The sequence below is a fragment of the Brassica napus genome, chromosome C8, assembly GCF_020379485.1.
Source record: "Brassica napus cultivar Da-Ae chromosome C8, Da-Ae, whole genome shotgun sequence".
Classification (NCBI taxonomy): Eukaryota; Viridiplantae; Streptophyta; class Magnoliopsida; order Brassicales; family Brassicaceae; genus Brassica; species Brassica napus.
The window spans coordinates 6125511-6197599 of record NC_063451.1 but is presented as its reverse complement, the minus strand read 5'-3'; the positions used below and the strand labels follow the sequence as shown (position 1 = coordinate 6197599).

The 72089-nt window shown below is 39.6% G+C and overlaps 4 protein-coding genes and 1 long non-coding RNA gene across 7 annotated transcripts; 2 read left to right on the top strand and 3 right to left on the bottom strand.

Annotated features, from left to right (window-relative positions):
- The first annotated feature begins 24794 nt into the window (after positions 1-24794).
- LOC125591596 lies at positions 24795-29678 on the top strand. The gene is made up of 2 exons (XM_048766072.1): positions 24795-29424; positions 29511-29678. Exon 1 carries the CDS (start codon positions 27117-27119, stop codon positions 29409-29411), a length of 2295 nt encoding a protein of 764 aa, XP_048622029.1. The 5' UTR covers positions 24795-27116; the 3' UTR covers positions 29412-29424; positions 29511-29678.
- A 1267-nt stretch (positions 29679-30945) lies between these two features.
- LOC106427511 lies at positions 30946-32228 on the bottom strand. The gene is made up of 3 exons (XM_013868243.3): positions 32008-32228; positions 31835-31916; positions 30946-31759 (listed from the first exon to the last, which is right to left on the bottom strand). Exons 1-3 carry the CDS (start codon positions 32130-32132, stop codon positions 31076-31078), a joined length of 891 nt encoding a protein of 296 aa, XP_013723697.1. The 5' UTR covers positions 32133-32228; the 3' UTR covers positions 30946-31075.
- A 73-nt stretch (positions 32229-32301) lies between these two features.
- LOC106433891 lies at positions 32302-35074 on the bottom strand. Of its 2 annotated transcripts, XM_013874732.3 has the most exons (4): positions 34688-35074; positions 34491-34582; positions 33271-34124; positions 32302-33193 (listed from the first exon to the last, which is right to left on the bottom strand). In XM_013874732.3, the coding sequence occupies exons 3-4, from the start codon at positions 34120-34122 to the stop codon at positions 32516-32518; spliced, it is 1530 nt and encodes a 509-aa protein (XP_013730186.1). In that variant the 5' UTR covers positions 34123-34124; positions 34491-34582; positions 34688-35074; the 3' UTR covers positions 32302-32515. The 2 variants fall into 2 exon arrangements, with proteins under 2 accessions (XP_013730186.1, XP_048622030.1); XM_048766073.1 differs by having other exon boundaries at positions 34491-35074.
- Positions 35075-65288: 30214 nt separating this feature from the next.
- On the bottom strand, positions 65289-67260 carry LOC106400233. Its single transcript, XR_007327761.1, has 2 exons — positions 65695-67260; positions 65289-65594 (listed from the first exon to the last, which is right to left on the bottom strand). It is a non-coding gene; the product is annotated as an uncharacterized LOC106400233 (long non-coding RNA).
- Positions 67246-69572, top strand: LOC106451199. 2 transcript variants are annotated; one of them, XM_013893082.3, is made up of 5 exons: positions 67246-67455; positions 67870-68754; positions 68837-68920; positions 69065-69208; positions 69271-69572. In XM_013893082.3, the coding sequence occupies exons 1-5, from the start codon at positions 67420-67422 to the stop codon at positions 69316-69318; spliced, it is 1197 nt and encodes a 398-aa protein (XP_013748536.2). In that variant the 5' UTR covers positions 67246-67419; the 3' UTR covers positions 69319-69572. The 2 variants fall into 2 exon arrangements, with proteins under 2 accessions (XP_013748536.2, XP_022574937.2); XM_022719216.2 differs by lacking the exon at positions 69065-69208.
- The last annotated feature ends 2517 nt before the right edge of the window (positions 69573-72089 follow it).

The following is a 72089-nucleotide window of genomic DNA, read 5'->3' as shown; positions in this document are numbered from 1 at the left end:
AAAGCTAATGGAAAGAGCTTCGAGAGATGATCACAACTACATATGTCTTCCAGAACATGCTAGCTCATTCACACAGAACAAGCTGGTACAAAAGATCTACACCACAGACAAGATCAATGAAATGTTCTATGGAGTCTTTGGAGCCCAAGAAAAGAATGAGGGTAATTTCCAGATGAAGCTTGATGGTGTCTATTATCCACTAAACGGAAGCATAAGTTGGTTAAATACATGCATGGAGGAGATGAGACAAGACATCACCAGGATCCAAACACAGCGTGCAGACAAAGCAACCGCACCAGCGTCGATCGACAGACACCACTCAACATCGATCGACGACGACCCAAAAAACTCACATCCGATGAAGTCTCAACCAGATTTTCACACCAGAGTAGAGATTGATCAGTTGGTAGAAGAGATCTACAGAACTCTGGAAACTACAGAAGGGAGGCTTGATAGGAGATGTGATAATATCTATTTCCCAATGGACCTTACAATGAGTGCTTTGACTTCTCAGATAGAAGCAATACAAAAGGAATTAGTGGAGATTCAGAGATACATCGCCCGTCGACCAGAAGCATCAACATCGATCGACAGACGCACAAACATATCGATCGACAGTCAGAGGAGGACATCGATCGACGAAGCTACAAACCGAGGCAGGCTAGTACTAAAGGTGACATCAGACTGGTCTGATACACACAACCATGGAGAAGATATTTCAGCTGACACGTACGCCACACTTATGAGACATCTGTTCAACCTTGAGAGTCTTGGAGATAGATTGCAGAGGATAGAAAACACAACTGCAACAATGAAGGACAGATGGCACAGAGGAGATGAAGCAATGAGATACTTCACTGGTACATGGTTCAACAAGCGCAGAGAAGAGATGTAGACTTGTTTCCCAGCAATTTCCAGCTTTCAACATTACTAGCCAAATCACCTCCAAAGTCAAGCTAAATGACTATAAATATAGGCCCTCTATGTCCATTCTAGACATCAGTTTCGTGAGAAACAAAAGGCAAAGGCCAAATAGAAAGAGAGAGAGAGAGATCGGCCATAAAAGGCTCGATTGTGGTGGTTTAGCAACTCCGGCAAGGAGAAGAGTTTAAGAGAGAGGAGGCCGTGTGGTTATGGATACCAGAGGCAAAGAGAAAGGTCTGGTGAAGGACTCCAACCCCGTGGTTCAGTCATCTAAGGTCACTGGAGTAACCACCGACTCATCGGCTAAGACAATCGGCTAGTCCGACCGGTCTAGTTCATAGGCGGTTGGATTATGTCCTATTCTTCTTTGTTCCTTTATCTATTTATTCTTCTTCTTCTTCTTCTTCTTCTGTATATTGGCGTGGCTATGTTGATCTTTGGGATTGGTTATAACCGTGGTTCTGGTTAAGTAACGCGGTCGTGGTCCATAACCGATGAGTTAGGCGTCACATGGTCTGATCGGCCCAAGGATGATCCGATTGGATTGGTGGTTCTGTTCTGATATGAACGGTTGCAACCCTTCCATGAACAGTCACAATGGTTCACATATGTTGTAGGAACAAGGTGTGGTCCTTAGGCCATAGGACGGACTCATGCTTGGATTAGACGGTTAGATCAAACAGTTGGGACATCTGAATGGGTGCGAGTTACCAAGGGCCATGAGTTTCCAAGAGGCACGTGTGTCCAAAGGGTATAAGTTCCCAAAGGGTGTAAGTTCCAAATGGTGCCATTGGTTTAAGGCTTTGGCCGAACCAAGTGGACAGTCCGCGGCTGCGTAGTCAGACGGTTCGTTTAACCAGTGTGTTGTGTCGCAAGGTCAGATCGGTTGCAAAACAATCTGGATGGGCTTGGGCCTTACACGGTTGTAATGGATTCAGGCCTTGGGCTGGATCAGGTAAGAAGTCCCGTGAGCCTTTGGGTTGGACTTATTGTGGGAACCGAAATTCGCACTGTCGATTTCCGTTTAAATAAGAAAACTAGGAAAACCCTAATTTCCCAGAGGTCCCGGATATCTGCTAATACCACACGCCAAGCATTCAGAACACGAAACGAGAACAGTAATGAAATAAGAAATCGAAAAAGAGAGCAAGATAGTTCTTATTCCGAATCTGCGTTTGGGCGTTTACAACAAGGTAAGTGCCTGGGCTACGAGAGCTGTCGGCGAGATTCCTAGTTCTAAAACCCTAAGACGGCAAAAACCTAATTGAGTTGCAGCTCGAATAACAAAAACGGAAAATTGCCTAAAATTGCTCTAAGTGCTAAGTTTGCTGTGGAAAGTCCTCCCCCATGCCTCTCGCCTAGGACTCCTTATATACTGGCTCCAAGGTCGGTTTACACTTTTCCCCTTCTGCCCTTAAGCCGCCATAGCATAAAAATGGAGATATTCCATTTTTTCCGATCTTCGTAATTATCTTCAAAATTTCGTATTTATCCGCGGAAACTTGACATTTATCTTTCTTTGCGAACCAGGCGTAAACCGTCATGCGGCTTACGGGATGTTGGTTAAGAAATCGTAAGTTGGGCTTCGAGTCATGTCTTAGGTCCCTTTGGGCCGTCTTCCGACTCGAAGCGTTTGTTACGGCTTCTTTCGATAAAGAACGAACTTTCCGCGGTTTTTACGGTAAAGTTTGATCGATAACTTAAAATGGCGGGGAATCGTGAAATGGGTTCGCTACGGTCTTCTGGAGATAGCATCGAAGGGTAGACAAGAACGCATGGACTAATGTCGTATCGATGTTTTGGAAGAGCTCGGTCGCTACGTAGCGACCGAACTTTGGTTCGAGCTCGGTCGCTACGTAGCGAACGAGCTTTGGCTCGAGCTCGGTTGCTACGTAGCAACCGAGCTCCGGCTCGAGCTTAGTCGCTACGTAGCGACCGAGCGGAACATGTGTTCAGTTGTTGCGTAGCGACACCCTCTTCGAGCTCTTGTCCGATGACTCGTGTTTCTTCCGCAAAGCTTTTCATAAAGAAGAATCTATTTCGAAGAAGTATTTGTCGAAGAAGGTTTCTACGTTTTCTTCTTCGGGGATTTTGACGTTAACTTCGTTGCAACCGTTTTCGACCCCAACAGTTAGCCCCCCAGCTCGTTAGAGTCGAGACTCTTTCTGGCGGTTTGACGATTTCGGCGAAGTTAGGCGTATTGAACGAAGTTTACTTCAAACTCCGCGGAAGAGAATTCTCGAGAAAATGTTTATTAAAAAATATAAAATTCCGAGCCCATACTTCTATAAGTAGTGAGCTCTTGCCATTCATTTGCTTCACACCTTCCCTTCTTCAAACCTTCAAAAACTCTCTAGCTCCAAATCTTTTGTTTTTAACATGTCTTCTTCCCATGGTGACAAGCGAATTTCCGATGTGGAGATGGGCGAGGCTACATCTCCGGCGCCGATTCCGACTACTCCGGTCAACGCACCGGCTTGCGTTGCCGATCATCTCTCCTTTCGAGAGAACTTACTTCGTCGCCAAGCCGAGAAAGAACAGGTTTGAGCTGGCGCCGAGTTACCGTCCTCTTCTGCACTGGCCGTTGCTCCGGGTCATGGGACCGAGGGCGCAACTCCGCGAGATACGGGAACTCTCACAGGCTCGGTCGTTCCGGATGCATCGGCTTTACCTGCTGGATCGTCCACGACTACAATTCTCGTTGAAGATAAGGAGAGGGCTGCTGACTCTATGCCACCTCCTCCGGCCAGGAAGGAGATCGTTCTAGCGCTGCATGCTCCTAGTGTTGTTCCGGTTACTCAGCCTAAGGGCCGGAAGAGGAAGTTTACCAAGGGCGGTGACGGGGAATCTTCGCAGCAAGGAGGCTCGAGCATAGCGTCGGGGCTTCGCGGAAAGGTTTGTCGCTCACTTACTTTCTTGATTGTTATATATTTTTCTAAAAGACAAAGAATCCCTAACTTTCTTCTTGTTTCGCAGTTCGTTTCGTTGATCGACGTGATGATCAGCGAGTGCGGTTCTGAGACCAGTCGTCTTGCCGGGGAGTTGTTGGAACTTCAGGGTAGATGGTCCGAAACCGAGGCCATGCTGACGGCTGTCAAGGATTCTCACTCCGTGAAAGTGTCGAAACTTGAGGTCGCGATAGGGGAGCTCGAGAGGGACCTCAGGAAGACGGCGAGTTCATTGCTTAAGGAGAAGAAATCCAGGAAGGCCAAATCTTCGGAGGTGCGTGATCTTCAGCGTCAGATCGAGGGCGATGCAGGATTAGTGAGCCGCGGGATTCGAGAGGCCAAGGACGCTCTTCGTTCTGAGTTCCAAGCTTGCTTGGCGAAGATCTCCGCCTTTCTGGGCTCTCTCGAATGCATTCGGAACAGGGATTTAGCCTTGGCGACGATCGAGGGTGGGATGGCCGTGGTTCAATCGTTCCAAAGTGAGACTCCTCCGACCTTAGAGGCCAAAGAGGCCCGACTGTCCGGCTGCAAGGGAGATTTGGCAGTCGTGGATGGAGATTTCGATCTCATCCTTGCTGACCTGAAATCCGCTTGCTTCCTTCCGACGTGTTCAGAAGGCCTGGAGGGGAAGGATCCGGTACTCGGAGGTGACGCGGCTCCAGGTTTAGATGAGGCGATGGGTGAAGAGGGAGCGTGAGCTCTAAGGATGACTTTGATTAGATCTCTTGTGGGAGATTTTTTTTATGTTTGATGTTTCGGCCTTAAATGGCCTCATTTCGTGTTTCGGGACTGCCGTATGTGGCTTTGAATCCCCGCCGCTCTGCGGCTTTTTATGACAAGATGGTCGAGTTGCATTTTTCATAAGCTTACGTATGGCGTGGAAGAAGGGTGATGAGTTGTCGTCTCATATCCTTTTTCGATGTGAAATGTTTTGTTCGAGATCTGTTTCGAGAGTTTTTCCACGAGATATCGACTTCGCGGGATATCCGAAGATGTCGAATATAAACATAGAGGCATGGTTTTGGGATCTGTTATCTTTTGGATATCATGCCTTGAGATGTTAGAGACCAGTGCGCTGGGTTTAGGGCAAGACCTAGGTTTACTTTCGGTTTAAGATTTTATGCGGTGACTAGCTGGCCATCGATTTATTGTCGCGATTTTAACCTAATTCGTACCAATTTAAAGTCCGCGATAGGTTCTCGGCTTATATGACTTGTTAGATACGAATCGAGCATCTCTTCGGAGACAATTTTTAAGCCAACCGGAAGTGCTGGACCAAAATTTCGGGTTTCTTTATAGCGTTATTATCCTTGTGTCGGATGTACGAGAGTCATCTTCGTGAGATGGCTATGTCTGTTTAGGACGTTCAAGAGTTCGATGTGATCAGCACCGAACTTGGTGGCAAATGCCGTCGTTTAGAGTTTTTGCGCAAGATATGTGTTAAAATGTTCATCATTTTTTGACGGAGCGTCCGTCTTTGTCGTTCGGAAGAAGTAACCCTCGAGGCATCTCTCGCGACGTCTCGCGATACCAATGGCTGCTTCTCCCTAACGGCTGATTTATTTTCGAATATCCAAAATGTTTCGCGGATAAAAGATAATTTGCTTGGTTAAGATATGCCGGAAACATCGAAGGCGTGGTCGGATGTTTTCGAGTTTGAGAGTATACGAGTATACGTGTATACGTATCCACTCCCCCCCTTTTTGATTAGGGGGGACAGCTGAATTTGCCTTTCGACAAACTGCCTACGTACTCCTTATGGAGATCAAGTCGTCTCGTAGTTCGGTGATTGTGAGTTGGTTAGTGATAGTATTTTTTGAGGTGCATCGCGTTCCAGGTCCTTGGAATTTTTATGCCTTGCATGTTGGCTATTTCGTAGGAGCCCGGTCGGACAACTTTTTCGATTTTATAGGGTCCTTCCCAGTTTGTTCCGAGTTTTCCCGCGTTTTGTTCAGCGGTGTTTTGGAAGACTTTGCGAAGGACTAGATCTCCATGATTAAATCTGCGATTCCGTGAATTGTAGTACTTTGCGGCTGCGTGTTGGTAATTTTGGATTCGGATGAGCGCTCGATCTCGGCGCTCGTTAATGAGATCGAGATCATCGAGGAGCATTGCGTTCTTGAGCTCCTCTCGTTCGGGAAGTAACCTTCTTCGAACACCGGGGAATTCTACTTCTGCGGGAATCATGCATTCCGTTCCGCACACCAGAGGGAAAGGGGTTTCTCCTGTTGCTCGCCTCGGGGTGGTACGGTGGGACCAGAGGACTCCCTCGAGTTCGTCGGCCTACCTGCCTTTTTTGGCCTCTAAGCGTTTCTTCAGTCCGTCGAGAATGGTTTTATTAATCGTTTCAGGTTGTCCGTTACACTGCGGATATCTGGGCGTTGATTTGTTAAGCCGTATCTTCCATTTTTCGCAGAACGCCTCGAACCGGGTGGAGATAAACTGAGATCCGTTATCGGTTACGATTTCGTAAGGAACTCCATGCCTACAGATGATGTTTTTCCATACGAAACTTTCGACTTGGACATCTTTTATACTTGCATTTGAATCTGCCTCTACCCATTTTGAAAAGAAATCGGTGAGGACTAAAAGGAAACGCTTTTTCTTTGAATTATGAAGGGGACCGACGATGTCCATGGCCCAGCGCATAAAAGGATAGCGCGATGTGATGGAGGAGAGAACTTCGGCTGGTTGCCGGATGGTTGGAGCATGCCTCTGGCACTTTTCGCATTTTCGTGCGAACTTCTCGCAATCTCCGATCATTGTTGGCTAGTAGTATCCATGGCGTTTGATTTTCACTGCCAGTGATCTTCTGCCGGAATGATTACCGCAGGACCCAGAATGTACTTCTTCCATCACTTTTTTCGCTTCTTCCCCTTCCAGGCACGTCATGAGTGGTCCGGAGAATCTCCATTTGTAAATTTCGCCATCTACTGTTACGTAGCGCGCGGCCTGTGTTTGGACTTTGCGGGCTGCCCATTTCTCGGTGGCAGGCGTCCGTCGATAATGTAATCTCGAATTTTCTGCAGCCATCGGGTATCGCAGCCGTAATCAGATTGCTCTGATTGCGGTTGTATTGTAACTTCTTCTTCTTCGTCGATTGGTGGTCCGATGCTCGGGTGTTCGATGAACTCGACCGGAATTACCCTTTTAAGTCCTGGATCAGAACCTGATGCTAAGGCCGTGAGAGCATCTGCCTGGATGTTTTCGGAACGGGGAATTCGCGTAAGGGCAAAACAGTCAAACTTTTGAGCTAGTTTTCGGACCAGTTTGAGGTACGCATCCATCCGTTTGTCCCTGGCTTCATACTCTCCGCTGTACTGACTTGCCACTAACTGGGAATCGCAGTAAGCGTGGATGTTTCGTATCTTCAAGCCGTGAGCCAAACGCAGTCCTGCGACGAGTGCTTCGTATTCGGCTTCGTTGTTTGAGGCGTGGAATTCCAGCCTAAATGATTGCTCTAAGATCTCGTTCGTTGGAGATGTGAGGCGAACTCCGACGCCTGATCCCTGCTTGGAAGGGGATCCATCGACGTGAAGGAGCCAAGTGGAATTTGGTTCCTCGTTGGTTATGGTCTCTGTCGGTAATTCGACCAAGAAGTCCGCAAGCACTTGTGACTTTGCGCTCATTCTCGGTCGGTACTCGATATCGTATTCGCTCAGTTCTACCGCCCATTTGGCTAATCGGCCCGATTGACTCGGGCTATGCAGGATCGTTCGTAGGGGAAAAGTCGTGAGGATGACGATCGTGTGGGATTTGAAATATGGTCTTAGTTTTCGGGCCGATGTTACGACCGCGCATGCTAATTTTTCCATTAGCGGGTATCTAGATTCGTCATCCAACAAGGTTTTGCTTATATAGAAAATAGGTTTCTGTTCGCCGCGTTCTTCCCTGATTAGCACGCCGCTCACAGCTGTTGCTGATACAGCGATGTACAAGAACAAAGGTCCCCCCTCCACTGGTTTTGCGAGGACTGGGGGGGAAGCCAAATACCGCTTCAGCTGTTGGAAAGCGTTTTCGCATTCTTCCGACCATTCGAATTTTTTATTTCCCCGTAAGACATCATAGAAAGGCAGGCACTTGTCTGTTGATCGTGAAATAAACCGGTTAAGTGCCGCGACTCTACCGGTCAACCGCTGGACTTCCCGCTTATTCTTCGGCGAAGCCATCTCGATCAGTGCGTTGATTTGTTTTGGATTAGCCTCGATGCCACGGAATGTGACTAGGTAGCCGAGGAATTCCCCTGATGCCACGGCGAATCTGCATTTTGTCGGGTTGAGCTTCATGTTATGGGAATTTAACGGTGCAAAACATTCCTCGAGATGTGATACGTGATCCCTTGCTTGGAGGGATTTGACGAGCATGTCGTCGATATAAACTTCCATCGTTTTACCGAGTTGTTGAGAGAACATACGGTTCACGAGTCGTTGGTAAGTTGCGCCTATCGATCGATGTGTGGCAGGGGGAACCTCTCTTTTGGACATGCCTTGTTTAGGTCGGTAAAATCCACGCAAACTCGCCATTTTCCGTTTTTCTTTTTGACTACTACGGGGTTGGCGAGCCAGTCTGGATACCTCACTTCCTTATTGACCCGACTTTAAGCAATTTTTTGACCTCGTCGTTGACCGCAGAAGCTCGTTCAGGTCCTAGCTTCCGCCTTTTTTGTTTGACGGGTTTGAAAGTCGGATCGGTATTTAATTCATGACACGTTATGTTAATGTCAATCCCTGGCATATCTTCCGCGGCCCATGCGAAAGTATTGAGGGTCTTTTTTAGACAGGTTACGAGCTCTGTCCTCAAAGGCTCGCGGAGATTGGCTCCGATTTCGACGCATCGTTCCGGAGATGCTTCGTCGAGACAGACTGTGACCACAGGTTCGCAAGTTGGTTCGCGTTTTTCCTCTAGGGCCGCGATGTTACGAGACTGCCAGAAGAGTTCAGCCGAATCTTGACTTCGCGAACCTTGGTCGGAGACCTTTTTCTCCGTTTTTCTAGGAGTGGTCTCCAGGTCTGGTCTTTTTCGGTTTTGTTCTGCGGCGAAACACACCTGTGATACTCTTGGGTTTCCCTATATTACCTCGATTCCGTTAGGGGTTGGAAACTTGAGGCAAAGAGGGTACGTTGATGGAATGGCACGCATGGCGTTCAACCATGGCGTTCCCATGATAACGTTGTAAGATGCAGGACGGTCAACGACTAGAAACTATGTGACTCTTGTCACGGTTCCGGCTTTGACTGCGAGATTAATCGACCCATAGGCCATGGTCGTTTCTCCCGAAAGTCCCAGTAGTGGGCTAGAGTATTTCACGATTTCGAATTGATCGATCCCCATTTTCTCGAGAGTATCTTTGAAGATGATATCGGCCGAACTTCCGGTGTCGATTATCACCCTAGCGACGTCGATATCTCGGATCGTTAGTTCGATAACAAGGAGATCGTTTCGAGGTTTGGCTCGATCGACCGTTGCTCCCCCCTTGAACGAGATGACGTTCGCGCACGTTGAGTCTTGCATATCGTTCCTGATCGTTGAGTGGTTTTTGCGGGTTAGATTGATCCGTACCCCCCTTCCTTCTAGCGCCAAACTGTGGGAACCGAAATTCGCACTGTCGATTTCCGTTTAAATAAGGAAACTAGGAAAACCCTAATTTCCCAGAGGTCCTGGATATCTGCTAATACCACACGCCAAGCAATCAGAACACGAAACGAGAACAGTAAAGAAATAAGAAATCGAAAAAGAGAGCAAGATAGTTCTTATTCCGAATCTGCGTTTGAGCGTTTACAACAAGGTAAGTGCCTGGGCTACGAGAGCTGTCGGCGAGATTCCTAGTTCTAAAACCCTAAGACGGCAAAAACCTAATTGAGTCGCAGCTCGAATAACAAAAACGGAAAATTGCCTAAAATTGCTCTAAGTGCTAAGTTTGCTGTGGAAAGTCCTCCCCCATGCCTCTCGCCTAGGACTCCTTATATACTGGCTCCAAGGTCGGTTTACGCTTTTCCCCTTCTGCCCTTAAGCCGCCATAGCATAAAAATGGAGATATTCCATTTTTTCCGATCTTCGTAATTATCTTCAAAATTTCGTATTTATCCGCGGAAACTTGACATTTATCTTTCTTTGCGAACCAGACGTAAACCGTCATGCGGCTTACGGGATGTTTGTTAAGAAATCGTAAATTGGGCTTCGAGTCATGTCTTAGGTCCCTTTGGGCCGTCTTTCGACTCGAAGCGTTTGTTACGGCTTCTTTCGATAAAGAACGAACTTTCCGCGGTTTTTACGGTAATGTTTGATCGATAACTTAGAATGGCGGGGAATCGTGAAATGGGTTCGCTACGGTCTTCGGGAGATAGTATCGAAGGGTAGACGAGAACGCATGGACTAATGTCGTATCGACGTAGGGACCGAGCGGAACATGTGTTCGGTTGTTGCGTAGCGACCCTCTTCGAGTTCTTGTCCGATGACTCGTGTTTCTTCCGCAAAGCTTTTCGTAAAGAAGAATCTATTTCGAAGATGTATTTGTCGAAGAAGGTTTCTACGTTTTCTTCGTCGGGGATTTTGACGTTAACTTCGTTGCAACCGTTTTCGACCCCAACACTTATAAATGGCCGATCGAACCTAGACCTTAACCGAACGGTTAGACGGGGCAATGGATGATCCGGCTATGGCTGGATTGTGATTGTTTGGGCTTGGATTGGGCTTAGTCTAGGCTTGGCCGGTTGTTTTATAGATGTCTTGATAGAGGTTTATGATATAGGAACAGTAACCAAACCATACATTGCTAGAATCGATTGTTAGGCTATCTGATTGTACTTATGTGATGGATTGTGGTTTCAGGATCTGAGACTGATCGTGGTAAAGCCAAGGAGACGTGAAAACTCAGTCAGTGAGTGGCTGTGTGGCGTGTGGGTAGATCATGTTAAGAATGAACTTATAGTGGCTTATGGAGTCCATAAAACACATTGCAACTTATGTATCGAATCTCATTACATTTAATAACACAAACGATTTACCTTATGTTTCTGCATACTATCTGGTGGATTGTTTATGAACCTCATATCTGAATATGATTTAGTTAATAATAGACTTGAAAATGAATCAAACAAGCTAATATGTCTGAAAGTAAGACTTAGAGTTCAGTGGGGTCGAAAGGCCAGGAACGGGTCTTACATGATTACTCTCCAGGCCTTGGGTAGGACACCGGCCTCCAGGCTCCTGCAAAATGAGAACTCGGCTCAGAGTCTTGCTTCCAGGTCTGATAGACCATGGATTTGACCCACCTTTATCCATGGTTTATAAGTGTTTTAACTACTAATTATTATATTATGGAGTCTATTTAGTATATTTATAGGATCAGAAGTGATTTGGAGGAAAGTGGTGATTTTGGAGCGTTTTGGAGATATTTGGAGTAAGCACCCGAGATGACCATCGAGCTCGACCATCGATCGATATTGAAGGAGAATAATCGATCGATGTTCACATCTTGACATCGATCGACAGCGAAGCGCGCAGAAAGCCTGTTTGGTCTCAGCCGTCTTAGAGCCCAAGTCTTCACCAATTTACAAGATTACCCCTAACAAGTTTTAACCTAATTATATAAGCTTTGCCAACATGTTAGAGACAAAGTGTGCTTTCTTGTTTTACTGATCTTCCTTTAAATGTTTTCTAGGATTTTTAGTAGATTGGAGAGAAGATCCAAAGAGATTTGTGATTGGAACTCCATTGATATATATCTATTTATCTATTCAGTTTGTATACCTTTTTGTTGTTATGAATTGCTTAGCCATGTCTGAGAAGTTCTCTTGTTAGATTTAGGGTTTAAATATGTTAGGAGGGATTAGCCCTAACTATATATTGCTAAGTTGTGATATTCATCATTAGGATTATCATTAATGCATGTTTCTAGATTAGCTACCTAGAACTTGCCCTAGGAGTTGTAGACATAAGCGATAGCTTGCATCTCACCCTGAATCCATCCTAACTGAGCTAAGATTGCTAGAATAGGCGAGAGCTGATTTAGGAATCTTAGTGAGCATATTCAATCCGCGCATTAACGCTTGACCAAGAGCGTCGATCGATATTCTTATCGAATAATCGGTCGACGTTTCAACAAGTGTATCGATCGATTTTCCTTTAGAATAATCGATCGACACTGATCAATAGACAAACTTAGAAAGCGAAAGCCTAAGGGTTTGTTATTACGTGTTGAGCTCTATAATATCATGCATACAACTTATTTGGCATATGTAGGATTATAATCCTGAATTCCTGAATAAAAACCCTAAGTCTAGCTATTTCGATTTAAGTACCAAAACCCCAATCAATCAAAGAGCAATTACTTGCTCATAAACCTGCAACTTTACTTTTAAATCATTAAACAACCTAGCTTAACAAATCTGATTAGATTTATTAGGTTCCCTAGCTCTTTATGGATTCGATCCCTAAGTACTGCAACTGAACCTCTTATTTGAGAGAGTAATTCACTCCTCAGGATAATTTGAGTGATATCAAATTTGGCGCCGTTGCCGGGGAGCTTTGATCGCCTTATAGATCTAGTCTTGTTTAGTCTAGGTTTCTTCTTAAAACCACTTTCTGACACAAAAAAAAGTTTCTTAACTTTTCAGGTATATGCCCAGCAGTACCAGAAGCAACATGGAAACTCAACTGCTGTTCTCATCAGATCCTGCAAGCTTGGAGCGTTCAATCCGCAAAGGAATACGTTCCTCATCGATCGACAACAACACTTGTTCGTCGCTCGATTTTCGTCAGCCACCATCGATCCAGACACCAGTCTCGTCGAGCGACACCCGCTCACCACCATCGACCGAAGACACTCTTCTTCCGTCAACCGACATCTTCCATCCGACGTCGATCGATACTTCAGTCCGAACATCGATCGATATTGAGCTGTGAGACATGGTTGCGACCTTGATACTTGTACATGATGAAAGGGGAGACCTACATGACCAGGAAGGTCATCTGCATAATGCATCAGGTCATAGGATAGACGCTCAGGGGGCTGTAATCCCTGAGTCTGATACTGATGCTAGATGCACTACTCTACCTGTAGATGAGGCTGCTCAACCCAGAACGTTGGCTGATTACAACCGTCCATATCTGTTATACACCATCAGATCAGCCATTCGTCTTCCAACTATTCAGAGGGGGAATTTCGAGTTGACTCCGCAGTACTACACACTCGTGGGACAGACACCCTACTATGGGTTATCTCACGAGCATCCTATGGACCATCTGGAGAGGTTAGAGGATCTTATATCTGCTATTAAAGTCGAGGGAGTGTCTGAAGACTACCTCCTATGCAAGCTCTTCAAGTACTCACTTGTTGGAGATGCTTCGCACTGGCTTAAGAAATTACCACCAGGATCCCTGATACCACTCAAATTACCCTAAGGAGTGAATTACTCTCTCAAATAAGAGGTTCAATTGCAGTACTTAGGGATCGAATCCACAAGGAGCTAGGGAACCTATTAAATCTAGTCAAGTTATTAATTCTAAGTATTTGTTGTTTTATGGTTTAAAAGTAAATAGCAATCCTAATTGAGCAAGTCTATTGCTCGACTAACAAGATGATTGGGGGTATAACTTTATTGGAAGATATTAGATGCAGGGTTTCTATTCAGGTGTTAGAGATTATAATCCTATAGATGCCTAACAGTTGCATGCATGATATATTAGAGCTCAACTCCATAATCACAGTGATAAGCGATGGCAATGTTTCACTGGTTAACTAACTAGATCTTGGATCTCAACTGTCGTCTTTTGATCACAAGAAAGTGTCGATCGATGATCCTATATAGATATCGATCGATACAGCTTTCGCATATATCGATCGATTATCAGAAGACAATATCGATCGATAGCTTCTAGCTAAGCCCTAGGCGCGGGTTGATAATGCTCACTAGTCTCCTAGATCAGCGGTTAGCTCTCTCTAGCAGTCTTAGCATGACATATTAGATTCAGGACAGGATGATCAAGGATGCTTGACACATGCAAATTCCTAGGTTCATGTTCTAGTTAGCAAGGCTAAAACAAGCATTAAGAACAATCAATCAATGAATATCACAACTTAGCAAATCTATAGTTGAGGCTAATCCCTCTAACCTATTTGAACCCTGAATCTAACAAGTAAACTACTCAGACATAGGTAAGCAATTCATGACACAAAATATAGATAAAAACTGCATAGAATAGAATAAATGAATCAATGGAGTTCCAATCACAAATCTCTCTATGATTTTCTCTCCTAAATTTCTCTCTCTCTCTTGCTGAAAGTAAGAATACAATGGTGGCTGAAAGCTCTTTGCCTCCTAACACTTAGGCAAGTATATAACTATTAAGTTAAAAACTCGCCAGGGGTAATCTTGTAATTTGGTGAAGCCTTGGGTTTAAAGTTGGCTGGAACCAAGTCGCGCATCTCGCGTCTCGACATCGATCGATGGTACAGGATGTACATCGATCGATCATAATCTTCAATCGTCGAGGCTTCTCTTCTGTATCGATCGACGACACTGGATGTGCATCAAACGATTGCTTCTTCTTTGTATCGACCTCTAATGGTCAGCTCGGATGAAATCTCCTCTAAGCTCCTAAATGCTACATAACCATCACTTTACTCCAAGATACTTCTGAACCTGAAAACATACCTAATAGGATATAATATATAATATATAGATAGTAAAACACTTATATACCATGGATGAAAATGGGTCAAATCCATGGTATATAAATCTCTCACATCCTGGAGCGACATCAAGAATGCATTTCTATGCAACTTCTTTGATGAGGCGCGAGCTGAAGACTTGAGGAGAAAGATCGCTACATTTACTTAGGAGCCTGCAGAATCATTCATAAGCTCCTAGATCCGATTCAAGTCTCATCAGAGAGACTGTCCAGACCATGGATTCAATGAAGTACAACTGCTCAGTACTTTCCACAGAGGCATCGCGGTGCAATATCAGATGGCTCTTGATCCTTCCATCAATGGGAACTTCAACACCAGGAATCCAGAGGAAGCTGTGAAAGTTATTGAGAACTTAACATCTAGCAGCAGCACCAAGAACACTGATTTTGAGCGGAAGAGATCTGCAGCCATTGTTGGGAATGACCAGATGGATGAAGTGGAGGCAAAACTGGACAGTGTTCACCAGCTTCTCAGGAAGCATGTCTGCTTAGTTGAGGATGCAGAGGCTGTAGACACAGAGGGTAGAGCAGAGTGATAGACCATGGATTTTAACCGTTTTTAACCATGGTTTATGAGTATTTTAAGATATATTATTGTATAGAGTCTATTTAGAGTAATTACAGGTTCAGGTACTATCTGGAAGAAAGTGATGTATTTAGAGCTATTTGGAGATCTTTTGAACTTCGCTGGAAGCAAGGGATGGTCGACGGTCACAACTCAGTATCGACCGTCAGTTATCACCAAACATCGATCGATGTTGGACTCCTCACGTCGATCGATTATGAAGCCACCCAAGAGTTAATAACAAATTATAAGATTCCAAGTTTCACAAAAGTCTTAATAATTACATCATTAGTCCCTGGCCGCCTGTTAGGCTTTTTATTAGGGTTTTGTATCATTTTAGAGGCAGACTTGCCTAGAGACCTTTTTAGACCTAGTTTGGAGGAAGCAAGAAGCTACCATTGAAAGAGGAGAGTTTAGAGCTGGAGAGAGAGATCAACACTGCAAAACAGAGAAGATCTTGAACTCCTTTGCTTTATTTCATTTGTTGCTTACTCTATTTATTCATTTTATTAAGTATTATTCAGACCATCATAACCATGTGTTCCATGAATATGTATGAGTAGTCCTTACTGTTAGATTTAGGTTTCTCAATAGGTTGATAAATGTATTACTGACAATAATAATTGTTAGGGTGTTTAGAAATATGATTCTTTCAACTAGTTATGTTTAAAGCTAAGTTTAGATTGATCACCCTTAAACTTAGATCTTAGGATTAATTGGGATCAAGCCATTGCTTGACTCAATACCTGAAAATAACTAGAATGATCTAAAAGATTAGATATGAACGAGAGTTGGTCTAGTGAGTTAGAGAATTTAGATAAAACCTGACCGTAAAGCTTTCTGGAAGAAGTATCGATCGACGCAGCGATAGCTCTGTCGATCGATATTTTGAAAGGTGTATCGATCGATATTCATAAAGAATTATCGATCGACACTTTCTGGTGATTAACATACGAGAGTTGAAATCCAAGATCCATATTAGATAATCAATTTGATTATACCTTCGTTTGAATTCAAGAATAATTGATATTAATAAACCCCTAATACCCAAATTAAGTCTTACTTATCACACCTGAGAATAAACCTGAGTCTAGCTATTTTCCTCAACTGTTAACAACCTCAAAACAAATCAAACGAGCAATTTACTTGCTCGCCAATCCATTTACTGCTTTAAAACCATTTAATCTAGATTTATTCCAAGACTATAATCTATTGTGTAATCCTAGAGTCTTTGTGGATTTGATCCCTAAGTACTACATCCGAACCTCTTATTTGAGAGAGTAATTCACTCCTTAGGGTAATTTGAGTGATATCACAGAGGTAGAAGAAGATGTGAACTTCATTGGTGGAACTTGATTCCAAGGTTCTGGAAACCAGAGTGGAAACAGAAATTCCTATGGAAATAGGGGTAATTTCAACCAGAGTTCGCAGCACCAGAAACCTTACAACAACAACAACTACAGCAGCAACAACAAGGGTTATGGAAACTCCTACTACCAGAAGCCAACACCACCTACTCAAGAGAGAAAGATTGAAGAGATGCTTGATAGGGTTCTTGAGGGACAGCAGCGCATGACAGTGGACTTCAATGGGAAGATTGACTCTGTCTACACCAACCTGAACACAAAGTTTGAGACTTTGAGCACCCATGTGAAGAAGCTGGCGATGCAGGTTGTTAAGACATGAGAAGCTGTTAAGAGGCAAGAAGCCTTAACAAGAGGGGTAGGGGATGATGTGATGAAGCACCACATCAATGCCATCATAGATGATGATTTCTGGCAAGTGGTGAAGCAGAAAGAGCTGTAAGAAGGAGATTTTGAAGTAAAAAACCTCGGTTTTGGCGGACTGCATTGGTGTCGATTGACGCCGGACTTCGAACATCGATCGACGGTCTTCAATCAAAATCGATCGACAGGCTCTCCAGAGCATCGATCGACGACACCTACGGAGTCCACCGCATCCTGAAATGCCATGAGGATCCTGACTCACGAGGAGTTCGCAGCAAGACACCCACATCCGCCCAGCCCTATTTATGTCAAAATCGATCGACATTCTGATACTGCCGTCGATTGACATAAAGAGAATGCCATCGATCGACAACCTCCAGCACCCCTCGATCGATGCGAACCTCTTACATACCCAGTGCAGATGCCAAAGATAGACGTTGCACGTCTCAATGCACTCAGGCCACAACCCAAACCTTCAAATAACCCACCAGAGGCCATCAGGACACCTTCAGATGATGCATTCGATCCTATGGAAATTGATAGGGTTCCTATGGGAAGAACTCTAAGGAAAAGAAAGGAAAAAGTGGTGAAACATCTAAAGAGGGGAGCTTATGAAAAGGAAAAGGAAAGTTTCCAAAAGAGAGTTTTCAGGAGTCCTTTAGAAAAGCCATTCGAGGAGGCTTATTTTACCCACAGATTGTGGATGTTCTTCAGAGAAACCAGAGAGACCGAAGAGGACATTAGGAGAATGTTCTGTGAAGCTAGAGAAAAGATGAAGAAGATGGTGATTACACTGAAGAAGAAGAGTGATCCTGGGTAATTTGCAATACCATGTACGGTGAAGGGTATTTAATTGCCACATGCACTGTGCGACACAAGAGCTTCAGTCAGCATCCTACCTAGGGTTATGGCAGACCATCTAGGTCTGAAGGTGGAGCCTTCCAAGGAGTCATTCACTTTTGTGGATTGTTCTCAGAGGAGGCCAGGAGAAATTTTAAGGGACCTAGAGGTGCAGAGTGGTAATGCCCTAGTTCCAGTTGATTTCCATGTCTTGGATATCAAGCTAAACTGGAATCTCTATTACTTGGGAGAGTTTTCTTGTCGACAATAGGAGCAGTGTGCAACTTGCAAACCAACCAGTTGTGCCTGTCGCTCATAGATCCTTATGTCCACTACAATCCTATTCCAGTCAAGAAGCCACAGACGTCCTCCAGAAGAATTGATGATCCATGACTCATCGCAGCATGCCACTGTGGAGCTGAGTGCGAGACAGAATACTCGGTGTCGATCGAAACTCACAAAGACACATCGACCGATAGTGCCCACCAAAAATCGACAGACATTCCCAAAGAAGAATCAGTTGACAATAGTCCAGACGATTGGGAGAACGACTACTACAAACCCCACTATGGCATCACACACCAGACACACCTTGCATACAGAGGAGTATGATGAAGATTATGAGAAGGAATGAGCTATAGAGTAGAAAGCCGTTCTTGATGAGGAAGATAGACTTCTCCATCATTCCTCTTGGAAAACGAATGCGCCGTCGATCGGCGGAACAGTCTCAACGTCGATCGACACTCATCCTCATCAGACAAACCAAAAACGAGCACCAACCGACATTGCCTACTCCCATCGACCGACATTGGAGTCGACCGTGTACGAGAAAAGGACTACTCGATTTGCAGTTGGGCAGATGACCACCATAACGAAGCTATGTAGTAGAAACGACAATTCATGAGCCAAGAGCAGATGAACTTCGTGAGGGTTTCACTTATGAGGAAGTTCTCAACATGCAAAGACGTGATGAAGCAGAACAACACCGAGCAGAAGCTACTAGGGAAAGAACACGTTTCAGCCATCCTATCGACAGAGCCAACCGCCCGTCGATCGACGACAACCCTCCATCATCGATCGACATCCGTCCGAAATCACCATCTACTGTAAGCAAAAAACCTAATTATGATAACCAATATCTAACACATGATGAATTTGGTATTTTCAGGGACCCAGATGGCTACGCAAGAGCAATGGAGCATATAATCTCTTCATGCAACAACGAACCGTTCATGAAAAAGTGTTTTATGACACAGCTGGTGGCATAGACAACCGCTTCAAGCAGAAGTATAGACATCCTACTCGACCGTCGATCGACGTTGACGTCCCTCCATCGATCGATGTTGACGTCCCTCCATCGATCGACGTTGACGTCCCTCCATCGATCGACAGACGTCCAAAATTTGGCAGAAGAGCCTTTGACCTTTTTGGAACTAGGGAATTCTACTGGTAAGAGAAAGATGAGTATGGAGTCTACAGAGACGATCAAGGATGTGCAAGAGATGTGGATGGACACATTATAATGTGTCCAGGGATGATATCAGAAAGCTAATGGAAAGAGCTTCGAGAGATGAACACAGCTACATATGTCTTCCAGAACATGCTAGCTCATTCACACACACCAAGCTGGTACCAGAGATCTACACCAAGGACGAGATCAATGAGATGTTCTATGGAGTCTGTGGAGCCCAAGGAAAGAATGAAGGTGATTTCCAGGTGAAGCTTGATGGTGTTTACTATCCACTGAATGATAGCATCAGTTGGTTGAATACATGCATGGAGGAGATGAGGCAAGACATAGCCAAAATTCAGCAAGCAGCCGACAAACATCGACCAGCATCGATCGACATACACCACTCCACATTGATCAACGATGACCCAAAGAACTCACATTCGATGAAGTCTCAACAAGATTTTCACACTAGAGCAGAGATTGATCAGTTGGTAGAAGAGATCTACAGAACTCTGGAAACTACAGAAGAGAAGCTTGATAGGAGATGTGATAACATCTATTTCCCAATGGACCTTACAATGAATGTTTTGACTTCTCAGATAGAAGCAATACAAAGGGAATTGGTGGAGATTCAGAGTTACATTGCCTGTCGACCAGAAGGATCAGCGTCGATCGACATACAGTAACAACAAATCGACCGACATTCATAGACAGACAAAGGTCGACAAAGCTACAAACCGAACAGGCTAGTACCAAAGGTGACATCAGACATGTCTGATACACACAACCATGGAGAGGAGATCTCAGCTGATACTTACGCCATACTTATGAGACATCAGTTCAACCTTGATAGTCTTGGATATAGATTGCAGAAGATAGAAAACACAACTACAACAATGAAGGAAAAATGGCGGAAAGGAGATGAAGCAATGCGAGACTTCACTGGTACATGGTTCACCAAGCACAGAGAAGTGATGGACACTTGTTTCCCAGCAAGTTCCAGCTTTCAACACTACTAGCTAAGTCACCTCCAAAGTCAAGCTAAAGGACTATAACAAAGTGTTGAGTGGGAGGCAACCCACTATTAGGTATTATATTTAATTGGTTTTTATTAATCTGATATTTATGTTGGTTTTAAATTTATTGCAGGTCATAAAAAAAAAGATCCGAGTAGACGATTGCCGTGAGAATCGACCGACGAAACACTGCCGACATCGATCGACAGAACATCACCTGCCGCGACTGATATCAACACCTTTACATCGATCGACATCCATCCTGATCTGGTATATCGTTCTAACTTGTTACATTGAGTCCTTATGATTTAGTTATCATCATAACTCCGACTGAATATACACTAGGGACAGTGTAGTTTAAGTCTGGGGGGAGGTTTACTGATAGTAGTTTATTCATGAGTCTTACTAAAATGTTTTCAAAAAGTTTTTATTGAGTCAAGAGGGGGATGATGAACTTATTGATTTTACTTGTTATCTAACCACACTATTCTAGACTTACTAGTTGCATATAGTACTAAAGATACCAAAGTGGATCAGCCTGTCAACTATGTTACACTTGCTAAGACTGTTTGAAGGAACAAAAGCTGGCCTCCAACCTAATTAAGCTCAACTCTGCTTGTCTTGGGGCTTGGTATACATGGGATCGGATTCTTCAAACAAGTCTGGAAGGTAAAGCCTTGTGTATATTATTCACCTTTTCTCTCTCTATTTTCGAAATATAGATAAAATTATAGATATAGTTATGCAAATATATATATATATATATATATATATATATATATATATATATATATATTATTATAGATTTATTAGGAAGGAATTCGAACAGGACTTGGTGGCTACAACCATTAAGGCTTGCTTCATAAGACTTCTATAGGTAAAGGATTAGAACATGACTTGGTGGCTACAACCATTAAGGCTTGCTTCACAAATAATCCTAGGATATAGGTCAAAAAGAAGTGAACAGGATTTGGTGGCTAAAACAATTAAAGCTTGATTCATGGAAGCATGTCCAATCTTGGTCAATGATCTTGCAATATAAGCAGACTTTGACTGAGAGAGAGAATAAGTAGAGAGAGAGAGAGAGGATATGAACTATTTTTTACCTGCAAGTCCAGATACTTGTTTGAGTATGCTTGCATCGTGTGATCGATACCCCCAAGGAAAAGCCTACACTTTATTTATGTAAGAATTGAGGTTGGTAGAGGGGATTGTCAGATATGATTTGCTAAGCTGTTGACTAGATGAACTTGGTTGCTAGACTAGGATATGGTATAGTGTGCTTCTGAGACTAGGACTCTCTAAAGTGTTGGTTCTAAGTTTAAAATTATGTGTGTCCTTGCTGTTTTCAAACCTCTTTAAGAGAGACTGCCTATGTGTTTTGCTTAAGCACCCGAGATGACCATCGAGCTCGACCATCGGTCGACATTGAAGAGGAATAATCGATCGATGTTCACATCTTGACATCGATCGACAGCGAAGTGGGCCGAAAGCCCATTTGGTCTCAGCCGACTTAGAGCCAAAGTCTTCACCAATTTACAAAATTACCCCTGACGAGTTTTAACCTAATTAATAAGCTTTGCCAACATGTTATAGGTAAAGTGTGCTTTCTTGTTTTACTGATTTTCCAGCAAAGGTTTTCTAGGATTTTTAGTAGATTGGAGAGAAAATCCAAAGAGATTTGTGATTGGAACTCCATTGATATCTATCTGTTTATCTATGCAGTTTTTCTACCTTATTGTTGTTATGAATTGTTTGGCCATGTCTGAGTAGTTCTCTTGTTAGATTTAGGGTTTAAATAGGTTATGAGAGATTAGCCCCAACTATAGATTGCTAAGTTGTGATATTCATCATTAGGATTATCGTTAATGCCTGTTTCTAGATTAGCTACCTAGGAATTGCCCTAGGAGTTGTAGACATAAGCGATAGCTTGCATCTCACCCTGAATCCATCCTAACTGAGCTAATTGCTAGAATAGGCGAGAGCTGATCTAGGAAGCTTAGTGAGCATATTAAATCTGCTCATTAACGCTTGACCAAGACCGTCGATCGATATTCTTATCGAATAATCGGTCGACGTTTCAACAGGTGTATCGATCGATATTCCTATAGAATAATCGATCGACACTGGTCAATAGACAAACCTAGAACGCGAAATCCTAAGGGTTTGTTATTAAGTGTTGAGCTCTATAATATCATGCATACAACTTATTAGGCATCTGTAGGATTATAATCCTGAATTCCTGAATAAAAACCCTAAGTCTAACTATTTTCATTTAAGTACCAAAACCCCAATCAATCAATCGAGCAATTACTTGCTCACAAACCTGCAACTTTACATTTAAATCATTAAACAACCTAGCTTAACAAATCTGATTAGATTTATTAGGTTCTCTAGCTCTCTGTGGATTCGATCCCTAAGTACTACAACTGAACCTCTTATTTGAGAGAGTAATTCACTCCTTAGGGTAATTTAAGTGATATCAAGTCCGCCTCCAGACAAAATGAAAGTTTTCCACTTAGAACGATCCTTCCATATTTCCGAATATGGAAGAGTCTGACATGTCCAACCGACTTCTCCACGACTATATAAGGGGAGCCCATACCCTAGAACAAGGGATCGACATTTAGAGACGAAGATATTACAGTTAGGCGGCTAGAACTAGGGTTTATACACCAAACATTGTAGTTCCTGCTCGAATCATCAATAAAACATCTTTTAGTCTTGATTTCTTATACTTGTTCTCGCTCTTCTATTTTCTGTAGTACTCACAAAGATCCTACACAAAAATCCACTAACCCACGGTAAATCAGGATACGAGGTAGAACGAGTTTACCCAGATAAGGAAACGTACCACCAATAATGCTGGGACCTACAGTTGATATACTGAAAGCGTTCTGCTGGAAAGTTCGGTGCCCACCAGAGATAAAGCATTTTTTTTATGACAATTGGTGTCAGGGTATATAGCAGTTAAGAAAAATTTGCGAGAAAGAGGGCTACAAGGGGATATATGTTGTGCCATATGTGGTGCCTCCAAAGAATCGATAAACCATGTGTTTTTTGAATGCCCTCCAGCACATCAGGTATGGGCTCTCTCACAGATACCATTAAACCCATCTATTTTTCCCACTGGAGCTCTCTTCACAAATATGGATCATTTATTCTGGAGATTTTTTCCACAAAAGGAGGATCATTAATTTGCATGGATTTTATAGTACAGTTGGAAAGGAAGGAACAACAAAGTTTTCAGTAATCTGGACATTGATCCCAGGGATACACTTAAATTTTCTGAAACAGAATCGTCACTTTGGGCTGAAGCACATGTTTTAAACACACAGAGGACAACACAACATATTTGAAGTTATGAACTTATTGTCAATTCCAAGGCGATGATGTTTTACAGATGGTTCCTGAAAAAATAATGAATTTTTTTTCAGGACATGGGTGGAATAGTACTTTAGACGGTTTTGCTGGTTTGATGGCAGCAAGAAATGTCTAGGCTAGTCTTTTCTCTCTTCATTCACAGGTGGAGGTGCTAATTTGGGCGATGGAGTGTATGAGAAATTTGCGTCAGTTTCGGGTCACGTTTGCAACCGATTGTTCTCAATTGGTGAAGATGATTACGGCACCAGAAGAATGGCCAGCTTCCACAAGTTATTTGGTAGACATTAAGACCCTGCAAGAAAGATTCATCAACTCTGAGATCATTCATGTACCAAGAACGCATAATTTGAAGGCGGAAATTCTAGCACATAGTTTTAGGAAACAACCGTTTTTTATCGTTCACATGGATGGGGAGTTACCGGTGTGGTTTACAGAATCAATATGAGTTTTCAAGTTAATGACAAAAAAAGCGTTGAACATCATCCCTTAGCCATTATTTGTGAAGTGATTTCAGCTATGTCATCTCCACAATCATTTTCACCAAAAATATGTGACATGGCATATTAGAATTGATGACATGGTTTATTGTTAAATGTGATATGACATTCTACATTTAATGTTAATTTTAATTTTTGGTAATTTTTGATAATATGGTAATAACTCATAAATCGTAACTAAAATAAATCTATTTAAATATGTCATTAAATAATATGATAATAGAAATATGAAATATTTTGAAATTTTGAAATATTATTTAAGTATATTTTTATAATCATATATTTTTTATTATTAAAAAGATTTTGAAATGTCATACAATATTTTTTAAAAAAAAATTAAATTTTTAATAAATTTAATAAATTTATTTCTTTCTGATATCTACAAATTTTAGAAATTTTGTTTAGTTTTATATTTTCATTATTATAAAAAACATTATATCAATTTTATTTTAATTTATACAATTTAATTTAATATATATTAACCAAAATAAATAAATAAACATATTTCTTAATTATTATTTAAAATATAAATTAAATATAATTTTTAGTAAATTAAATTATTTATTTTATCTTAATTTTATGTTTAACTAAATTTGTATTTATTTTAAAATATTGTTTTTAAAAAAAAATTAAAACATTAACAAAATTTATTTTTAAATATAATTTAAATTTAAACTTTTATTGCTGCACATTGTACAAGAAAACATCTGGGGTCTGACTGGTGACCATCCGGAAAAAAAGAGGAACGAATAGAAAATGAATATACGGGAATAAAATAGTAGAAATGAAAAGGAATGGTTGTTTCTTATCAAATTTAACAAGGAATAATTTTGTTCTTTAATTCTCTACAAAAAAGGAATGAAAGGGAATAAGAGAGAATTATTATTCCTTGTGAATGGTAATTTTTTTTTTAGGAACGTTAGAGAATGCATTATTCTTCGCCGTTCCCTGGTCACCATTCATACCCTTAGTACAATTTCTTACAAGGAAAAAAACTACGGGAAAATTGCCAAAACGGAACAAAAATTTAGCATGGTTGTCCCTTTGGTATAAAACTAATTTTGTCCATCTTGTCTCCCTTTTACCCTTTCACTTTCCAAAATTTAATGAAATAAATAGTTTTATGAATCACAAAAATTAATAAAAATATAAATAATTAATAAAACACCGATATACACAAACACGTATATATTTTTGGTTGAAAAACTTGATAAATAAAATTTTTAAATTTTGTTCTACTAAAAGTAGAATTCGTATTCTACGAAAAATGAGTTAGTAGAAAACGAATTCCAGAATAAATAAGTCCATCTACTTTTTTAAGAACGAAAAATCTACTTTTAATTAAAATTCTAAATATGGGGAATGCGAATTCTACTAATTGTAAAGATATCTACTTTTCTCTCAAATGCAATTTCTACTTTTATGAAGTATTCTAAAATTTCGGGAATGCGAAATCTAAATACAACACGTACGTCTACATGAGGTAGAAATTGCATTCAAGATTTTTGTCATGGTTCTACTCATTGTAGAAGGTGCCTTCTACGGATAAGCTCGAAAATTAAGGAAGTTTCTGTTAAGAAAAAATATTCTAAAAATATTCTAATTTCCTAAAACGTGTTTTGATCGATTTGCTTTGCCAAAATATAAAAAAAAAATGATTTTTCCTTTTCTTCTTCTTCAATCTATGATTTCTCCAGAGTTTGTCTTGTGATTTTCACAAACTCTTTTTCTATGATGCATATCTATACACCATGTGGTGTTTGGAAATTTGGTGAAACCACGAGATGAGTTTTTTCGGCTGATAACAAAAGGGTAGGCTACTGTTATGGGAATCAAGTTCTACATTAGAAGATTTTAAAAGAATGGCTGTGGAGGATTTTGATATGGAAGAAGATTAGGGTTAGTAGGAATATTTGGTTACGTACTTATGTGTCTTTTGTTCTATTTTTTAATTGTTTTTACATTTCTTTTGCCTTTCTAAAACATTTTATTTTTATCTTTTTACATTAAACTTTTAAAAATGGTTTTAATATATGTTTAATTTGACTAATGAAAGGTTAGTTTTGGCATTATGAAAAATATTATACTATAATGACAACTTAGTGATGGTATTATACTAAGGGGACAACCATCCTAAATTTTTGTTCCGTTTTGGCAATTTTCCCAAAAACACTAAAGCATCATATATTTGTACACGGAGGGAGTAATAGTTTATTTGTATAGTTTATTCTGATTTTGTATTTATCAATATTATGTGTTTAGATATGATTTAAATCTATATGAAAATACATTTATAAAACAAGATTTGAGTCGAAAAAATCAAGGGAAAATTGCCAAAACAGAATAAAAAAACAGAATGGTTGTCCCTATGGTATAAATTCAACTTTGTCCATTTTATCTCTCTTTTACCCTTTTATTTCTGAAACTTAATAAAATAAATAGTTTTATGAATCAAAAAAATTATTAAAAATATAAACTATTAATGGAACACCAATATACAGAAGGACATATTTTTTATTTTTTCAAAAACTTAATAAATAAAATTTCCAATTTACGTTCTACTAAAAGTAGAAATCGTCTTCTACGGAAATTGGGTTAGTAGAATGCAAAATCCAGAATAAACACGTACATCTACTTGTTTTGGAACGTAAAATCTACTTTTGATTCAATATCTAAATATGGGGAATGCGAATTCTACTAATTGTAAAGATATCTACGTTTCTGAAAAATGCAGTTTCTACTTTTAACAAGTATTCTAACATTTATCGAACGTGAAATCTGAAAACTACACAAACGTCTAAAGAAGGTAGAAATTACATTCCTTATTATTTTCATGGTTCTACGCATTGTAGAAGGTGTCTTCTACTAATAAAATCACCTGTTTTTGGCGAAAATAAAGGAAAGTCAGTTAACAAAATATTCTAAAAATATTCTAACTTCCTAAAATGGTTCTGCTCGATTTTCTTTGTCAATTTTTTTTTAAAAAAATGATTTTGCCTTTCTTCTTCATGAATCTATGATTTTTTCATAGTTTCTCTTTTGATTTTCAGAAACTTTTGTTCTAGATTAGATGCATATCTATACAACATGTGGTCTTTGGGAATTAGGTGCAACTACGGGATGGATTTTTGAGGCTGATGGCAAAGGGGGTAGGCTATTGTTAGTGGAATCAAATTGTACTTTAGATGAATTAAAAAGGATGATTTTGGAGGATTTTGGTATGGAAGAAGAAATCATAGCCGATTTGGAGTTAAGTTATCTACCTGCTGAGTTGATCAATACTTCAGGATGTCCACCTGTGATCATTGCAAACGATCGTCAGCTTCATAATTTTGTTCGATTTGTTCAAAAGAGTGCTTCTACTCGATTGTGTGTAACATGTAAAGCCAAGGCTGAGAATCCGAATAAAGAAGCCTTTGATCTTAACAAACCGCCAGCTGATCCATGTACTCATGAAGAGAAAGGAAACTCGTTTGACAATGGGGACGAATCAGCTCCTGTGTATGCTGAGAGGCAGGGGAATAAGAAGAATGAAAAGCGGAAAGGAGTCGCAGTTGATGAGGATGGGGACTATGATGCTGATACCATGATCTCTGAAAAAGAGAACATACATAAAATGTCAAAGTTTTCTCTGCTCCATGTTGTTAAGGTCGGACAATTTTTTGAGAACAAAACTTTGTTGAAGGCGACTTTCGAGATGTGTGCAATGAAGCATAACTTTGACTACCAGGTTATCAAAACGGATAGACAACTTTGGTATGTTAGATGTGCAGATAATGCATGCAATTGGGGTGTTCGAGCAGAGTGTCTGAAGGATTCATCATATTTCATGATCAAGAAGTATGTCGGTAAACATACATGCGCACCTTCAAGCAAAACCAAAGCGGGTAAGACTGCTTCAGCAAAAACAATAGGCAGTCTGATTATGCATAAGTATGTAGGCGTCAAGGAAGGGCCGAAATGTAATGATATCATACAGATTATGCGTAGTGATCATGGATGCGAGATATCAAAATCTTTAGCATGGGATGCGCGTGAATATGCGATCAGTGCAGTTAGAGGTATTCCAGAGAGAAGTTATGGGAAAATACCAAAATACTTGCACATGCTGAGAGAGGCTAATCCAGGTACACACACATCCTATGAGATTGACGGAAATGAGAACTTTCGTTACCTATTTATTGCATTTGGGCAATCGATAAGAGGATTTAACAGAGTCATGAGGCGGGTTATTGTGATCGATGGGACCTTTTTGAAGAATAAATACAAAGGAGTTTTACTGGTTGCTACGGCTTTAGACGGAAATTCAAATTTGTATCCTATTGCGTTTGGAATAGTCGACTCAGAGAATGAGCGTTCTTGGGAATGGTTTATGAGACAACTTAAGGTTGTCATTGCAGATGATCATGATTTGGCTTTTATTTCAGACAGACATGGGTCTATCGCTAAGGCAATTGAAAACGTGTATCCATCAGCCAGACACGGGATTTGTATTCATCATTTGTTGAATAATGTGGTCACATATTTCCATGGGAAAGGACTTGCTGGGTTGGTTTCAAAGGCGTCCAAGGCTTATCGAGTTTCTGAGTTTGAGAAGACATTTGCTACTGTGTGTAATATCAGTCCGGCAATTGGAGATTATCTTAGGGAAGCTGATGTGCAAAAATGGGCTAGATGTCAATTCCCTGGATACAGATACGACATAAGGACAACCAATCCTGCTGAATCTATCAACTCTGCTTTGCGTTCACCGAGAGAGTATCCAGTCATCCCTTTGTTAGACAGTATCAGGGAAATGTTAACACAATGGTTTTATGAGCGTAAGAAACTGATTTCAAAGCATAAACATCCTCTGACTAAAGATGTAGAGAAAAAAATAGAGAGGAGAATCGGGAAAGGCGCCACATTTGTAGTTTACCCTGTCAGTGCTGGTCGATTGCTTGTTAGAGGTGATAAATTCGACTGCTTAGTTGATTTGGATAGAAGGACTTGTTCATGTGGAAAGTACACCCTTATGAAGATCCCTTGTAGGCACGCAATTAAAGCTGGTTTTCATGTTGGAAGAGAGCCACACACATTGACTGATTTGATGTATACTACAGGAGCTTGGAGAGAAGCTTATGAAGAAAGCATAAATCCTATTGATGTTCCTGAGGATGCTTGGTCTATACCAGAAGATGTTAAGAAAGTCATTGTTTTACCACCACAGACAAGAAGATCAGTTGGAAGAAAAAGAAAACGCAGATATGAAACTGCGGAAGACAAAATTCGGTCATCGCAAATATCACGAAGAAAGCAGCCTCGGAAGTGTAGTAGATGTGGTATTAGTGGGCACAACAGAGCAACTTGTCAAGTACCAATATAGTCAGTCACAAATGGTAAGGGGTGAGGTTATATAGGCGGTAAATTTATGTGTTTTTATAGCTTGGTTTATGTGTTTGATGTATGGTTCTTTGTGTCACAGGTTGCTCTGTTCAAGTTTGCAAGTGGCGGTAGATGGCGAGCTAGGCGAGCTTATTTCAAAGTGCATTCTCATCATTTGGATAAATTTCACAGGTTGCTTTGTACGGTTTTTTTCTTCTAAACACTATAGGTTCTCTTTTCAATTGGATAAATTTCGTTTGGATTTTTTCTCATTTTCATTGTTAAGCATTGGCATCATTCTTCTAAGTTTCATTGTTATACATTGCCATCATCATTCTTTCTCAGTTTCATTGTACTCGATTTGAGAAAACCCCTCGAAAATGAACCAAAACAAAGCCATAGTAAGAACCATAAAATGTGACATAGTCATTGTAAGAACAAAAGAGATTGAAGCAAAATACTAAGAACCAGTAGACTGGTTTCATTCATTCTTGACTTTACCAAAACACAGTAGAATGATTCCTAAACAACCTAATTCAAGGGAATTTTTTTGCTTCCTTACTTCTTCTTCAACTGTCTCTTTCATACTCGTTTTCAGATCTTCAATTGCTTCTGTTATTCTCCCTTGCTCTGCATCTAGCTTTTGAAACTCATCAACCAAAGCTTCATCAACCCACTTAAATAAATGGGTTTCATTTTTTCGCTACATAGAAGAAAAATAAAGTCAGGACAGCGTGTTCGTCTCTCTTAATCAAAAATCGATTCAGACAAAAGATATCAAAGCCATGACCAACGCCTTTAACAAAACAGAGTTTCGATATGAACAGATAACTATTATGTATTTGAATCCTTAAACAAATCGAAACCATGAACCTGTGACCCAATTTCGCATCTATAGAACCGTCGGTAAGGATTCTCATCTGTTCTCGAATAGAAAATCACAACCCCCTTCCCACACCAGCACCTAGATGGCACCCCGTACGAATATCGCCTTGGAGTATTCATGTTTTAGGAAAATTGATTCAGAGAGAAAAATGTTCTCGACAGAGAAGAGAATTCTGAAAAAATGGGGAAAACTCGGGTTTTTGGTTTAAATATGTCGGGTATTAGGTTATTTGTGGATCTAATTCGGGTCGGGTTTTATTGCTGATTTGGATCAAAAGTCGAGTTTACAAGAAACCAAGTTTAGTGTATTGGATTTGATTCGTTTATATACTCTTATCGGTTGATTTCTTCTACAACGGCTATTAGAATGCATGATTAATGTTGTTTTGGTTTCTCGTTAGGGTATGTTTAGGGTTTCGTTATGTAGGGCATGTTTAGGATCTCGTTATGTAGGGCATGTTTAGGGTCTCGTTATGTGTTTTTAGACTCTCGATTGAATGACTGGTTTCTGTTTAGGGTATGTTTAGGGTATCGTTATGTTTTCGAACGTTGTCTCATTTAGGGTATTGTTTAGGGTCTCGTTACGGTTGATTGTTGTCGCCGACATGACTTTTTTGGGTCTCATTAAACACATTGTCAAAAACTTAGAATAATAAACCCAAAAGCAATTCATTAGAGGGATTAAGCATTCATGTTCCTAATAAAACACACATTAGATTAAGCATTTTTATCCTAAAAGTTAGAATAAAAGCCGAACTAGTTACATTTAAAAATCGATTCTCACAGAATCTCTTCTACGGTTGAAGTGAGACACTCTGGAGGTTCATAATTTGACATCCTCTCAACCAATTCCGGGTCGTTTGCCGCTTCCCATAGATCCCACAAAATTCTGTGGCGAGCTTCTTTGATGTTACCATCATTCACCATCGACAACTTCAATCCAAGCGAGTGGCACTCGATGAACTTTATTGTATAGACACCACAATCACATGCACTTTTATTCAGCTTACCCATGGGGACATAGTGAACCGTATATGCAGCGAACGTAAAGTCCTTCTGGTAACTCGGTGGCTGAACTGCCTTGACAATACGAGGAACAAGATTTGCGAACCCATCCAATTCCTTGTACCTTTTTCTGCCCGAGCAATCAAACACATCAATGCTCCTCGTCACGAAACTGATACACAATGCGATCCAATGATTCCCGCTAACATGAACAGGGACATACAGTCGATCCACATCTACATTCCATATCTCTTGTGTCTGTCCATGTGGTGGAAGGACCCCTTTGCCGTACTGCACTAGCAAATCATGAAGCTTGTATTTTCTTATACCCGCCTTGAAACTCTCATACTCCTTTTTAATCATGTTGCTGAAGACAACAGACATGAAGGCGACACGGTGAAGTTTCCATCGTTTCAGAGATGTTCTCTCCCTGTATACGTACATCATGGCGTCAATCTCCTGCATATTACGATGATGTTAACACACACCATGTATGGAAAACACACATGAAAGCTAAAAGTATAAAGGTTTTACCGAGTTGTGAAGCCACTCGGTTCTATCCATAAGACGAGTACCAATCTCAGCATCTAACAATGAAGGTCCAATCCGTAGAGGTCTGTAACCAAAACAATGATAAAAGTTCAAAACAATGATATGGTTTGATTAAATTTTAAAAACACATGATATAAAAATGAGAATTTACTTACTTGGATTTAATTAACCAAGTGCTAACTTTTTCCCAATCCTCTTTACGAAGATACACCAATGCCGCATCTGCTGAGGCTTCTCCGGCTCGATCTATTTCCTCATCATTTAACTTCGGTGGGGACATGTTGAAGGGTTTTGAGTTTTCGACTTTCACTTGAGAAAGATCAAACCCATCAACATATGTATCTTGGGACAATTCCCTTAATTCTTGTGTGCTCAATCCAAAATCAAACTCGTTAGTTTCTATACCATTCTTTAACCAATCCTATTCATTAAAACCAAAAAAAAATATATGTAAGAAGTCTTTCAATCAAAACACAAAGAAAGCATTACATTCATGGAGTTATCATTACACAAACATTCAAGCATATTACACATTTATAAACCTATTACAATATCCGAAAGTTTTACATAATATTACACTGTGAAAATGTTTAGTTCCAAAAACAACCTAACTCCAAAAGACTAGTTCCAGCACCCTTACGCGGCATCCTAGATACAAGAACATCAAGTTCTACACTTTCTTTTAGGAAGTACCTTTTCCTTTGCTGGAGCTTGAGCTTGAGCTTGATTGACCTTTTTCTTTGCAGGAGCTTGAGCGGTTTTGGTCTTAGGCGCAGCTTCATCGGTTTTGCTCTTAGGAACGCTTCCTTCTGCCCTCAAACTGATTGCTTCCCTGAGCTGTGAAACCTCGATCTCCATGTTGCCGATCCTCTCTTTGAACATGCTCTCCATACTCGCCATTTGCGCTCTGAGTATATCGCCCAAGGAACTGATAGATGAGTGGACCAAACCCTCAATGAAACTCTTAGTTTCTTGATCAATACTCTGTTTTTTTTCTGCTGTTCGCTTACACAACAACTTCTTCTTTCTTGACTCGGCTCCTTCATCCTGAATCTTTCTCTTGCCTCTTCCAGCAACATGGACCGAAGATGTCTCCACATCTGCTGCAATATCAGTAGCATCCACACTCTTATCAGCTTCTGACTCTGTATCGGCTTCCTCCATCTCAGTCTCTTCATCCTCTATAACTGGCCATTCTGTGTTGCTCCAATCAAAGTTCTTTTTAATCCTATCGAGAAGAAGCTCCACACGCTCATCTTCCATCTCATCCTTCCTTGTATAATCAGCATCCCTCAACACATCACCATTGCCACTTACTGAAATTACCGAGAACAAATCTCCCTACAAAACAATTATTACATTATAAGCTTTAAAAAATATGCAACAGCCATATAAAAGAATACAATAAATATTCATACCTTCTCAGTAAACGATTCCTCAAGTTGAATGATGTCTTCATAAGAAACTTTTGCAACTCCTTTCCAATTTCCACACCTTGGACCGCAGAAACTGTCCGAGACTTTGCTGCCACATATTTCTCCAAAATCCGGAATTGCTTCCATAATCCAAATCTGGAACGCATAGGAGAACCCCTCGAAAATGTAGCTGTTCTTCTTACCCAACTTCTTCCTAACCTTCTCAATGGAACTCAGTAAGAAGTCGTAGGAGTGAAGACCCCAATGGAAGTTCCGAAGCTTCTCGAGATCCATCACCAGCTTGATGTACATATGAGGGATGTTCACCTTCTCATCTCTCCCCATCACCACACCCATTATCACACACAAGTAGATCAACCTCATCCTATCACGCCGAGACCAGCTGTGAACTTCTTGTAGATGCACCTTTTTGATCGACTGCAAGGTGATCTTACCACCTGTCCTTAGTAGTTCACTCCAAAATCCGCCATCACTTTTCCATTTAATTACGTCACAGCTACTTTCCCGCGAGATCTTGAGGCCTGTCACAGTGTGGTACTCCTGAAGCGAAAACCGGAGAGGCTTCCTTGCAAATATAAACCACTTCTCATGCATCTTCGAGGTAATCAGCTGCTTACACAAGAAGCTATCCACCAATTTCCCCGAAAACTTGAGGTTATTTTCCGCAATCGCCATGATATGTTTGAAAACAGGATCTATCTTGACATCATCGTACTCCGCAGGCATAGCTTTCTTCAGATCTCTGATAAGTTCCATGCGGCAGCAGTTATTGATCTTCTTCACCTGAGGTTCTAAACCCTCTGCATACACTCGCTTAGGTAGCTCTAACTCCATATCTAGAAAAGACAAAAAAAATTGATTCTAGTTAAAGACTGAAATTGATTGAAGCAGAGACAAACACAAGAAATCTGTTAATCAAAGTAAGCCAATTCACAATCAATAAACCAGCCCATGATAAACGAAATCAATTCACAAACGAAATCAGTTAATCAAAGTAAGCCAATTCACAATCGAAATCTGTTCATATAATCAGTTAACAACACTTAAAATCCTAAGAAACGAATATAAAAAGAGTAACCCAAATGAAGAACTCAAACACAGAGAAATGCAATAAAGAACCGGATAAAGAAAGAGAGAAATGCTAGCTTCAAACCCGAATGAAGAACTCAAACCACTTGACATATGAAGTATTGAGAACATACCTTATGCGCTAGCAATGTCGGAGAAATAGAGAGGCGGGGAGGTTGAAGACAAACTCGATTTCACCAATGACCAAGAGAAGTTCCGAAATCGCCTTTGTTTGTCGAGATATCCAGAGATCCAGAGAAAAGTATTAGAACAAGAAGGAGAAAGAAACAAACTTTATGATTGAAATTGGATGGAGAACGTTGGTGTTTACCTTCAATATGTAGGAGAAGACAAAGGGTTCCACCGGTAGGGGAAAAGAAACGGGTTCCACCGGTGGCGTCTGCAGTCGCCGTTGATTTCACCGGAGAAGACAGAATCGCCTTCGTCGTCGCCGTAGAGAGAGGCGGAGAGATTGTTTTCTTTATTAGGGTTACGGGAAAAAAAAACAGAATGGTTTTAATCCATTTTCCAATTTTCCCTTTGTTTTTCTTTTTTATTCGGCAACCATTTTTACAAATTGATTTCCATATTTTTTAAATACAATTTGGGATTAGTTTAAGGTTAGTTTAGGTATTATGAAGAAAGTTATACTATAGGGACAACTTTAGATTGAATTTATACCATAGGGACAACCATTCTGTTTTTTTATTCTGTTTTGGCAATTTTCCCAAAAATCAATAAGTTCAACACTTCACAATTGTCAATGTTTTTTTTTTTTGTTTATAGTGGTACTTTTTAACTTCTGTATATATGAAAGTATTTTCGTATGGAAACAACGGTAAATTAGTTTTCCTAAATTATTCTTACCAAATTTTTGAAGGAGAATAAAAGAGATTTAATTTAGGAAACGACTTAATAAATAAGGAAAATACAGTGATTGCTTTAAATAAGAGGCTTTTTTACAAATTGACCTAAAATTTGTGGTCAAACACAAAAATGACCTATGCTTTTTTTGAGACTTTCTCTAGCCCTATTCATCCTAGAAGTTCAATTTATTCACAAAAATGCCATTAACTTTTTTTTTCCGAAAATGTGTCTTTTACTTTATCATCCTCATCTTCATCAAGTATTTACAATATTGTCATTGTCATCAATACACCAACCACCATGAACAACCATTTTGAAAATGTTAATGCACTAAAGTTTCAAACTTTTCTCATTCTATCTCATTTCTTATGCACAAAAATCACATCTCTTTCACTATCTCTCCAAATTCATCAAGAAAACTGAAGATTTCGATTTCAAATTGTGCAAGGTTCATAGAGACATCAAAGATCATGATTTTTGGTCATTAACGAGTTGGTAGCTATTGTGGTGAAGTTCTAAGTGATTTTAGAAACCACGCACGTCATCTCACGACTTAAAGGTATGAAATAGTTATTTTTTTTCAGATCTGTTCGCGAAGAAGACTTCTCTTCGTCGAGAAGACTTCTATAGAATTCTTCTGGTCAATGCTTAGGTTAGTTTGCAATTGAACTTTTGTGTGTTTTTAACAGAAGACTTCCCTCGAAGTCTTCTAATTTTCCTTTGTTAACAAAAACTTTCCGAAAATCCCAGAGAAGACTTCTCGGGAAATCTTCTCGGATACATAGGTTAGTTTTGCAATTGACAGAATTTTGTCAGAAATTTGACTTTTTAATAGAAGACTTCTCGGGAAGTCTTCCTGGAGAAAACTTTTAAATAAGTCTTCTGAAAGTCTTCTCACTGTCGAAAGAAGTCTGTGTGGGTTCTTTGGAAGCCTTCTTAAATTTTATTCCCGGTTTTGGTCAAACCTTTGGCTGGGAGAGAAATCTTCCGACTTCTAGAGAAGTCTTCCGACTTCTAGAGAAGTCTTCTCTGGAAAAGTCAAATATAGTCAGTTGAAAAAGTAACCCAGTAGACTTCATGCGACACTGAGAAGACTTCTGGAAGATTTTGAGAAGACTTATATAGAAGTTTCCCTAGAGAAGACTTCCAGGGAAGTTTTCTATAAAAAGTCCAATTTCTGACAAACTTTGGTCAATTGCAAAATTATCATGTTCATCCGAGAGGTCTTCTCTGGGATTTTCAAAAAATTTCAAATTCAAAAGTAGACTTCTCAAGACATCTTTTGTAGAGTAGACTTCTTTAGAAGTCGTCCTTCGTAAATTTGCAATTGCAAAAATGACCTAAATGGAAGATTTCCTAAGAAGTCTTCTCCCGGAAGACTTCTTAAGACGTCTTCCGCAGTCTTCTATGTAAATCTTTATTAAACTTCAATTTTCTCCTAACTTAAAATGAATTTTTAATATTTTCTTGTTAATTCATGTTTATTAGTCAATATTGGGACTCCTGAATATAATTCATAACTTAATTGGTGATAATTATGAGGTTACAAACATTCATGTTTAATAATGCTTTTAAAAAGTCTTCCATGAGAAGACTTACAGAAGACTTCTTATGAAGTCTTCTGCGACTATTTTTGTTTATTAATCTGATGTTCTATGTTTGCTAATGTGTTTTAATCTATTTTTTTTTTTTTTGCAGATGATTCGTCAGTTACCTGTAGTCTATGGATAATGGTTTTTAAGAGAGAATTCTTGGGATTTTGTGGTGGATAATATCAAGGGGGCAAGAATGTTCTTTTTGAGTGATGGTTCTACACATGCCGAACTTGATGAAATGGCTCAAGAAGATTACAACCTAGACATGAACAGAGAGGTTATGGATTTAACTTACTTGTTACCAGACGAAATGATGCAATAGATGGCTCCTGATACTCCTCCTATTCATGTTACAAGTGATAGACAAGTTCAGAACTTGATCGAGATAAGTAAAACGCATGTTATACGTCTTTGTGTATCAAGCCGAGGCAGGATTGTTGGTGATGCCAACATTGATGGAAACCAATATTTTGGCGATATTTTGGAGCTAGGCCTGCATAAAGATTATACGACCCGGCAGGGAGCCTTCTTCCTAAACCGTTGTAACCTGGCTCTGAGCTCTTAAATTCCCCGTACTTGTTGATCCACATCTGCACAAAATGATCTCAAGAAAGCAAAGCCCATCGGTCCTTAAATGCTCTGGATTGTTGGAAAACCGAAGCCTCAGTTAATTGATAAAACCATCAACATGCTGCATTGAAAACATAACAAGTCAGACAGATTCTTGAAAAGAAATTGGGAAGACTCTGGAAGACTTCTTGAAGACTTAAGGAAGACTTTCAGAAGTCTTAAGGAAGACTTCTGGAAGTCTTCCCGAAGTCATCTGAAAGTCTTCTAGAAGTCTTTGGAAGTCTTCCGGAAGGGGTAGTGTTTACGAGACTTACGGAGTCCGACGAGCCTTTTCCTGGGGGTTCAGGGAAGTCATACCACAAACTCTCACTTCCTGGAGGTTTTTTTTGAAAAGCTAGTTTATAATTCCTATAAAAAGCAAAATTCAATCAGCAAAACTTGACCATCAGTTAGGAAAAATATGCATGTGTGAGGAAATTACTTACGGGTCTTTTTTCAAATAGTCAACAAGCACTTTAACCTTTTGCTTGTCAATTGTGGCAAATGGATCATATCCCTGACCAATCTTCTTGGTTGGAATGATCAGTTTGGCTGTGCTGTTTCCCTGAAAAGGAGATTGTTGTGACGCAGCAAGCTTCCTTTCTCGATCACTCTTTGCCTGGCAAAGTGCCATAACAGCATCTTTGTTTGTCTTGTGTCTCCTGTCCTGCTTCACTAAATCGGATATGTTTGATTTTTCTTTGTCCATAATGACAACACTTGTTTTTTTAATATCACTCGGATCTGTGCTGTCATCATGTACATTGTTCAGACTTCCTTCTTTTTCCTGATTCACACTCTCACTCTGCAATTCCGATTACAATAGTAATGTCAAGATCGTTGTTGAGCATAACCAAATCATATCAAACCAAATCACATGAAACAAAATAACATGAAACAAAATCCATACAACCAACCACAATCCGAGAGTTCTAACAGAAAGGAGCAATAAACTTTCACTTCAACTTCCTACTATTTTGTCTAGTATTTCTCTACACTTTCGTTTTGGGAGAGGGTTTGGTACTAACCCCTGGTTCGCGCGCATGCTTAGTCGGGTTTGAAACTGTGATCTGAAGTTCATTAGAGTCAGTGCCTTTGTGATTGATTCCCACCTTCTTCTCCACAGCTTCCATCATATCCGCAAGAAGCTTCATCTCCTTTACGCACTGCCCAAACCCATCAGTCATTACTTTTGTAATATCCTTGAACATTTGTTCAATCTTTTCTCTCTTAATCCCATTCCAAGAAGCAGAAGACTGTGTGGGAGGCTCTGAAGTAGGCTCTGAAGGAGCCTCTGTACGACCTCTCTTCCGAGCTCTTCTTTATTCCTTCCCACTCCGCTGAGGAGGTTCTTGCTTGAAATAGACAGGATTGGTCCACGTCTTAGTACCTTCGACTGCCCAGCACTCTTGGGTCCACTTCCAGGAACCTTTAGAAGCAACCATGAAATTCACCAACTTTTCAACCGCCACATCAGTGTTATCATTGTCCCATTAAGGGACATTCACTAATCTCCTTCGCCACATAGTTTAACACGCGAGTCTGCAGTAAGTAAATATCAAGTTATATATCAAGTAAGTAAGAATGAACTACATTATTGGGAATAATCAGATATTTACATGTGTGGTGATAGCCTCTTTGACAAATTTCCATCCTTTATGTCTGTAGGGGTCAAAATTGGTCACGACGGAATCAATGTCTTAAAGTCCCCGGAAAATATTTCTCTATTTGTGAATTTCTAATAATTTTTATTGAAAAGGTTGTACGACGTTCTAGAATTATTTTATCGACAATAAGAAGCAAACATTGTTGGGGTCAAAAACGGTTATCTCGAAATAAACGTCCACAAATTGTGTTTCTGTACGAAATCTTTCTCGACACACTCTCGACAAAATTTCCTGAGCAAAAGACTTGAGAGAAATGGATCACGGAACCAAACAAGCAGTCCAACTCGTTCGTTCGGACCTTTTGAGGTGCAGAACTGAACAGACGCGTCAGATGTTTAGCTATGGATGAAGAATTTCCCAGGGTTTAATTAAGCCCATATTTTGACAAAAGATAGAGCTTTGAGTTCCCTTTCCAATGCCACCGGTCTGAGATGAATCGGCATCCTGTAGCATACGTTATGCCCGTTTTATTGAAGGGTGGACAGAGCACACCGTCCAGCTCGGCGGATCGACCAAACGACCAGCTCGGCCATCCGCCAAGCTGAACCATTCCAGCTCGGCAGATGGCCGAGCTGGATCGACTACACGACCAGCTCGGCCATCCGCCCAGATAGACCAGTCAAGCTTGGCAGATGGCCGAGCTGAATCAAACACGCGACCAGCTCGGCCATCCGCCGAGCTGGACCAATCTTGTTCGGCGGATGGCCGAGCTGGATCGAACACGCGACCAGGTCGGCCATCCGCCAAGCTGGACCAGTCCAATTCGGCGGATGGCCGAGCTCGACCAGTGCAATTCGGCGGATGGCCAAGCTGAACAAAACACGCGACCAGCTCGGCCATCCGCCGAGCTGGAACGATCGTGCTGTCACAGTCCGTCTTCGTAGCTCCCTCCTTCGGGATTGGATCGAACATGCTCTTGTTTCATCTTGATCAAAGTCACCGTCAGAACTTTATGATTTAAAACAGCAATAACTCGTTGTCTCGTATGAAGTTCGTATTGATCGTATAAAACAGCAACGGTTAACTAAACACCTCGAACTGCCTCCACTATACGAGAAATATGAACCTTCTTTGGAATCGACGTCGTTTCGGAAGTGCTCTTTCGATCAATTGTAAAGATGCTTAAGTCGGTAAATGGCCCGAAAGGGTCCAGAATGCGGCTAGAAGCCCACTCACGATTTTATACGAAATCGAGCCCAATCGTTATGATGGTTTATCTTTAGTTCTGCAAAAGAAGAAAAATATCAAGTTTGGAGGATAAATGTCAAGTTTCCAAAGATAAACACAAAGATCAAAGGAAAATGGAATATTTTCGCGAAGCGATAAACTCGACCGAGGACTGAATGGGAAAGAGCAAACCGCCTCTAGGAGGAGTATATAAGGACTTCGAGGTTGAAGAGGCAAAGGACAATTTTTTTAGACTTAGAACTCTCTGCACTTAGAAACTTTTAGGCATTATTCTCGACATGCTCTATTTCTATGACCGGCACCCGATTACTAGACGAACTCGCCCAGGCAGTTCGATCTCTTGTTTTACTCTTTCAATCGAACTACGTTCTGCTTGATCCTCGAAAGGGGTACGTAGGCAGCCTTTCAAAAGGTTCAGTCCGAAATCAAATCAGAACCTTTTTCATGTCTTTTTTCGTCTGTTGTTATCGAGCTGCGACTCAACTAGGTTTAAGGTTTTTGGTCGTTAGAACTAAGGAACTCACTGACAGCTCTTGCGACCGAAACTTTTGTAATGTTTTGTAATAATCGTAACGCTCTTACGCGGATTCGAAATAAGATCAACTCTTTCTAAACTCGCTTGATTGTCTTTACATATTTTCCGCATTTACTTGGTTACTTGGCGTTGGCTCTCGCAGAGAATCCGAGACCTCGGGGAAAGTTAGGGTTTTCTTGACCCCCACAGCTGTATTTCTTCCAAATAACTTTCAGAGAAATGAAGTTGATTTCTATAGAGTCACTCGAAACCTAAAACGGGAGATCGTGTCCCCACCGCTAAAATGTTTTCTGAAGCCTAAGATTTCGTAAGAATTCAAGTATCACTTCCATAGTAACAAATTCCGCAAGTTGTCGATGTTTGTCACCTAAGTCTTACTTCGGGAAAAACTACTCGAAACTTCCACAGATCAATCCCACAGATAAGAGAAAAACTTCTGATTAAATTTGGTTGCAATAATTAACCTCGTCACAGCTCTCGTACAGCCAAAACTTGAAAACTTCTTTACGGAACAAATCTCGTAAAAATTATGCTCGACAACATCTTGCGAAATAACGTTTGCAAAAATTAAGCTCGACAACATTTTACGAAACAACTTTCGTAAAATTAAAATCGATAAAATTTTGCGGAATAACTTTTGTAAAATTAAACTCGGTATTATTTTTCGGAAAAACTTTTGTAAAACTAAAGTTGGCAACATTTGACAACCTTCGAAAATCTAACAACGATCGTAGAAAAAGACTCTCAGATAAGGAAAGAGATGGAGCGAAATCCGAGAATCAAAATTCGCCAATCCGCCTCTCTCCACGGTCTCACCATCCTTCCTCTCGCGCCTTGATCTGTCGCCAAAATCTCATCACCTGGCGAGTCTTCCTGATCATCCTTGGCATCTCTTGATTTTCCCTGGCTATTCCTAAACGCTAAAAAGTTTTCGACGAGATGCTTATTCATTTTCGTAAATCCAATGATACTAAGATTGAAACATGGATCACGAATACCGCAAGATTGGCAGCAGCCTAAACGAGGCTAGGAAAGCAGAGAAGTCCAGAAAGAATCAATATTCTTGCTATTCGAAATGGGCAGAGAGACACGAAAAGAGTAAGGGCAAATGAGCAAGCAAAACGGAGAAGAGACTAACCCGTATCTTCGAGAGAACTAAGGTATTTCCGACTTGAAACCAGACTTGGAATTTTCGTAGGAAATTACTAAGAAATAAAAACGCCTTTGAGACTGCCATAGAACTTTAGGGAACTTAAAACCTAGGTGGATAGTCTAGCGAACTTAGTCTTAGGCGATTTTTCCTGTCTCGATATATCGTTCCCTAAATGTTCAGCCAGATCTTGCAAACCGATCTAAACTCTCTGAAAATCGAGAAACGATCACCACGCATATCCAGCTCGCTTCCTAAAGAGAGAAAAAACTAGAGACACGAACGTCGTCTTAAAACCAATTCGTTTCTAGCGATTTTCTTAAAACCGACATATTCCAAGTCATCAACCTGGAAACAACAAAACCACCCGACCCGGATTGTCGATCATTCCAAACCTCGGAAGAAGAAACGTTCACAACCCTTCAAAGTATCGGTTCAACCGTTGTGGGAACCGAAATTCGCACTGTCGATTTCCGTTTAAATAAGGAAACTAGGAAAACCCTAATTTCCCAGAGGTCCCAAATATCTGCTAATACCACACGCCAAGCAATCAGAACACAATAATGACAACGATAAAGTATAAGAAATCGAAAAGAGAGCAAAGTAGATCTTATTCCGAATTCGCGTTTGAGCATTACAACAAGGTAAGAGCCTGGGCTACGAGAGCTGTCGGCGAGATTCCTAGTTCTAAAACCCTAAGACGGCAATAACCTAGTTGAGTCGCAGCTCGAATAACAAAAACGGAAATATGCCTAATTACTCTAAGTGTTAAGTTTGCTCTGAAAAATCTCTCCTCATGCCTCTCGCCTAGGACCCCTTATATACTGACTCCAAGGTCGGTTTACGCCTTTCCTCTTCTGCCCTTAAGCTGCCATAGCATAAAAATGGAGATATTCCATTTTTTTCCGATCTTCGTAATTATCTTCAAAATTTCGTATTTATCCGCGGAAACTTGACATTTATCTCCCCTTGCGGACCAAGCGTAAACCGACATGTGGTTTACGGGCTGTTGGTTAAGAAATCGTAAGTTGGGCCTCGAGTCGTGTCCTAGGTCCCTTTGGGCCGTCTTTCGACTCGAAGCGTTTATTACGGCTTCTTTCGATAAAGAATGAACTTTCTGCGGTTTTTACGGTAAAGTTTGATTGATAACTTAGAAATGGCGGGGAACGTGAGATGGGTTCGCTACGGTATTCAGGAGATAGCATCGAAGGGTAGACGAGAATGCATGGACTGATGTCGTATCAACGTTTCGGAAGAGCTCGGTCGCTACGTAGCGACCGAGCTTCGGCTCGAGATTGGTCGCTACGTAGCGACTGAGCAAGCGCTCGGTTGCTATGTAGCGACCGAGCTCCGGCTCGAGCTCGGTCGCTACATAGCGACCGAACCTCTGCTCGAGCTCGGTCGCTACGTAGCGACCGAGCGGAATGGGCATTTGGTCGCTATGTAGCGACTGAGCTTTGGCTCGAACTCGGTGGCTACGCAGTGACCGAGCGGAGCACGCGTTTGGTCGCTGCGTAACGATCCTTCTTGAGCTCTTGTCCGATGATTCGCGTTTCTTCCGCAAAGGTTTTTCGTAAAGAAGAATCTATTTCGAAAAAAGTATTTGTCGGAGAAGTTTCCTACGTTTTTCTTCTTCGGAGATTTTGGACATTAACTTCGTCGTAACCGTTTTCGACCCCAACATTTAGCCCCCCAGCTCGTTAGAGTAGAGACTCTTGCGGGCGGTTTAACAATTTTGGCGAAGTTAGGCGTTTCGAACGAAGTTTACTTCAAATTCCGCAGAAGAGAATTCTCGAGAAAATTTTTATTTAAAAATATAAAATTCTGAGTCCCCATTTCTATAAGTAGTGAGCCCTTGTCATTCATTTGCTTCACACCTTTCCTTCTTCAAGCCTTCAAAAACTCTCTAGCTCCAAATCTCTCTCTTTTTTTTTAACATGTCTTCTTCCCATGGTGACAAGCGAAGTTCCGATGTGGAGATGGGCGAGGCTACATCTCCGGCGCGATTCCAACTTCTCCGGTCAAAGCGCCGGTTTGCGTCGCCGATCATCTCTCCTTTCGAGAGAAATTAGTTCGTCGCCAAGCCGAGAAAGAAAAGGTTCGAGCCGGCGCCGAGTTACCGTCCTCTTCTGCACTGGCCGTTGCTCTGGATCATGGGACCGAGGGCGAAATTCCACGAGATACGGGAACTCTCGCAGGATCGGCTGTTCCGGATGCTTCGGCTTTACCTGCTGGATCATCCACGACTCTGATTCTTGTCGAAGATAAGGAGAGGGCCGCTGACCCTATGCCGCCTCCTCCGGCCAGGAAGGAGATTGTTCTAGCGCTGCACGCTCCTAGTGTTGCTCCGGTTACTCAGCCTAAGGGCCGGAAGAGGAAGTTTACCAAGGGCGGTGACAGGGAATCTTTGCAGCAAGGAGGCTCGAGCATAGCGTCGGGGCTTCGCGGAAAGGTTTACGCTCACTCACTTTCTTAATCGTTGTATATTTTTCTAAAAGACAAAGAATCTTTAACTTTCTTTTCGTTTCGCAGTTCGTGTCGTTGATCGACGGGATGATCAGCGAGTGCAGTTCTGAGACCAGTCGTCTTGCCGGGGAGTTGTTGGAACTTCAGGGTAGATGGTCTGAAACCGAGGCCCTGCTGACGGCTGCCAAGGGTTCTCACTCCGTGAAAGTGTCGAAACTTGAGATCGCGATAGGGGAGCTCGAGAGGGACCTCGGGAAGACGGCGAGTTCATTACTCAAGGAGAAGAAAGCCAGGAAGGCCAAATCTTCGGAGGTTTGTCGTCTTCAGCGTCAGATTGAGAGCGATGTAGGATTAGTGAGCCGCGGGATTCGAGCGGCCAAGGACGCCCTTAGTTCTGAGTTCCAAGCTCGCTTGGCGAAGATCTCCGCCTTTCTGGGCTCTCTCGAGTGCATTCGGAACAGGGATTTAGCCTTGGCGACGATCGAGGGCGGGATGGCCGTGGTTCAGTCGTTCCAAAGTGAGACTCCTCCGACCTTAGAGGTCGAAGAGGCCCGACTGTCCGGCTGCAAGGGAGATTTGGCAATTGTTGATGGAGATTTCAATCTCATCCTAGCTGACCTGAAATCCACGTGCCTCCTTCCGACGTGTTCAGAAGGCCCTGAGGGGAAGGATCCGGTACTCGGGGGTGAAGTGGCTCCAGGTTTAGATGAAGCGACGGGTGAAGAGGGAGCGTGAGCTCTGAGGATGACTTTGGTTAGATCTCTTGCGGGATATTTTTTTTATGTTTGATGTTTCGGCCTTAAATGGCCTTATTTCGTGTTTTGGGACTGGCCATGTGTGGCTTTGAATCCCCGCCGCTCTTTTTATGACAAGATGGTCGAGTTGCATTTTTCATAAGCTTACGTATGGAGTGGAAGAAGGGTGATGAGTTGTCGTCTCATATCCTTTTTCGATGTGAAATGTTTTGTTCGAGATCTGTTTCGAGAGTTTTTCCGCGAGATATCGACTTCGCGGGATATCTGAAGATGTCGAACATAAACATAGAGGCGTGGTTTTGGGATCTCGTATCTTTTGGATATCATGCCTTTGAGATGTTAGAGACCAGTGCGCTGGGTTTAGGGCAAGACCTAGGTTTACTTTCGGTTTAAGATTTTGTGCGGTGACTAGCCGGCTATCGAATTATCTGTCGCGATTTTAACCTGATTCGTACCGATTTAAAGTCCGCGATAGGTTCTCGGCATATATGACTTGTTGGATACGAATCGAGCATCTCTCCGGAGACAATTTTTAAGCCAACCGGAAGTGCTGGACCAAAATTTCGGGTTTCTTTTATAGCGCTATTATCCTTGTGTCGGATGTACGAGAGTCATCTTCGTAAGATGGCTATGTCTGTTTAGGACGTTCAAGAGTTCGATGTGATCAGCACCGAACTTGGTGGCGAATGCCGTTGTTTAGAGTTTTTTGCGCAAGATATGTGTTAAAAAATTTTGACGGAGTGTCCGTTTTCGTCGTTCGGAAGAAGTGATCCTTGAAGCATCTCTCGCGACGTCTCGCGATGCTAATGTCTGCTTCTTCCTAACGGCTGATTTATTTTCGAAATTCGAAAATGTTTCGCGGGTAAAAGATAATTTTCTTGGTTGAGATATGTCGGAAACATCGAAGGCGTGGTCGGATGTTTTCGAGTTTTGAGAGTATACGAGTATACGTATCCACTCCCCCCGTTTTTGATGAGGTGGGACAGCTGAATTTGCCTTTTGACAAACTGCCTACGTACTCCTTATGGAGATCAAGCCGTCTCGTAGTTCGGTGATTGCGAGTTGGTCAGTGATAGCATTTTTTGAGCTGCATCGCGTTCCAGGTCCTTGGAATTTTTATGCCTTGCATGTTGGCAATTTCGTAAGAGCCTGGTCGGACGATTTTTTCGATTTTATAGGGTCCTTCCCTGTTTGCTCCGAGTTTTCCCGCGTTTCGTTCAGCGGTGTTTTGGAAGACTTTGCGAAGGACTAGATCTCCCTGATTAGATTTCCCGCCAAACTGTGGGAACCGAAATTCCCACTGTCGATTTCCGTTTAAATAAGGAAACTAGGAAAACCCTAATTTCCCAGAGGTCCCGGATATCTGCTAATACCACACGCCAAGCAATCAGAACACAATAATGACAACGATAAAGTATAAGAAATCGAAAAGAGAGCAAAGTAGATCTTATTCCGAATTTGCGTTTGAGCATTACAACAAGGTAAGAGCCTGGGCTACGAGAGCTGTCGGCGAGATTCCTAGTTCTAAAACTCTAAGATGGCAATAACCTAGTTGAGTCGCAGCTCGAATAACAAAAACGGAAATATGCCTAATTGCTCTAAGTGTTAAGTTTGCTCTGAAAAATCTCTCCTCATGCATCTCGCCTAGGACCCCTTATATACTGACTCCAAGGTCGGTTTACGCCTTTCCTCTTCTGCCCTTAAGCCGCCATAGCATAAAAATGGAGATATTCCATTTTTTCCGATCTTCGTAATTATCTTCAAAATTTCATATTTATCCGTGGAAACTTTACATTTATCTCCCTTTGCGGACCAAGCGTAAACCGACATGCAGTTTACGGGCTGTTGGTTAAGAAATCGTAAGTTGGGCCTCGAGTCGTGTCCTAGGTCCCTTTGGGCCGTCTTTCACTCGAAGCGTTTATTACGGCTTCTTTCGATAAAGAATGAACTTTCTGCGGTTTTTACGGTAAAGTTTGATTGATAACTTAGAAATGGCGGGGAACGTGAGATGGGTTCACTACAGTATTCGGGAGATAGAATCAAAGGGTAGACGAGAATGCATGGACTGATGTCGTATCAACGTTTCGGAAGAGCTCGGTCGCTACGTAGCGACCGAATTTTGGTTTGAGCTCGGTCGCTACGTAGCGACCGAGCTTTGGCTCGAGCTCGGTCGCTACGTAGCGACCGAACCTCTGCTCGAGCTCGGTCGCTACGTAGCGACCGAGCGGAATGGGCATTTGGTCGCTATGTAGCGACTTAGCTTTGGCTCGAACTCGGTTGCTACGCAGTGACCGAGCGGAGCACGCATTTGGTCGCTGCGTAACGATCCTTCTTGAGCTCTTGTCCGATGATTCGCGTTTCTTCCTCAAAGGTTTTTCGTAAAGAAGAACCTATTTCGAAAAAGTATTTGTCGGAGAAGTTTCCTACGTTTTTCTTCTTCGGGGATTTTGGACGTTAACTTCGTCGTAACCGTTTTTGACCCCAACAACCGTTTTCTTTCGTAAAAAAAAAGGGGGAGTAGGTACGTATATTATACTCGTATACTCCCTAACTTCAAAAACTTTTGCAAATCGTCAAGAACACGCTTTCGTCATAGCAAATCGTCCAAAATAAGCAAACGACAATCTAAAATTTGTTTAATCGCCAGCAACATATCCAGACGATCATGAACATAATATCAAAGACTATACAGCATTTCTTTTTGCAGTCATGCGTATGGAAAACCTGTACCAATATCAAACTGAAACTCGACGATTAGCCAAAGTCTTGAAAACCTTTTCGTCTTTATAAAGCCATTATGGTATAAAAAACAAAAATTATACGCGAAATCTTCACGCATCAAAACATTTCATTGAGTTTCCGTTCAACCAAGTGAGTCACGGAAAAGCATAAAAACATTGCGAGAAAGAAAAATAGGAATAAAAGTAGAAAGGGGATTCCGAGTGGTTGCTTCTGCCTTTCATTCTGCTTCCGTGAAGCGATAAACTCGACCAAGGGCAGAAAGGGAAAGAGCAAACCGCCTCTAGTAGGAGTATATAAAGACTTCGAGGTTGAAGAGGCAAAGGGCAATTTTTTTTAGACTTAGAACTCTCTACACTTAGAAACTTTTAGGCATTATTCTCGACATGCTCTGTTTCTATGACCGGCACCCGATTACTAGACGAACTCGCCCAGGCAGTTCGATCTCTTGTTCTACTCTTTCAATCGAACTACGTTTGGCTTGATCCTCGAAAGGTGTATGTAGGCAGACTTTCATAAAGTTCAGTCCGAAATCAATCAGAACCTTTTTCATGTCTTTTTTCGTCTATTGTTATCGAGCTGCGACTCAACTAGGTTTAAGGTTTTTGGTCGTTAGAACTAGGGAACTCGCTGACAGCTCTTGCGGCCGAAGCTTTTGAAATCTTTTGTAATAATCGCAACTCCCTTACGCGGATTCAAAATAAGATCAACTCTTTCTAAACTCGCTTTATTGTCTTTACATATTTTCCGCATTTATTTGGTTACTTGTCGTTGGCTCTCGCGGAGAATCCGGGACCTCTGGGAAAGTTAGGGTTTTCTTGACTTTCCTAATTTAAAAGAAAATCGACAGTGCAAATTTTGGTTTCCACAATGTCCCTTGTATGCCAGCAAAAGGGGGCTCGGCTTGTTTCGTATAGGCTTTCCAAAGCTTGCAGAAAAGTCGGGCAGAGCGAAGTAGACTCAAACTTGGAGAAATTGAATAAACCCATCTACGGTATAAGTCTTTGTCAACTCTTTGCACTTCACATAGTCCATCAGGAACTTAAAAGCCAGTCTCCCCCATGGGTACGTCTCAAATTCTTCAAGATCCATCACTAGCCTTGCAGGGCTAGCCCGTGTAGCGCTTGGGTACTTTTTTCCTTCAATGAATCATGTGTAAATGGCTAGGTATCCAAGCCATATGCGGTCAACCCGAGACTACTCTCCACATCTCTGACATGCTGCTATTATTTGCTGAGAACTTGGACCAGCATCAATATCCACACCCATCAACTCCCAGAAGCGAGCCAACTCATCTGTCACCTCTACATCCGGATTGTCCAAGTTCTCAGTATACTCGTATTTTAGACCAGTGAGGTGCTCAAACTCAATCAGGGAAAACCTCAACGGTTCTGGACCAATAAGACACCATAGCTCATACTTCTTCTTGATATCGAGCTAGAAACAAAGAATATAATTAACCAGCCTTGACGCCCATCCAAATTTCATCTCCCTAATCTTGATGAACACTCCCAACCTTGAATTCTACAGCTCCTCCCATTCATCATCATGCAGAACGGCCTTTACAGCAGGAAGCAACTTTGGGTCATCGGTATGATACGCAATGCTTTTCGATGGAATGGTCTCTTCCCCTAAGGTGAACATCCTCTTCGGAAGTTCTGGTAATTCCATTTTACAGCCTGCAAAACATTGAAAAACCAAAATCTCAAACACAAACGGAACATGACAAACAAACCAACACGCGAAGACTTTCGGAAGACTTCAGGAACACTTCCAGAAGACTTCCGGAAGACGCTTCCGGAAGACTATAGTCTTTCGAATGTCTTCATGAAGTCTTTGGAAGTCTTCCGTAAGATCTCCAGAGTCTTCCGAAGTATTCCGGTAGAAAATCAAATCGAGAGAAACCCTTGTACATCGAACAAATGGGTGAACTTACAGTCGGAAAGCGGAGAAGTTGAGGTCCAAAAGAGAGAACGGTCGCCGACGACAGCTTTGGTTCCAGATCTACGAAACTCGACTGGAAAGAAGAAGTCACGACGGAGAAACGAACGGTTTCAGTTCTGAAATGATTCGACAGCATAGAGAAAGAACTTACTGGAAGTGGGGTTCGACTACAACAGAAACGGTTTCAGGTCTGAAAAAAAAATCAAGTGGGTTAGTTTAATTTACTGAAAAACACTTCGGCGACGAAGGAGAAACAAGATTCACCGGAAAAGACAAGATTACCAGAGGTGAAAAGGACGGAGAAGAGTTTCGCCGGAAATTACCTTTATAATTGGCATTGAAATCGCCTCAGAGCAAACATCTAGGGTTTTCGCGTTTTTACTAAAAACATTTCGTAGAAACACCAAAAAGTGAAAAAATACTATTTATATGTCCATAAATTATCAGCCTAGGTTAAATATATATTGGTTTATTTTCGGTTATATTAAAATTGAAGGTAAAATTAAGGTTCGATTCTGTTAGTCTTCTAATATAAATTACACTTGAAGACTTCTCAAGAATTCTTCTTAAACATTTGTCAAGAAGTCTTCTGAGAGTCTTCCAGACCCTATAGTCACATAAATAAGCAAAATCCACTTTCTTAAACTTAAAAAGTGTTTAAATCAAGTTATTAGATAGTCACTAAACACATATAGGTCAAATTAAAAAAAAAAAAATATATATATATATATATAAGATTTCAAAATCTTACCCTAAAAATACAACCACTACTATAACATATGTTACCAAACCCTAAACCAAAGGCTATCATGACTCAAACTAGATTCATCAATCTATGTTAAAAATAATTTAATTTTAGTAAAACTAAATTTCCATCATTTTTAAATTCTTATTAATACATGATTTTGATTTTTCCTCTTTCGAAATATTTTTTATAAAATTTATTAATTACTTTTAACATCTAATACATGAGAAGACTTCCCCAGAAGACTTCTGTAAGACTTCTAAAAGACTTCGATTTAGGCGGAAACCTAAATTCTTATAAAAAATTTTGGCAGAAACCCTAAATTCTACAAAAATTTAGGCGGATATGTCAAAAGACTTATGAAGAAGTCTTCTATGAGTCTTCCAGACCCTATAATCAAATATTTAAGCAAAAAACACTTCATTAAGCTTAAAATATACTTAGAAAGTGTTTAAATCAAGTTATTACATAGTCAGTATGTATAGGTCATATTAAAATATATATATATATATATATATATAAGATTTCAAAATCTTACCCTTAAAATACCAACACTACTATAACATATGTTACTAAACCCTAAACCAAAGACTATCATGACTCAATCTACATTCACTCATTTATGTTAGAAATAATTCATTTTTAGTAAAACTAAATTTACATCATTTATAAATGTTTATTATTACATGATTTCAATATTTTTCCCATCAAAATATTTTTTATCAAATTTCTAAATTATTTTAAAAATTTACTGCACGAGAAGACTTACAAAGAAGTCTTCTCATGCAGAGGGTTAGAATGATAAAACTCAATACAAGTTTTTTGTTTGGTCATAAGGAGGTTGTTATAATTTCACTAGCCTTTTAGGTTAGTTTTGCATTGATTGAATTTGGGGTACACTTTTGTATTCAAAATCAAGTTTTGAGTCATTTTTGGCAATTTCCCCTTAAATAAGGGTTATTTAATATTTCGGTGGCATTGACATTGATCAAAATCTAGTCTATATTATTAAAATAAAAATAGAAGTATAAATATAGATTCACCCTAAAACTAACAATTATTTAGAAATCAATGCACGTGTTTTTGCTCTATATTTTATATAAATATATATTTTCTGTACATAGATAGTGTTATGTTATTGTATTGAATGTTTTTGTTATAAGTATAGTGTAATATTACACTTTCAATCAATTAAATCGTTTGCATTTTTTTTTTGATTGAATATCAAATTTATTGATCAAATGTGGAAAAAGAGATTTACATAATTATGATTTATTGTTCTGTAAGGAATAAAAGAATGATATATTCTAGTAGGTGTAGACAGTAAACCATCTTACTAGCAGTCCCCTCAGCTTGTGGTTTCCCATATACTTCAATGAAGAGATTCGGTTTTTGATCAATCTCCCAATGACCTTAGTAGTCGTATCCACAGATGCACAAACACCTCCATGTTTTCTTGAGTTCCTCTCCTTCCACAGCACATAAATGGCTGTCTGAAACACTAAACGGCGAAGTATAGTGTCTAATATGTTCATGTTCGGTGATATTACTCAAATTATCCTAAGGAGTGATTTATACTCTCTCAAATAAGAGGTCGTGTTGTAGTACTTAGGGATCGAATTCACAGGGAGCTAGGGCACAAAAAAAATCTAATAGTTGTATGATTAAGCTAGGCTAATAGTTTAAATGTAAATAGCAATGGTGAGCAAGGTAGTTGCTCGGTTGATTGATTGAGTTGTTTGATGGAAGGATGGTTTGCTAGACTTAGGGTTTCTATTCAAGTAATCAAGATTATAATGATATAGAGACTAATTGTTGTATGCAAGATATTAAAGAGCTCAGCAACTAAGAACAAATAGATCGTCTCTCGCTTTCTAGATTCGTCTATTGACAAGATCTAATGATCTCAACTATCGTTTGTCGATCAAATTAGAAAGTGTCGATCGATGATTCTAGAGGAATATCGATCGATACACCTTTCGTGACGTCGATCGATTATTCTATTGGAATATCGATCGACACGCTTCTAGCAAGCTTTTCGCGTGGGTTGATAAAGTACTCATTAGGGTTCCTAGATCAGTTATCACTTATTTCTAGCAATCCTAGTTCAATGAGGATCTATTCAGAGAAAAGACCAAGCTATCACTTGTGCCTAATGATTCTAAGATCAGGGTTCCAGTTCGCAACTCTAGAACACAAGCAGTAAGAACATACTATTGATGAATATCACAACCTAGTAATTCTATATTTGGGGCTAATCCCTCATAACCTATTTGAACCCTAAACCTAACAGGTAGATCTATTCAATGGCTTAGAAATACATAAATATGGTTTCTGGTCGTCCATGGGTATTTTGGTAACTTTGTGTGGCTTATGGGCTTCAATCGGTCTTGAAATATGCTTATCCCACGTTCTGGAATCACTGTCGATCGATGGCAAGGATGCACCATCGATCGACAGTCATTCATCTCCTCGACAGCTTCCTCTCATGAGGCAGGCTGACCACTCTTCAGTAAAACGGGCATAACTTCTGCTACAGGATGCTGATTAACCTCAAACCGGTGGCATTGGAAAGCTAACTCAACGCTCTATCTTGTTTCCAAAGATGAGCTCAATATAACGGTGCGATGGTCTACATCCATATTTAAACCTCTGACACATCTGTGCAGCTCTGCACTCAAAAGGCTCCAAAAGACACCAAAATCACCACATTCCTCCAAATCGTCCCTAAACCTGTAAATACTCTAAATAGACTCTATATCGTAGTAAATATATATTAAAACATTAATAAACCATGGCTAAAAGTGGGTAAAATCCATAGTCTATCGACTCCCCCAGACATACCCTTTTGCTTGTCCTCAAGCAAAACACACAGGAAAGTCTTATGAAAGAGATTTGAAAACAGCAGAGACTCACATAATTTAAAATCACTACTCTCACTTCTGTAAATATAATAGGTGGAAGTGAATCACTACTAACCTTGGATGCTTTCAATATACTACACACTAGCTTAGTCACCATACCACCACACAACACTACTGATAGCGCCTGATGTACCCCTCTGCTGACCTCATTTCTGCATAAATATAGATGTGTAGGCTACGTCTTGGGAGTATTAATCAAGGGACATGGAATCTTACTCAAGAAAGTTTATGAACACACAGGTTGTCTTCTCTGATTCCTTTCTTCCCTTTTTTCTCTCTCTTCTCTAAATCTTTATAGTTTCAATTTCAATGAATGTTGATGCTGATGCAGTCCATCTTGTTCATCTTATTGACTTATCTACTTTTGTAGCTCTATTTGACAAACTGTAGCAAATACCGGGGTCACATGAGACACTCCTACCCCTCTTTTCCACAATGTGTGATCATTCCTTTCAAACTTAGAATAATGGGGTCACATGAGATACTCCTACCCCTCTGCCTCTTCCAGGAAATAATTTCAATCTTTTGTATCTTAAGATGCCGAAGAGAGAGAGAGAAGGGAACTAGAAGCACACAGACATTTACCTTCCAGACTTGCAGGACGACTCCTTTCCAATGTATACCAAGCCCCAAAACAAGCAAGTAGAGTAGATTAAGGTTGGAAGTCAGCTTTGGTTTCTCCAGACATTCTCAGCAGGTGTGGATGTTAGCATTACGTGATACACTGCGGTGTTTCTATCTAATACATCCTGCAATCAGTAAATCTAGATGGTGCTAGAGAGTGATTAGAGTAGCAATCAAATTGTATTTGATCATAATCCCCTTTTTTGACTCGATAAAACTTTTTTTTTTGAAAACATTTGATAAGACTCACAATAAACTAGATATCAGTAAACATTCCCCCCAGACTTAAATTACACTGACTTAAATTACACTTTCCCCAGTGTATATCCATTCGGAGTTATGGTGAGAACAAATCATAAGTACACAATTTAACAAGTTAGAATGATATACCTGACCGGGTTAAGTGTCGATCGATGGAAAGGAGTTACCATCGGTCGCTGCAGGTGATGTACTGTCGATCGATATCGACATGCTCTCATCAGTCGATTTTATAATCGTCTACTCGGATCTATTTTTTTTTTACCTTCAATAAGTATCTGATACCATTTAAATTACCCTAAGGAGTGATTTATACTCCCTCAAATAAGAGGTCGAGTTGTAGTACTTAGGGATCGAATTCACAGGGAGATAGGGAACCTAAGAAATCTAATATGATTTGTTAAGTTGGATGTTTCAACGGTTTTAAATGTAAATAGCAGTTTAGAGATCAAGCAAAGTATTTGCTTAATTGACTGGTTGAGGTTTTTGGTGCTTATTAAGGAAATAACTAGACTTAGGGTTTTTATTCAGGAAAATTGAGATTATAATCCTACAGATGCCTAATGAGTTACTTGCATGATAATGTAATTCTCAACTTCTTGATCAACAAGTCCATCAGCGTTCGCAATGTTTGGACTCGTCTATTAACTAGATCTATTGATCTCAACTGTTGTATTTTGATCAATAAAAAGTGTCGATCGACAATCCTATAGGGATATCGATCGATGCACCTTTGCCCCGCCGATCGATTATTCAAGTGTGATATCGATCGACGCGCTCTAGTCAAGCTTTATGCACGGGTTGAATAATAGATTACTAAGCTTACTAGATCAGCTCTCGCCTTGCTCGTAGGAAGAAACATAGTTCTATTAGAATGTTTTCAGGATGAGATTAAAGCTTTCGCTTTTATCAATCGAATCCAAGGGCAAGTTCTAGGTAGCTAATCTAGATACATGCATTAAATCACAATCCTAAAGAGGATTATCACTTCTCAGCAATCTATAGTTGGGGCTAATCCCTCCAAACCTATTTAAACCCTAAAATCTAACAAAGGAACTACTCAGACAAGGCAAAGCAATTCATGACAGCAATTAGTTATAAAAACTGCATTAGAATAATAAAATAGATATCAGTGGAGTTCCAATCACAAATATAATTTTGGATCTTCTCTCCAATCTATCAAAATCCTAGAAAACCTTTGCTGTAAAACTAGTAAAATAATAAAGCACACTTTGCCTCTAACATGGTGGCAAAGCTTATATAGTTAGGTTAAAACTCGTCAGGGGTAATCTTGTAAATTGGTGAAGACTTGGGCTTCAAGTCGGCTGTTACTAAACGGGATTTCTGCACGCTTCGCTATCGATCGACATCACGATGTTAACATCGATCGATTACTTCTCTTCAATATCGACCGATTATCGAGCTCGATGGTCATCTCGGGTGCTTGCTCCAAATATCTCCAAAATGCTCCAAAATCATCACTTATCTCCAAATCACTCCTGATCTTATAAATATAGTAAATAGACTCTATAATATAATAATTATGAGTAAGAACACCTATAAACCATGGGTAAAAGTAGGTCAAATCCATGGTCTATCAGTATCAAACGAAAATCAGTAATAATCTAAACTAAACTGGATGAAATTATCTAATAGTGGATTGCCTCCCACTCAGTGCTTCGTTATAGTCATTTAGCTTGACTTTTGGAGATATGATTCAGTCCAGATGAGAATGAGAACTCGCTCCAAAACAAGTCTCATTGTCTACTCTCAGAAGCTTTATCATTATTTTGTGAAAGCCTCCTCCATAAACTCTTCTCCTTTGTCTATTATCTCCGCAATAAGGAGTGCTCGAAGCTTTACAAATGGCTGTGAGAAGCATCTGTTGCGCACTCTGGATTTCCTAACACCATCTGAGAAGTGAGGAATAAATGATAACAATCGACCATATATAGGGTTTCTGTTCGTCCATGGGTATTTTGGTAACTTTGTGTGGCTTCTGGGCTTCAATCGGTCTTGAAATATGCTTGGCCCATGATCTGGCATCACTGTCGATCGATGGCAAGGATGCACCGTTGATCGACAGTCCTTCATCTCCTCGACAGCTTCCTCTCGCGACGCAGGCTGACCACTCTTCAGTAAACCAGGAATAACTTCTGCTACAGGATTCTGATTGACCTCACACCGGTGGCATTGGAAATCTAACTCAACGCTCTATCTTGTGTCAAAAGATTGGCTCAGTCGAACAGTCAGAAGGTCTCCATCCATAGTTAAACCTCTGACGCATCTGTGCAGCTCTGCACTCAAAAGGCTACAAAAGACACCAAAATCACCACATTCCTCCAAATCGTCCCTAAACCTGTAAATACTCTAAGTAGACTCTATATCGTAGTAAATATATATTAAAACATTTATAAACCATGGCTAAAAGTGGGTAAAATCCATAGTCTATCAACTCCCCCAGACATACCCTTTTTCTTGTCCTCAAGCAAAACACACAGGACAGTCTTATGAAAGAGATTTGAAAACAGCGGGGACTCACATAATTTAAAATCAGTACTCTCACTTCTGCAAATATGATAGGTGGAAGTGAATCATTACTAACCTTGGATGCTTTCAATATACTACACACTAGCTTAGTCACCATACCATCACACAACACTACTGATAGCGCCAGACGTACCCCTTAGCTGACCTCATTTCTGCATAAAACTAGATGTGTAGGCTACGTCTTTGGAGTATCAATCAAGGGACATGGAATCTTACTCAAGCAAGTTTCTTAACACAAAGGTAGTCTTCTCTGATTCCTTTCTTCCTTTTTTTCTCTTTTCTCTGAATCTTTATAGTATCAATTTCAATGAATGTTGATGCTGATGCAGTTCATCTTGTTCATCTTATTGACTTGTCTACTTTTGTAGCTCTATTTGACAAACTGTAGCGAATACCGGGGTCACAGGAGACACTTCTACCCCTCTTTTCCACAATGTGTGATCATTCCTTTCAAACTTAGAATAATGGGGTCACATGAGACACTCCTACCCTTCTGCCTCTTCTAGGAAATCATTTCAATCTTTTGTATCTTAAGATGCCGAAGAGAGAGAGAGAGAGAAGGGAACTAGAAGCACACAGACATTTACCTTCCAGACTTGCAGGAAGACTCCTATCCAATGTATACCAAGCCCCAAAATAAGCAAGTAGAGTAGATTAAAGTTGGAAGTCAGCTTTGGTTTCTCCAGACATTCTCAGCAGGTGGATGTTAGCATTACGTGAAACACTGCGGTGTTTCTATCTAATACATCCTGCAATAAGTAAATCTAGATGGTGCTAGAGAGTGATTAGAGTAGCAATCAAATTGTATTTGATCATAATCCCCTTCTTGAGTCGATAAAACTTTTTTTCTTTTTTGAAAACATTTGATAAGACTCACAATAAACGAGATATCAGTCAACATTCCCCCACACTTAAATTACACTGACTTAAATTACACTGTCCCCAGTGTATATCCATTCGGAGTTATGGTGAGAACTAATCATAAGAACACAATTTAACAAGTTAGAATGATATACCTGACCGTGTTAAGTGTCGATCGATGGAAATAAGTTACCATCGGTCGCTGCAGGTGATGTACTGTCGATCGATATCGACATGCTCTCATCAGTCGATTTTATAATCGTCTACTCGGATCTGTTTTTTTTTTGACCTTCAATAAGTATCAAATGAAATCAGTAATAATCTAAACTAAACTGGATGAAATTATCTAATAGTGGGTTGCCTCCCACTCAGTGCTTTGTTATAGTCATTTAGCTTAACTTTTGGAGATCTGATTCAGTCCGGATGAGAATGAGAACTCGCTCCAAAACAAGTATCAATGTCTACTCTCTCAAGCTTTCTCATTATTTTGTGAAAGCCTCCTCCGTAGACTCTTCTCCTTTGTCTATCATGTCAGCAATAAGGAGTGCTCGAATATTTGCAAATGGCTGTGAGAAGCATCTGTTGCGCACTCTGGATTTCCTAACACCATCTGAGAAGTGAGGAATCAATGATAACCGAGGATCGCCTTTAATCTTTTTTCTCTTCTTCCAATTCCTCCTCTTCTTTCACCCAGACTTGTCTGATCGTGTGGTGGTTTCTCCGTCAAAAAGACTTCCACACACATCGAACTCCTTCTGCTCTGATACGGGCCCAGTGTCGATCGATGGAGAAGTGGTAGCATCGATCGATGCCAGCTTGTTAATGTCGTTCGATATTGCATCTGTGGTGTCGTCTGATGGTATCCGGTGTCGATCGATGTTGTTTCTTCTGAGTCCTTATCGAGTTCATCTCTAAATCGCAAACCTCTCTGAGAAGCTTCTACGTGTTGATGATCATCCAATACCTCAATGTAAGAGTTGAACTCCATACTTCTATCAGGTGGAATAGGAAATTCAGCTTCAAATACAACGCATGGAACCACAATTTTCACATGATCATGTATCCTCTTCACTCTTTTGTGAAACCCAGCCGCTTCTTCTGTCCAAATAGGTGGTCTCTGATGTTTAGAGACGGCAAGATGTGAGGTCTCAGACTCGTGCATTCTCTCCACAATCAGTTCCAGCTCAAATATATATCCTGATAGCTCATCCAACCCTGGGTGTCGATCGATATCATCAGGTGGATATCGATCGATGTAATCGGGTGGGTATCGATCGATGTCTTGTGGATGATGTCGATAAATGCTAGCCTCTGGCGAAGTTTCCAAATCCTTTTATGAAGTGTGCTGATCGTCATCAGGCTTCTTCTCCAAATTCTGATCCAGATTCTCAGATTGTGCTTCATCCTTTTCTCCAAGAAATCTTCCATAGTGATTTCTCTGTCTACATATGTGACAAGATCACAACTTGATACATCGGTGCTCTTATGTGACGAGTCTGCACTGTACTGAGGATAACTCGAACTTTCAGGGATTTCAATTGGTGTCAATCGGCAACAGTTGTTTCTGTCGATCGATGCTGAGATGGTGTTGTCGATTTTTTCTGAGGTCATACTGTCGATCGACGTTGAGGTCGTGCCGTCGGTCGACGCTGAGGTCGTACCATCGATCGACGTTGAGGTCGTGCCATCGGTCGATGTTGAGGTCGTACCGTCGATCGACGTTGAGGTCGTGCCGTTGGTCGACGTTGAGGTCGTACCGTCGATAGACGTTGAGGTCGTATCGTCGGTCGACGTTGAGGTCGTACCGTTGATCGACATTGAGGTCGTACCGTCGTTCGATGCTGAGGTCGGATCACTAATATCAGCTTCGTCTACTCTGCTCAGCTCTCCAGATCCATACTGTTCATCATCTTCTACCATATATCCCAGCATAGATCTCATCTCAATCTCTAATTTTGCTGTTGCTTCATAGATAAATTTGTTGAAGAAGGCACTTGTAATGTCCTCCTAGCAGGTTAGATATCCTGGCAGCAGCTGTCTGAACCAGCGGACTGCATCTCCAGAGAGAGAATAAGGGAAGATCTTACAGAGTATGTGGTCCATAGATATTTCATTCTGCTCACTCCTTGAAACTAGATCCTCAAGCTCTCCGATGTGGTTTTTGGGATCTTCACGAAGAAGACCCTGGAAGGTGTCTTGACCTACCCAATCATACTATACTCGGCTCAGATTAAAATCATTTATCTCAGCAACAACAATCACATCAAGGATCACAGAGCACCCTGAGCACTAATCAACTGTCATGCGCTGTTGCAAGTGCGACATTCTTCGTCTCTTAACATCCCATTCTCGTCAGCTTTAAGTATGAGCACTTCAATCTTCTCTGTCGCCCCGCAAGTGGTGTTGTTTTTACCGGATGAACAGTGTCACGGTGAACGGTGTCACGGTGAACAGTGTCACAGTGAACATTGTTGTGATGAACAGTATCCGGATGAACAGTGTCAATCGACGGGGGATGAACAGTATCGATCGACGAGGGATGAACAGTATCTTGATAAACAGTACCAGGATGAACAACACCTCGATGAACAATACCGGAATGAACAGTGTTTTCCGACACTGGTTGAATAGTGTCGATCGACGTCGGGTGAACAGAGTCGATCGACGCGGGATGAATAGTGTCGATCGATGCTTGTATTTCTACGCTGCCAGTCGCTGCTTGGAGGGTGTCGACTGCCCTCTTAGACTTATGGATCACGCGTTCCAAATCCAGTGGCTCTACTTGTAAGAGTATTATTTTCTTGTTGCTTCTAGTACTCATATGTATGTACCTGAAAAAGAAGAAAAATTTTTATCAGTTTTTCAAACAATAATAAAACCTAGACTAAATCTAACTAAACAAGATCTAATGGCGATCAAAGCTCCCCGGCAACGGCGCCAAATTTGATATCACTCAAATTACCCTAAGGAGTGATTTATACTCTCTCAAATAAGAGTTCGAGTTGTTGTACTTAGGGATCGAATTCACTAGGAGCTAGGACACACAAAAGATCTAATAGTTGTATGATTAAGCTAGGCTAATAATTTAAATATAAATAGCAGTGGTGAGCAAGGTAGTTGCTCGGTTGATTGATTGAGTTGTTTGATGGAAGGATGGTTTGCTAGATTTAGGGTTTCTATTCAGGTAATTAGGATTATAATGATATAGAGACTAATTGTTGTATGCAAGATATTAAAGAGCTCAACCATAAAGAACAAATCGATTGGCTCTCACTTTCTAGATTCGTCTATTGACTAGATCTAATGATCTCAACTATCGTTTGTCGATCAATTAGAAAGTGTCGATCTATTATTCTAGAAGAATATCGATCGATACACCTTTCACGACGTCGATCGATTATTCTATTGGAATATCGATCGACACGCTTCTAGCAAGCTTTGCCTGCGGGTTGATAAAGTACTCACTAGGGTTCCTAGATCAGTTATCACTTGTTTATAGCAATCTTAGTTCAGTGAGGATCTATTCATAGAAAAAACCAAGCTATCACTTGTGCCTAATGATTCTAAGATCAGGGTTCTAGTTCGCAACTCTAGAACACAAGCAGTAAGAACATCCTATTGATGAATATCACAACCTAACAATTCTACATTTGGGGTTAATCTCTCATAACCTATTTGAACCCTAAACCTAACAGGTGAATATATTCAAGCATGAAGTTTGTCACAGAAATCATAGATGAATAGATATAAAACTGCAATAGAATAGATAATAAAAACCAAAGGAGTTCTAGAAGGACTCTGAAGGAGTTCCTCCCTTCTCTCCTAACCTAAGAGAAACAATAGAATAGAAAGCTTGTAGCCGTCAACAATGGCTTAGAAATACATAAATAGGGTTTATGGTCGTCCATGGGTATTTTGGTAACTTTGTGTGGCTTCTGGACTTCAATCTGTCTTGAAATATGCTTGGCCCACGTTCCGGCATCACTGTCGATCAATGGCAAGGATGCACCGTCGATCGACAGTCCTTCGTCTCCTCGACAACTTCCTCTCGCAAGGCAGACTGGCCCCTCTTCAGTAAAACGGACATAACGTCTACTACAGGATGCGATTGACCTCAAACCGGTGACATTGGAAAGCTAACTCAAATCTATATCTTGTATCAAAATATGGGCTCAATCTAACGGTGGAAAGGTCTTCATCCATAGCTAAACATCTGACGCGTGTGTGCAGCTCTGCATTCAAAAGGCTCCAAAAGACACCAAAATCACCACATTCCTCTAAATTGTCGCTAAACCTATAAATACTCTAAATAGACTCTATATCGTAGTAAATATATATTAAAACACTTATAAACCATGGCTAAAAGTGGGTAAAATCCATGGTCAATCATTCGGGCGTAGCAAGGATGCAACTGTATCTTCCTAGTCCGGCGTTATCGCTGCACCAAGCAATTTCTCTGCAACATTCTTCCATACTGTGAAGGTATATGGGCAAGCGAAGAACAAATGATTTCTGGTTTCATCCTTCTCTCCACAGTAGACACAGCCTTGCTCCATTCCCCATTCTCTCATTCTAATACCGATTGATAATCTGTCCTTCTCTCCACAGTAGACACAGCCTTGCATCATATTGTGGGGCCACTAGGCCAAGGGTGTTATAACTGTTTGTTGATGTAAATATAAATATATAAACAAGAACTTTTATCCAATTAAAAAAAATAAATGTCTCGATTCCAATGTGACTTTCAAATTTAGTAAGAGTAGTGGTTTAGCCGCTAGGCTGAAGAGACTCATTTCTTGTAATCAAACACATAAATTTACTTAAACCTAAATTATATATTAAAAATTTTAAAGCATTTGGAAATTTTTGGATGGGTTTCCAGAAATAATATATTAATGTGTTTTTATCTAGCAAAGTTTAAACCAGAAATGATATCAAAAACTAAGAATTTCAAAATTGTGATGTACAATTTTGAGAAATAAAGATAAGGAAACAATTTACATCTCCCATTTTATCCCATGAAATCTAGGATAGGGCATCATAGTGTGCATCCACTAGGCCAAAGGTGTTATAACTGATTGTCGATGTAAGTAAAACAATAGAACCATTAGCTTTATTCAGTTAAAAAAAAAACGTTCGGATTTCATGGGAATCGAACACGCGGGGGCATGTGATTTTCAGGTTTAGTAAGAGTAATGGTTTAGCCAGTAGGCTGAGGAGAATAATATGTTATAATCAAAGGCATAAATATATTTAAACCTAAATTATATATTATAAAGTTGGAAAACATTTGATAATTTTTGGATGGGCTTTCAGAAATAATATATTAGTGTTTTTTCTATTTAGAAATGTTTAAACTAAAAAATGAATGAGATCAAAAAATAAAGATTTCAAATTGTGATGTAGAATTTTGAGAAAAAAAAGAAGATAAGAAAGCAATTTACATCTCCCACCTGTCGAACCCGAAAAGTCTAGGAAATGGCATCATTGTGTGCGGCCACTAAGTCAAGGTTGTTCGAGATTTATGTTGCTTATTGAAAATTTTCAGATTTCTAAATGTAACAAGAATGGATTTTACATATTCTGGATGTCTTCACAAAACCAAAATATGGAAAAAATGTTATAGACATTGGAAGGCATTTGTAAATTTTTGGATGGGCTTCCAGAAATAATATATTAGTGTATTTCTCTCTAGCAAAGTTTAAATGATGCGTAAAACTACATCAGTTAGTGTAGAAACATCAATGAATTTGTGAGAGTATGAGAAGTTTCAGTATGCCTTGAAGCATATTCAGAAATTTTATTAAGAAAATCTTAATGTGATATTATTATAAAGCATATATGTTATCTAAAATTTCCATCAAAATATTTTAAAGACAAAGTATTGATCTCACATGTGTTCCATAGAGTAATAATGATCACAAAGGATAATGATTACTTTCTTGGAGCTGATAAGGGTCTCTCATCTTTGTATATGTTCTGCTGTACACTTTGTCTCTAAAAAGAACCAATCTCTCGTCACAACAGAATCGCAATATCTCTCTTAAGATAGCTTCACTGAGATACTGACCAGTCGGGTTTCTGGGGTTAACGATCACCATTGCCCTTACATGCCATTAACCATGTGTCTTCATTAATAAAGAAGCTTCTGCATCAACAGTTCTACTCACTATTATTCCTTGAGAACAAGCCTGAGCAACAGAAAGCTTCTTCCGTTTTTGGGTTTTCTTTTCCTTAAGTGTTGTGTTGGTGAAGCCGTAGTATCTAGCTTCTTCTTCTTCTTTTCCAGTTTCATCTCGGGTAGTTTCCTCTGCATCTTCTTTCCAGTAGGGCCAAGAACAAAAAACTAATGATTCCGAGGTGAATCGAGACAAATTCAACTGCCAAGCAAGTTTAGTAAAACTAGTGGTTTAGCCACTAGGTTACGATGATTTGTCTGTTATAATCAAAACATAAATTTGTTTAAACTTAAATTATATATGACGTATGTTTTGGAAAGGATGTGATATGTTCTGGGTGGGTTTTTGAAACAATATATTTATGTGTTTTCAGCAAAGTTTTAAGTAAAAATGAAATGAAATCAAAAACTAAGAATTTGATATATGCTTCTTGTAAAGTTTTAGGAAAGCACTCCAGAAGATCCGATATTAATATTTTTTTGCTTGGTTACGCATGATAGGAATACGATGGGAAATTCATTCCCTACAGGGCTAGCACTGCCTAAGTTTAATTAGCTTACTGAACATTTTAAGGTTTCTGAATGTAATAAGAAAGCATGTTATATATTCTTGATGAGTTTCCAAAAAAAAAAAAAAAAAAATATGATCTATGTTAGAAAGGATATGATATGTTTTGGGTGGGTTTCCAAATCAATAGATTACTGTGTTTTTATTCAACTAAAAAACAAAAAAATGTAATGATTCCAAGGGTAATCAAACACAGGTGCAAGTGCCATACAAGAATCATAAGAGTAATAATTTAGCCGCTAAGCTATGGTGAATCGTCGGCTCTAGTAAACCCATAAATTTATTTGAACCTAAATTATATATGATGAATGTTAGAAAGGATGTGATATGTTAACCAACTGTAAATGAGAGACATTTGAACTAAATCTTCCAAAACAATTCAATAAAACGTGTAAGAAAATTTTAAGGCAATCCTTGTTATGGATGGCTATCCTGAATTTGAAATAAATCTTCCAAAGCGTGTAAGGGATGTAAGGCAATCTTTGTTGTTGACGGCTATCCTAAATTGGAACTAAATCTTCCAAAACAAGCAGAGCAAAACAACATAATCAAAATCTATAAGAAAATTAATTGGCTACAACGGTTACTAAATATACTTCATTGTCTACAAAACAGAAAACACATAACAAACAGAAAACATTAATCTACAAACAAACATAGTTAATTGGCTACAGTTAAACTCTATGAACAAATTCACTGGGTACAAAAGTCACTAAATAGAGTTCATTTTCTACAAGTAGAGAACATTGATCTACAAACGAACAAATGTAATTAGCTATAAACAAACACATGTCATTGACTATAAAAAAATGTCATTAGCTATCCAGTAGTTGTTCCCATTTGGGCATCAAATCTTGTACCTGTCAAGAATATGAAACACATTCACATCTCAACTCAGAAAACACTTTGTCAAAACAAAACAAGATAAAACCAGGGATTGGGATTAGTCATTTACTTACCTTTCATGAATCGATTTTCCTTCCTTGTACTGTTGGTTCTTCTCAAAATCAAACTTCTGATTTACAAACAAAAGGTTGATGCCAAGAAACATTTAGATAAGCAAAGGCAAAAGCCAAAAAAAAAAAAAACAGGAGCACTGAATGTTTTCTTCTTACATATCTCCATCCAACATAAGAGCCGCATTTAACGAAGTAAATATCGGCAACAGTGTGCAGTCCAGTCATCATCATTCTATCTTCTTTCTTCTCAGCATACACATTGGCTCTGTCCACACAAAACCCAAAGGACTACTAGCAAATAACTAGTCCTATCGAGCTTTAACCACAAAATAAGGCAATGTTCAATGAGGAGGATGACTAAAGCCCAAATAAAACTTGAAAGTAGATTGATTTACACCTAAAGAGGTAAGCTTTCCCATGGCGTGATTGAAAAATTGTAAAAAACCAAGCAAACAATACATGTTGTTAAAATCTTCTATCGACAAATAAAATGCAAAAACATTTTAAATATTTTAAGAGTCCTACAGTGTGAACCATAAACACTTAAACTGAATTAGACGATTGCATTTTAAGCATCAAGCCCGCAACCAATTTCACACAGCTTAGGCACCAATCCTTATATGTGATTGAGGATCCAATATAATCTCAAGATGAAGTAGCCATAAAAAAAAACTAACAATGACTGAATCATAGATTGATTTAATTATTCCAGAAAAAACAGAGATGCAATGACAGTGTCAAGATGAAGTAATACACAATTCTCCTCATTAAACATCATAAATGAATCCATGATCCAGAATTTCTGAGTTTTGACCATTGAGATTCAATACAATGCAAGAAACAATATGATGATGTTCCACAATCAATTTAGACAGATTACAATATTAGTGAGAAGAAACCCTACATATGAGTGATTTGAGAATAGAGAAATCACATATTTAGATTTAGCAGCAGCAAATAAATGAAAAGACCTTGGAGACGACATCATCGTAGATGGCGATATCAGTTTTGTCGTGCCTACGAAATACCTTTGATAAAAACAACGTAAAAACCTATAACGGCGCAACGATTGGGGCTGAGGGAAAGTACGCAGATAATGACAATAGAGATAATGACAACGGAGATTAGCGACGCTGAAGATGAGCAATGCCGAAGATGATGATGGCAGAGATGAGAAACGGCGGAGCCGTCGTGTTTGTAAGTTTCAAAAAAAAAATGTATTATGTAATTAAAAAAGAAAAGGGTAAAATGGTAAATATCCATATTAAATAAAATATTTTTGTGATTTTGGGCCTTGAGATCTAAAATGAGAAGAAAAAGTTGATGTATGGTTATCTAAGGCCATTTCTCTTTATTTGGTGTTGAAATATAGATTTTTCATGTATTTGCGGTTTATTTGTTTTGTTTATTAAGAGTAGGGTATATAGTTTTAATTAATGAAAACTTGATATTACCTGAAAATCTTTTAGAGTTAAAATTGTTAAGAATAAACCAAATCAAATCTAAATTTTAAGTTGTTTTCGATTATTTTAATATTTTATATTAGAATGCAAGGTATTATATATATTTGCAATAACGTTTAATTTGTTATGCAATTATTTGGTTTAAATGGTTAGAATCGGTTTAGTTAAAACCAATGATGGTATGGTTTAACTTTGTAGGATTGGCAATATGTTACGATCATCCATTTAATTTCTTAAAAAAAAAAAAAAAAGCACTAGGAAATTTCCAAAGATACAAAATCATTCCCTCTTGTATCTCCCTCGCCATTAGACGCACCGAAACAAAACGGTTACTTACTTCACAAATCGTTGTACTCTCTGCAGATTTTCTCCTCAGAGCCACCACGATTTTTCCCTCAATCTACTTCTAATCCAAGCCATGGATTCAGCTACTCCAAAGAAGAAGAGGTGTTTGGTGAGTTTATCGATCGATTCATAGATGTTCATTCGATTAGGTTTTTGTAGCTAAGGATTTGAATCTTGAATTGTTCGATTAGGTTTTTGTAGCCAAGATTTGAATGTTGAATTGTTCGATTAGGTTTTAGAGTGGACAAGGATTCGATTAGGATTTGTTGGTGAGGGATTCGTTAAGGTTGCGAATATGATATCGATGGAGTTTGGCGCGTAGATTCTTTGTTCCGGTTATTGATTTCGACAGGTTTTGACAATTGAATTGCGGTTTGTTCCGGTTTAATCAATGGTCGAAAAACTGGTTTGGTCGGTCATTGACCCGGTTCAGACCTGAATTAGGTTACTTTGTTATGTCTCCTCTTCCTCGTCGCAAGCTTTAAGGATTGATTGAGCTAGTTTCATTCATTTTTCTTTGCAGCTGTTTGATCTAAATCAGCCTGCAGAACCATTAGTAGCTGCTGAAGCAATACAAGATCCACCACAAGCTGTGGAACCTCAACCACAAGGTACCATCAACGGGCAATACACATGTCCTAGTAACTTCAGAAACAGGTGTGCCCTGTTTGGTTGTGAAGTAGCTCTTCAGTCTCCTCAAGAAGAGGTCTATTACTGCTGTAGCAACCATCTCCAGTTCTCTGAACTATGGTCCTCCTCTGAAACAAAGGCATACCAAGTTTACGATGGCTTGGAAAAGGACAGAAGAGAACCCTTGTCGTTTGCTTGCCTCCTTCTCAAACTTGATGGAGTTGATTCTGGGATTCCAACCCTGGATACGGGAGATGTCTTCCGGCAAAGCTACGTACCAACTTACACAAGCCGGGATTGGTTCTTCTTTGCTAAACCTCCTCCAACTCACAAGAGATTGACCTCTGAGTATGGTATGGACTGCCAGTGGCATGCACAGCATCACAAACTGATACCCTTTGACCAGCAGTATATTAGATCCACTACTCATAACCTCTGTACGAATCAGAAATCGGAGAAAGAAAGACATGGTGAGTGGAGGTTATATCAGTTTCTGTACAAAGGCCTTTCCTTGTACTGCCTTTCACACATAGTCACCCCCAAAGAACCAAAACCTGCTCGACCATCTTCAAAAACGACAAAGACAAAGGCTCCCGACTCTAGTGATGATGCTCAAGGGGAAGGTGAAGGCAGTGGAGAAAGGGATAAGAATCAAGGCAAAGAGTCCACCACGTCTACAACTACCACATCAAATGTTGCAAACCACAATCTCGGTTCTCAATTCTTGTCAAATGTCAAAACTTTCACACCAGATGGTGCAGTAATGATTCTTACCAAGGTTTGATGTTCTTATTCTACATAGATATCTGTTTTTTTACTCTGTTTCTCAGTTTCTAATCTATCTTAACATCACCCTGCAGAACATCTTTGTGGTAGACCCTGTTTTGGAAGACAAGGCTTTCTCTGTGAGTGACATTAATAGCGGATGGTGTAAGCTCGCTCAGGTAATCAACAACCTAATCTGGTTATAGTATAATAGAAATCTGCATCACATGTTTAACTTCTTCTTTTTTTTTTATCTTGAATTCAGCAAAGAACCTGACTTAATCTATCATTCTTAATGCTTTCACATGTGACTTTAAATGCAGTTGAGAAAGGCTTCTACGATATCTGGATATGCAAACCCAATTCAAGATTTTGAAGGCATGATATCCCGTAGAGTTGGCATTGCTTGGAACGATAGAGCATTCAGTGACATGGAGATAGTACTTAAAGGCTTGGTCTTGGAACAGGTCTCCCTCTATCTATCTTGACTTGGTGCACTTACATGAACTAATGTTCTTAACCATTCCAGGTTGAAGAAGATGATGCATTCGGCCACGCGGGTCAAAGGAAGAAGTGAGAAAATGCTGACATGTAAAGTTGAATCAGAAGGTTTGCTGTTAGAGGAAGCGGAAGTTTTAAATAGATTGTTTCTTCTCTCTTGTCGTCTTATGCATTTAGAACTGAGAAATTAGTGTGCAACCTATGGAAGATTTGTATTAGACAGTTGATCGTATATGTCATTGTGGTGACTGATTTCAATAGCTCTTGAGACTAGTTTCCTGGTTGTGTTTGCTTGGTTAATCAATAATACAAGAGTTGGATTCATTGGAAGAAGTTGAGGTTGATTACAGAGGAGTTTAGAGGTATATCAATCTTAGCTCATGTAGTTTTATTTGCAATCCTTTTATAATACATTTTTAAGTTGCCTTTTAGTTTAGCCTATCTAAATCAACATACTATATATTTAATTAAATATTACAAATAGTCTTAGACAATTCTGAATATTTGTATATATGTTTTTTCTTTTTGTTTAGAAAACTTAATAGCTTATATAATTTTTAGAAATTTTATGTTTGGTTCTTCATAGATATTTATATATATTAAATATATGTGAAATGTTTATTACTAATTTCTGGAGAAAATATTTCTTTTCGCCTTTGGCCCTTCGACACCAAGGCACGACACCGACTACGGAGAAGAGATACGGTGAGTTGGAGAAGAAAGTGGAAGACATCCATAAAGGACTCAAAAGCGTTGGCAATTGTTTTAAATTGTTGGCAAAATAAATACCGTAATAAAACATGATTACATATTCAATTAATCAAATTACATATCTAACAAGATTATAACATGCGCCCTGCGCTGAGTAATTTTTTTTTAAAAATATACATTTCGTTATCAATAACTTTTTTTACATTTGATTGCAGGTGGACATTCGAGTACCATTTGATTCGACTCGGATCCATGAAGGTTTGGTTCAGGTTTGAGTTCGGATAACATATTTATTTTTTTTTCAAAAATTAAAGTTCATATATACTTTAAATTTTTCAAAATCTAAAAATTAAATAATATATAACTTATAAATTTTAATAATGTATGCCAAAATACTTAAACTTAACATAAAAATTGGTTTAACTTAAATATTTGGTTAGGAAATTAATAGATATTTTAAGTATTTAGGTATTATAAGTATTGTTTACCCATTTTAAACATGTATTTATAACTATTTGTATATATTTCCAAATATTTTTGACAACCTAAAAACGTTTTATATATTTTGTATATTCTTTTAGATATTAATTTTAAAAATAATTAATATATTTAAGTATATAAATTTTGTTCAGATATATTCGGATACCTAAAATATCACGGTTTGGACCGGATTCGGTACCGGTTCTCTAATTTTAGTTAAATTATGGTCGGGTCAATCATATATTAACTGATGAAACAAGATATTTAAACGGTATCTGACATCTACATCAGCTTTTGGAAGAATGAAATTTAATTCGTAATGTTATCATGCATAACATATATTTTGCGTAGTTAGATATCAATATTATTAAAATAGAATCACTCTTAACTGCTGGACCTACTTTTAAAAAACTGACTATTATATAACCGTGTCTAAAATCATGTTATGTTTGTCTTTGATAAAAAACAGTTACCTTTAAGTTGGATTTATTAATAAAAAGTGACGTAGGAAGCCATAGGAAGCCGTTATTTGACTTTATACAGGAAGTAGTTGGTTTTATGGTTTTTGATTCATATGAAATCTCTGGAATCATCTTATCGCTCCAACGAAGAACATAAAACTGTTATTAAAAAGAGAAATTTGGCCTCATGTCTATAGCAACACGAAAAAATAAGATTCTGACCATAGGAGTTCTTAGTGTACGATATTGTGCATATTTTATGTATAATTCCCAAAATATCCTAACCTGCACGTAAAAAATTGTAGAGCCCACCATCTCTTTAATTTTCGATACTTCTGGAAACTTTGTAAATGACCTAACATAGTAATCTATCTAATCAATTTCGAAGCCATCCCACTCTGAATTACATGCACTTAAATTGTTTTTTCTTTGTTTTTGTTTTTGCAGATCCAGTTTACGAGTTTAAGAAGTATATAGTCAAATAATTGATTGAATTGGAAAAGATAAACATAAATTTTGTGTAATATATTATTCTATTTATAATCATAGTATAGTATATTACGATTCTCTTCCTATTCTTTGGCAAATTGTATCTCTTTTCACACTTTTCTCTAGTAGTTTCATTGTGTTTTCCTTCAGCACCATCACGACTTATCACCATCCCTGAATCAGATGTTGGTTTGCAATTGAGAAGCAGATCAATTCTCTCTGTTTGTGTGTTCAATTATATATTGTTGTAACAAATAAAATAGAATGTAAAGTCATGAAAATGTTAAAAATTACATTGAAATGACTCGTCTGTTTAGAGTTTTCTAAAGATAAAAAATTATATCTATTGCACACAATTTCTTTTAATGAACAGTCCATTTCTATTAAGAATATATATTAATTCTTGCATAAATTATTGTAAATATTATATTATTTTATTCTATTTTATTGTCAAAGTATAGTATAGTACAATATTTATTTATTTATTTTGTTTCTGTTCTGCATTTTCTTCTCCACTCTTTTCCTCTCTTAGCCTCTTGTGCTTCTTCGTTGCATCCTCATTATTTTTCTCTCTCAGCAACAATGCAAATAATTTTTTTTCCTAACATAATATGTATTATGGTTATTGTTATCATACTAGTATAAAATAATTGTTCAATACTATTTATTTAATATAACAATATAGTATCATGTTAATTGTGCAGAT

What these genes read in the sequence shown, in the direction of transcription:
- LOC106451199 (XM_013893082.3), top strand. Translation starts at nt 67,420, where the DNA reads ATGGATTCAGCTACTCCAAAGAAGAAGAGGTGTTTG. An exon ending in CAGTAATGATTCTTACCAAG is followed by an intron (nt 68,755 to 68,836) that starts GTTTGATGTTCT and finishes ATCACCCTGCAG; the next exon opens with AACATCTTTGTGGTAGACCC. An exon ending in AAGGCTTGGTCTTGGAACAG is followed by an intron (nt 69,209 to 69,270) that starts GTCTCCCTCTAT and finishes TAACCATTCCAG; the next exon opens with GTTGAAGAAGATGATGCATT.
- LOC106427511 (XM_013868243.3), bottom strand. Translation starts at nt 32,132, where the DNA reads ATGTCCCCACCGAAGTTAAATGATGAGGAAATAGATCGAGCCGGAGAA. An exon ending in ACTTGGTTAATTAAATCCAA is followed by an intron (nt 31,917 to 32,007) that starts GTAAGTAAATTC and finishes TTTTGGTTACAG; the next exon opens with ACCTCTACGGATTGGACCTT. An exon ending in CCGAGTGGCTTCACAACTCG is followed by an intron (nt 31,760 to 31,834) that starts GTAAAACCTTTA and finishes CGTAATATGCAG; the next exon opens with GAGATTGACGCCATGATGTA.
- LOC125591596 (XM_048766072.1), top strand. Translation starts at nt 27,117, where the DNA reads ATGCATATCTATACAACATGTGGTCTTTGGGAATTAGGTGCAACTACG.
- LOC106433891 (XM_048766073.1), bottom strand. Translation starts at nt 34,122, where the DNA reads ATGGAGTTAGAGCTACCTAAGCGAGTGTATGCAGAGGGTTTAGAACCT. An exon ending in AGGAATCGTTTACTGAGAAG is followed by an intron (nt 33,194 to 33,270) that starts GTATGAATATTT and finishes ATTGTTTTGTAG; the next exon opens with GGAGATTTGTTCTCGGTAAT.